Source organism: Malaclemys terrapin, chromosome 9 (genome assembly GCF_027887155.1).
Source record: "Malaclemys terrapin pileata isolate rMalTer1 chromosome 9, rMalTer1.hap1, whole genome shotgun sequence".
Lineage (NCBI taxonomy): Eukaryota > Metazoa > Chordata > Testudines > Emydidae > Malaclemys > Malaclemys terrapin.
This window is the reverse complement of record NC_071513.1, coordinates 99,374,525-99,427,430: the sequence shown is the minus strand read 5'-3', so window position 1 is coordinate 99,427,430 and position 52,906 is coordinate 99,374,525. Positions and strand designations below refer to the sequence as shown.

The 52,906-nt window shown below is 62.4% G+C and overlaps 2 protein-coding genes across 2 annotated transcripts; both read left to right on the top strand.

Moving 5' to 3' along the window:
* Nucleotides 1-17,463: 17,463 nt before the first annotated feature.
* Nucleotides 17,464-35,135, top strand: PRSS56 (serine protease 56). Its single transcript, XM_054040455.1, has 17 exons — nucleotides 17,464-17,554; nucleotides 21,056-21,217; nucleotides 22,195-22,395; nucleotides 22,967-23,020; nucleotides 24,188-24,374; nucleotides 25,419-25,527; nucleotides 25,699-25,858; nucleotides 26,272-26,414; nucleotides 26,870-27,029; nucleotides 27,408-27,596; nucleotides 30,306-30,467; nucleotides 31,326-31,380; nucleotides 31,863-32,022; nucleotides 32,550-32,670; nucleotides 32,984-33,073; nucleotides 33,723-33,829; nucleotides 34,379-35,135. Exons 1-17 carry the CDS (start codon nucleotides 17,464-17,466, stop codon nucleotides 34,550-34,552), a joined length of 2,325 nt encoding a protein of 774 aa, XP_053896430.1. The 3' UTR covers nucleotides 34,553-35,135.
* Nucleotides 35,136-40,223: 5,088 nt separating this feature from the next.
* Nucleotides 40,224-52,123, top strand: CHRND (cholinergic receptor nicotinic delta subunit). Its single transcript, XM_054039863.1, has 12 exons — nucleotides 40,224-40,363; nucleotides 42,836-42,981; nucleotides 43,472-43,516; nucleotides 44,098-44,207; nucleotides 44,720-44,875; nucleotides 47,486-47,601; nucleotides 47,985-48,185; nucleotides 49,012-49,123; nucleotides 49,401-49,515; nucleotides 50,271-50,481; nucleotides 51,073-51,191; nucleotides 51,800-52,123. The coding sequence occupies exons 1-12, from the start codon at nucleotides 40,312-40,314 to the stop codon at nucleotides 51,980-51,982; spliced, it is 1,566 nt and encodes a 521-aa protein (XP_053895838.1). The 5' UTR covers nucleotides 40,224-40,311; the 3' UTR covers nucleotides 51,983-52,123.
* The last annotated feature ends 783 nt before the right edge of the window (nucleotides 52,124-52,906 follow it).

Here is a 52,906-nt window from a genome sequence, read left to right as displayed (position 1 = left end):
TGCAGGCACAGACAACAGGGACCCCCTCAGTTAGGTCCATCTTGGGGTCCCCGGGCATCCCAGCCCAGCCCCCCTTGGGAGGTCAGAGCCATCTCTGCCCCCCAGCCCTCTCTCCCTGCCTGCTTCCAGCACTCTGCCTTCAGCGACCCCTCCCACAGCCTTTGTTCAGTTTCCCGGGCTAAGGAGTCGCCTCCCCTTCAACCCCTTCCTGGGTTCTCATGTTACACACTCAGGTATGCGCCCTCGGGCAGATCCCATCCTGCAATGCAGACCATCCTAGTCACACTCCCCTGTCAGCATTCACAGACCACAGTGAGAACAGGCCCAGTTCGTCACATCTCTCCCCCCTTCGAGACCGAACTGAGCAGGGTCACTTTAGCCAGTGACCTGGGGAAGTTCGAACCTACCCCCGTTCCCATGGATGCCCCCGCATCCCTCCCATTCCTTGGTGAGAATTACACCAGGCCCCTCCAGTTTCACGCCCCCCCTTAGGTCGGGGGTGCTTGATGACACTCGCAGTTCGCATGTGGGAAGGTTTATGCGGCCTGCGCCCTTTTTCCACCCCCATACCTCTGGGGTTCCAACTGGGCTGTGGTCTTCTCCCAGCGCTCCAGTCTGGAGGTCTGTGCTTTGGGCTCTCTTGGTTCAGAGCCGCCCTTTTAACCTTGGCCACCCTCTGGAAAGGATCCTTATTGCTGGGCAAGGGTCCTAAAGCTGTTTTCCCCTTGTCCCGGGCCTTCCTCCCCCTCTGACAGGGGTCACAGGATCCGCAGTACTGTCGGACAGTAACAAAGACCCCAGGCCAGTAAAAGCTCCGTAGCAGCCTCTGCTGGGTACGCCAGGTTCCCTGGTGCCCTGCGAGGGGAATGTCATGGGCCCGGCACAGCAGCTGGCGGCGATACTTCTGGGGTACCACCAGCTGCCTCCTGATCCCCCCTGACTCCATTTTCCCTGGGGGAGCCCATTCTCGGTACAGGAACCCCTTCTCCCACAGGAACCTTTTCCGGCCACCTCGTCCCATGGTCTGTACCGCATTGAGGTCGGCCAGGTCCCTTATCTTCCGCAAGGAGGGATCTCTCTGCAACTCGGCCTGGAACTCAGCAGCTGGGACAGGGATGGCCACCTGCTCTTTCTCGCCCGCTGGGTCCGAAGCTGCAGCCTCCCTGAGCCGCGTCCCTGGGCGTTCCCTCCCCACCAGCTTAGGGTCCCGCGCCTCAGGCAAAGCACCCCCCCCAAGGCCAGGGGGCAGTGCCCCTTGCCGGCTCTGACCGCGGGTCACAACTAAGGCGGTCTGGGGGCTGCTTGGCCAGTCCTCTAGGTCCCCCCCCATCAACACCTCGGTGGGCAAATGGTGGTGCACTCCCACATCCTTGGGGCCCTCCTTGGCCCCCCATTTCAGGTGTACCCTCGCTACGGGAACCTTGAATGGGGTCCCGCCCACCCCGGTCAGGGTCAGGAAGGTGTTGGGCACCACCCGATCTGGGGCCACCACCTCGGGCCGGGCCAGTGTCACCTCTGCGCCCGTGTCCCAGTAACCATAAACTTTCTTCCCCTCCACCTCCAGGGGAACAAGGCACTCGCTCCGCAGGGACAGCCCCGCGCCAACCCTGTAAACGGAGAACTTTGAATCCGGAGCATCTGGCCCCCCAGAGAAGCTGGCCTGGGGCTCTCCTCCCTCCTTAGCAGGTGGTACTCTGCCAGCCCCCCTTCCCTGGGAATGCTGCCTCTCGCCGGGCTGGGTCTCTACCCAGTCAACCCTCTGTGGGTTCGGCCTGCTCAGTCTGTCCCTGAGCCTGGGGCACTGGGCCCGTATGTGGCCCTTTTGGCCACAGTGGTAGCAGCCCATGTCCCATGGGTCCCCTTGAGTGGGTCGGATGGTCCTGATGCCGGATGTTCCCCTCTGATGGGGTTTTTCTGTATTTTCCCACGGGGAGGTCCCATGGTGACTCTCTCTCTGCGTTGTGGTGGGATTGCTCCTTTGGGACTCCTCCCTTTTATCTCCTGACCGGCTCTTTACGAACTCATCGGCCAGCCGGCCTGCCTGTCGCGGGTTCTCTGGCTTTCTGTCCACCAACCACAGCCTCAGGTCAGATGGGCACCGCTCATACAGTTGCTCCAGTACCAGCAGTTTGACCAGGTCCTCCTTCGTCTGGGCCCCATCAGCCCACTTGCTGGCGTATCCTTCCATGCGGGCGGCTAGTTGCAGATATGAGATCTCAGGGGTTTTATCCTGATTCCGGAACCTTTCCCGGTACATCTCAGGAGTCAGCCCAAACTCCCGTAGCAGGGCCTTTTTGAATAGCTCGTAGTCCCCTTTCTCTGCCTCTTCCAGTTGGCGGTACAATGCCACGGCTTTGGGGTCCAGTAAGGGGGTAAGGACCCGGAGTCTGTCCGCGGGATCAACCTGGTGCAGCTCGCAGGCCGTCTCAAAGGCCTCCAGGAAGTCATCCATGTCCTCCCCCTCCTTGTATGGGGCCATGATGCACTTATCAAAGCTCCGTGCAGTCCTGGGTCCCCCCTCACTCACCGCAGCCGGGGGTTCGCTGCCCCTCAGTCTCGCCAGTTCCAGTTCACGCTGATGCTGTCTCTCATTCTCCTGTCTCTGTCTCTCTTTCTCCTCCAGTTCATGCTGTCTCTGTCTCTCTTCACGCTGATGCTGTCTCTCTTTCTCCTCCCGTTCATGCTGACGCTGTCTCTCTTCATGCTGTCTCTGTTGTTCACGATCCTCCAGCTCCCTCAGTTTTAGCTCTTTCTCCCATTCCAGCCAATTCCGCTCCCCGGATGCCGAACGCCGCCGGGAGGATCCTCTGCTGGCCGGCGAGCTTCGCCGGGGGGACCCCCTGCTGGCCGGGGGGGTCACGGCGCCCTCGGTATTTGCTGGGCTCCTCCCCACCCTTCCCCTAGGCATAGGAAGGAGGGGTCTCGGGAAGCCCTCAGCAGCCGGCTGACCACTCCCAGCTGGGACAGACACTGGTGCCTGCGCTGCATTTGCCAGGCTGCTTCCCTGAGACACAGGGATCAGTTCATTCGCGCGATCTTCCGCCTCCAGCTGGGCAATGAGCTGTTCTTTGGTGAGCCTCCCAATGCGCAGCCGCCTCTGCTTGCACAGCTCCACCAGGTCGCTCTTAAGCCGCTTGGCATACATCTTCCTGCTGGCCACTCACCGGCCTGTGTGCTCACAGCTCCCCACAGTTCCCAGGGGGCCCCCTAGTGTGCCAGCCCTTCTCGAGGTCACCGCCTCTCTGCCAGGGTCGAGCTGCAGACTCCTCCGCCCCTGGGACCACTCGCTGCGATCCCCCCGGGGGACCCTGTTACTGCAAAAGTCCTTCTCGCTGGTCACACACTCCCAGGGGTAATAACCGTCTCTCTCTCACTCTTCAGCACGCCTGGTCCCCGTCAATCCCCCTTCGTTTTACTGCTCCCCAGTCACTTACTGCAGGAAGCGCCGTCCACGGGGTGCAGTAGATCCCACCTCTGCCACCAGTTGTCACGGAGTATTGGGGGACTCAGGGCCCTGCACCCCCGGCTTCCTGCGATTCACCATGACTCTCAGCCAGCCAGTAAAGCAGAAGGTTTATTTGGATGACAGGAATACAGTCCAAGACAGGTCTTGCAGGCATAGACAACAGGGACCCCCTCAGTTAGGTCCATCTTGGGGTCCCCGGGCATCCCAGCCCAGCCCCACTTGGGAGGTCAGAGCCATCTCTGCCCCCCAGCCCTCTCTCCCTGCCTGCTTCCAGCACTCTGCCTTCAGCGACCCCTCCCACAGCCTTTGTTCAGTTTCCCGGGCTAAGGAGTCGCCTCCCCTTCAACCCCTTCCTGGGTTCTCATGTTACACACTCAGGTATGCGCCCTCGGGCAGATCCCATCCTGCAATGCAGACCATCCTAGTCACACTCCCCTGTCAGCATTCACAGACCACAGTGAGAACAGGCCCAGTTCGTCACACCCTGCCTCTGCCAGCAAGGGCTGGGGGTCGATTTCTGCCATTCCTGCACCCACAAACCAAACCTTTCTGGGGCTGCAAACTCTGCTCCAAATGCCTCCTGGCTTCTGCCTCCTTCCCCTGTGGTCGCCAGCCCAGGGCATCAACACACCCTGGGCAAGAGGAGACACTTATACAGCAGCTTGGGTGACATCCCTGCCCTGGGGAGGGGGGCGCCTGTGCTCTCTCGTTAACCCCCAATGTAACTAGCCATCCCCCCCATCATGAACACCATTGGCCCCACCACCACAGGGAGCAGGATGGGTCACGCCTCCCTTCGGGCACAGCCAAAGGGGGTACTCCAGGGGCCCAGTGCGCCCAGAACGAGCCCTGGGGAACATCAGGCCTGAAACCCGGCTTTCACTCACAGCGCTGCCTGGCTCTGCCAGCCCGACCTCTCAGCTCCGGCGCACAGCCCGTTCCCTGTGCCCAGTGTGAGCCTTGGTACGGACCAGGACCAGCCTGTCTCAGCAGCACTCTCACGGGGCTTCTGGGGGCCTTCGGCAGGGCAGGGGCCCCACGGGAGCAAAGGGCGCCAGGGCTGGGGAGCATGTCGACTCCGCACCAGCCCATCGCTGGGGAGAGGAAGGCTGGGGCAGGGGAACGCCCCTGGCTCTCGGTGGGATCCGGGACCTGCCAGCGAGCAGAGGTGTGGGAGAGATGGCATCACCTGAGCTGGCCAGGAAGGCAGCTCTCTGCACATACAGCCTGCCAGAGGCTGCCCCACGGCTGCCCACTTTTGGGTGTCACATATCCAGGAAGGCAGGGAAGGAGAAGCATAGGGCAGAGCCAGCCTAGCCCTCTGTGACAGACCCACAGGATTGGGGTCATGGGCCCAGCTTTGGAACAGTCTCTGGGAGGCCCCCTGCAGCATGCCAGACCCCCGAGGGGTCTCATCTTCCTGCATGGTGAGCCCCACGGCTTCACCGCCTCCTTAGGCTGGGCCTCTGGGCCTGCAGCCCCCCTGTTTCCCACCGGGAGCTCCGCTCAGCCAGTCCCACTGAGGCAGACCCCTGAGGGAGACCTGTACAAACTCAGGGGGCAACGCAGCCCTTCACCAGCACCCGCACGGCGCTCAGCCAGCGCTGACACCCAGCCGGGTTTATTAGTCAAAGGACACAGCACAGGGCGTCCTTGGTGAGCCCAGAGAAAAGACAGTTACAGCCTGGGCCATCCTGGTCAGCCAGAGCCCCAGCCCCCCGGTGATCTCTCTGTGTCCCCGTTCAGGTGTGGGCCCGCACTGCTCCCCACAGCCCCCACTTAACTTCCAGCTCACCCCGTCCCCGTTCAGGTGTGGGCCCGCACTGCTCCCCACAGCCCCCACTTAACTTCAGCTCACCCCGCCCAGCCTTTGTTCCCCAGCTGGGCAAACACTGCGGCTTGGCGTTGGTATCAAAGTCCCAGTGATTGGATTTGCCATTGTCTTCTGAAAGGTCTGAAAGGCTCCATTGCTATGGGGTCAAAGGTCCAGGCAGCCAGGAGCCATTCACCGGAGTCTCTGAGCCTCTGCAGAGAGCAAATAGCCCTTCTCCTCCCCTCCCCGCACCAGGTAACAAAGCATATAGGGGAAACTGAGGCATGCATAGGCTTCATAAAAATATTACAGAAATTTCCCCATCATCCCATCCAGGGCCGGCTCCAGGGTTTTGGCCGCCCCAAGCAGCCAAACAAACAAACAAACAAAAAAGCCGCAATCGCGATCTGCGGTGGCAATTCGGCAGGAGGTCCTTCGCTTCCAGCTGGAGTGAGGGACCGTCCACCAAATTGCCGCCTAATGAACAACTGGACGTGCCGCCCCTCTCCGGAGCGGCCACCCCAAGCACCGGCTTGGTAAGCTGGTGCCTGGACCCGGTCCTGATCCCATCTCTTTCCCCTTCGAGGCTGAACTCAGCAGGGTGGCTTTACCCTGCAGTAGTTTGAGCCTACAAATGTTATCCAGAGATGCCACATCCTCTTGGTAGCCGTCCTACCAGGCACTTCCGAGATCCTTATAGCACAGTATAATCAATCAAACATCCAGTTGGCAATTGTGACGCAGCAGGGAGTGGGGAGTATTGTCCTGGGAAGGTTGCAGGGGAGTTGTGCTGGGACTGTCTGCAGTGGGGATGGGAGACTTTCCTTGAGGGAAGATACCTGAGCATGGAACATGAGAACCCAGGATGGGGGTTGGGCCCAAGTGACACCTTTGCCCGGGAAACTGGACAAAGGCTGGAGGAGGAAGCGGAGGGGGGGGTGAGATGGCTGGAGCGGGGTTCAGTTTGGAGCTGGCTGGGGAAACGGGAGGGAGCCGCGGTGCTGGGGTCTAAGCTCCTTGCCCCCCCAGAAGGACTTGACCGAGGGGTCCTGGTTGTACCTACAAGCTCTGTTTGGGACTGTGTTCCTGTCGGCCAATAAACCTTCCGTGTTACTGGCTGGCTGAGAGTCTCGGTGAATGGCAGGAAGTGGGGGTGCAGGGCCCTGACTCCCCCCCGCTCCGTGACAGCAATGCACAGTTCAGAGCAGTGTCACGGCCTCCCTTAGGTAGGGCCTGTTAGATGGCACCAGCAGGGGGCACAGGAGGAGTTTTGCCCTTTTGCCACCCCCAAACCTTTGGGTTTGAAAATGGGCTGGGTCCTGCCACTCCCTCCTCCCCCTCATCTGCCTCTGTGTGTCTGCTGCCTTGGCTGCAGCCGGGGGGTCCTGACCCGTAGGCTGGAATAGGGAGTGACCCCTTGAGCATTCGGGCTTCACCCAGTCGTGTCTCTGGGGCTCTGCTGCCCAGGGGCAGGGCTGAGGCAGGGACGCAGGGTGCTCCAGGACACTGGCAGGCCTCCTCCAAGTTGTGTCCCAAGCCCCGCGCGGTGCATATACCAGGAGCCCCTCTCCCCTTTTGGGGTCAGCCTGTTGCCCTCACCCTCCTGCTGGGCTTGGCTCTCTCGGTTAAGGGAATGTGCCATGGCCACCTGCTGACCAGGCGTCTCTGATACCCACAGCAGCCTCCCAGCTGCTTCCCCATCCTGTGGGCCTTCTCCTGCCCTGCCTGGGTCTCCCCACGCTCAGCCGGGGTCCCAGGCCCTGCGCTAGCTCCCTGGCACCAGGCTTCAGGTGACTCATGTGGAGATGGGTGGGGCCCGTTCCTCTGCCCCACACAGGCCCAGGTGTCTGGTTACGAGACAGGGAGGCCTCCTGTGCGGAGCCTGTTGCAAGCCAGGGCGGGAACCCCTCCCTCTCCCTGCCAGCCCAGCTCTGCACCTCCACCCACGCCTGCAGGCCGAGCCCGCTGGCGCAAGAGCAGGGACTGCACTTTGTCTCGGAGTGACGCAGTCCAGCGGGACGTGAAAGCCGAGACCCAGGAGAACCCCAGCTCCCAGCCACCCTGACCCTTCCTGGGCCGCAGGTGGTACCACACCCGGTGTGACAAGGGGTCGCTCCGTCCCAGAATCTCTCCACCCCCTGGGGGGCTCCCCCTTGGCTACCACCATCCACTCCCCTTGGGGGACAGGTGAGGCTGAGCCCCGGAGAGCCCAACGGGAGGTGTGTGTGCTGGTGCCAGGAGCTCGTCTGCCACCCCCTGTGCCCCCGAGTTAGTCCCTCTATCTTGGGCCACCCTCATGTCATTCACCCTGGGGCCTTTTGCCTGTGTGCCCTGGCTTTCTACAGATATTACACCTCAGGGCTCGGCGCTTGTCACGGAGTATTGGGGGACTCAGGGCCCTGCACCCCCGGCTTCCTGCGATTCACCATGACTCTCAGCCAGCCAGTAAAGCAGAAGGTTTATTTGGATGACAGGAATACAGTCCAAGACAGGTCTTGCAGGCACAGACAACAGGGCCCCCCTCAGTTAGGTCCAGCTTGGGGTCCCAGGGCATGCCAGCCCACCCCCCTTTGGGGGGTCAGAGCCATCTCTGCCTCCCAGCCATCTCTCCAGCCTCCCTCCAGCCTGCTTCCAGCCCTCTGCTTTCAGCGACCCCTCCCACAGCCTTTTTTCAGTTTCCCGGGCTAAGGAGTCGCCTCGCCTTCAACCCCTTCCTGGGTTCTCATGTTACACACTCAGGTATGCGCCCTCGGGCAGATCCCATCCTCCAATGCAGACTATCCCAGCACACTCCCCTGTCAGCATTCACAGACCACAGTGAGAACAGGCCCAGTTCGTCACAGCGCTCCCTTGGGGAAGTCTGCCCACATCGGCCACTCCCCCACTTTGCGTTCACCTGAGTCCCACTTCTGGGATGCCTCTGTTGGCTCCCCTTCTCAGGCCAGTCCCCTTCAGGTCTCTCCTCCCTGGACCTACTGCCCACAAACTCCGGCACGACATAGATCCCTAGACTTCCTGCCCAGTAAGCACATGGTGAGCGTGTGGGGACAGATCTCCCCCGGGTTATCCTCCCGTGCCATCACCCTGGCACCTGTACCCCATTTTCAGAGAGATTCTCCCAGTAGGGTGGGTCACACCCTGGGTCTTTTGCACACCCCGAAACCTCTTCCTATGAGCCTCAGGCGTCAGCAGTGGAGCCTCGCGGAGCTGTTCGGAGTCCCCAATATCGACTCCGTCCATCCGCCTTTGGGACCAACCAAGGGGTGAGACAGTGGAGCCGCGCCGCAGGGTCCCCCTGGTTCAGATCACAAGCTGTTCAAAGGCACTGGGATTGGCATCTATCTCCCCCCTTTAACTGGGGTAACCGTTTGGTATCTAGGTTCTCTGTGGAACTGGCAACCCGTGGTCTTTCCCCCCTTGGCTCGCTCCCTCTCACGGCCTGCTAGCCTCAGTCGCTCTCAGCGCCAACGCCCACCTCTTCCAGTCTGTTGATGGGGAGCCAGGTCGTGAAGACGCCCTGCAGGACGGGGAACGGGGGCTTGAGGACGCCCTGCTGCGGCCTCGGCTGCTCTCAGACCCTCCTGGAACCCCGCTTGGGTCTGGAACCGGCTTCGTGGATCCATCATCCTTCTCCAGCTGGGCAATCAGCCGCGCCTTCTTGAGTTTCCCAGCGCCTGCTGCTCTCTCCCTGGGCAGGGTTGTGACGTCCTTCTTCGGGATCTGGTTCTACGCCATTTTCTTGGTTAGCCCGGAGAAAAGACAGTTACAGCCTGGGCCATCCTAGTCAGCCAGAGCCCCCCCCTCACCGGTGACCTCTCTGGGTCCCTGTTCAGGTGTGGGCCCGGACTGCTCCCCACAGCCCCCACTTAACTTCCACCTCACCTCACCCCGCCCCCGCCTCCCACAGCCTTTGTTCTCCAGCTGGGCATACACGGGAGGTGGGGGCCATCCATGGCGGTTGCTCGCTAGGTGTCAAAGTCCCAGTGATTGGGTTTGCCATTGTCTTTTCAAACGCTCCATGCTATGGGGGCCTAAGGTCCAGACAGCCGGGAGCCATTCACCCGAGTCTCTCAGCCTCTGCAGAGACCAAACAGCCAGCCTCCCCCCCCCCACCACCACTAGGTAACACTGCCACATATAAGGGAAACTGAGGCACACATATAGGGGAAACAGAGGCACACACAGGCCTCATAAAAATATTACCTCAATTCCTATTTAGTCACACCCTCACCGGGGGCAGGACACCGGCCTCTGGGACTCTCCAAGAATGAGTCACACACTAGGGGCCCGGGAGAGAGGCCGTGCCACGCTCCCATCCACCTCAGTGCAGGGCCTTTCCCCTGATAGCCCGCACTTCCTCCTCCCTGGGCCCTCAGTCATTAGGAGGCTGTTTTCATGCCCTTCCTTTTAGACACTGTTCAGCCCAGTCAGACAGCTCGAGCTGTTTGATTCTTTCCTCATAAGTCAGTCCCTGAAGCCCCCTGATCTAAGTCAGACAGCTAGGTTGGTATGAATGGGGCTGGTGCCACACTCTGCTATCCCCTACCTTATAGAAATGGAGCAGCTGGGCTGTGTGTCATAAGCCCTATACTGTTAGCAGGGAAGGGAGAGTCTCCTTTCGCTCAAGAGACACGGCCGGTGGGGGGCTGAGTTCTATCCTTGCTGCTGCCATTCACTGCCAAAGAAGTGGAGTTGCAGCCTTCCCGGGAACTCGGCAGCCAGGGTGAAATCCGGGCTCCAGTGAAGTCGCTGAGTTGAACCGGAGCAGGATGTGCCCCAGGGCTCCAGCCCGGCCTGGGAGAAGGGGAAGTGCAGGTGCTGGGCCTGGCCCTCAGACCTGGCCACCCTGCTCTTCCAGCTGCTTCCTCACATCCTGCAGAGGCGTGGCTAGGAGGAGGCCCCCGAGGCTGACCTGGAACCAGGGATCACAACTGTGTCATCACACACAGCCACCCGTGGGGCAGCCTAGGCATATCTGGCCGGATCGGCGCCGCACCAGCACCCACCTCGCTGCAGGGGGACGTGCAAAGTGGTCAGGGCCAGGAACCAGAGGCGTCAATGCAGCCCCAAAGCACAGCGGGAGTGACCCTGTGTCCAAGCAGAGGACAAAGTGGGATGCAGCGGCACCGGCTGCTCCAGGATACAAGGAACTCCCTCGAGTGATCAGAAACAACCCTGGGAGAGGGGGGAGAGAGGTGGCACTGAGCAACCTGCCAGCGGGTCAAAAACAACAATGGGACCCAGGCATCCGGCGTGCTGGGGTGCCCTGCTCTGGGCAAGCGGAGGTTGCCTGGGCCAGACCGGAGGGCACTGTCTACATTTCACACCATGGCAGTTCTTGCACAGCCTTCCCCCTGGGTGGGGAAACGGGGGTAGGACCAGGGGGCGAATGGCAAAGCTCTCTGGGCTCCCAGCACACTCGGTGGATCACTCCCTCGGCAACAGGCCGGAACGGGCATCGCTGTGGTTGGCGCAGCTGGAGGGGAGCGGGTCACCGATCAGCGAGCCCCGGCCTCCCCACCTGCTTTGCTGTTCCCAGCGAGGGGCCTAGCGGCCATCCCAGCTCAGCGCCTTCCAGGCTATTCCGCGGACACCAGCCTGGGAAATGCAGCCACCTCTGGGGCAGAACACGACCCCAGCGTGGAGGACAGCGTGGGGGCCACTCGACATGCTGCGCAGCTCTGAAGCCACGAGTGTATTAAAAACGCCTCCCGCTCCCCAGACCCCGGCGCGGCCGCCCGCCCGTCACGCCAGCAGCCTGGACTTTGCATTGGAGTAATTACCTTTCTGCCGACGCCAGCGCTTCCCTGCCGGAGTCCTGCCCGTGGAGCTACTTCACAAAGCAAGGAACAAAAGGCGAGCAGCAATCGGCGGCTGTAAATCAGCGGGACCCTTCTCCCTGGCCCCTCAGCCCACCCCCCCCGGCTTGGACTCTGCCTTGTCCTCTAGCTACCAGCCAGGCCCTCCTGAGAATAAAGTCCCACGTTGCTGTTTTGCAGCCGCCGACCCCGATTCCCCCCGGCCAGGCTCCATGTTCAGTGGGGCATGAGGCCCCCCTGACTTGGGAGAAGGTGACCCCGTGCTGCCCGGGGTGAAGGAGGAGCCATGGGGCTGGGCAGCAGCGAATCAAGCCCGAAGTACTGTCCTGGCAGAGCGAGGCGCCCCCAGCAGGAGGTGGCCAGATCAGCACAGGTCCTTCGCCTCCAACAGCGCCATGTCTGCTGGGGGTCCAGCAGTGCAAGTAACATGCTGCACATTGTCAATGCATGGCGCAAGCATTGACCCCGTCTGGGCAGGAGGGGACACGCACCACACCATTGGCCAGAAGGGGAAACTGAGGCACAGAGCAGCGCCGCGAAATCCCACGGCCACCCAGGGGCTGAGGCGGGTCTGGAACTCAGGCATTCCTGGGCCACCACCCCCTAGGCCAGACGTCCTCACGCTACCCCAGGGTCTGCTGGTGCTGTGCGGAGCGGGAGAGGGGAGGGTCGCCTCCTGGCTTCCAGCTGCTGAGTGGCAGGGCCGGACGCTCAGCTCGACGCCCTGGCTCCTGCCCCGGGATAGTGACCAGCCTCCGCCAGTGCCAGGGTCCTTAGAGCAAAACTTGGATTTAGGGTCCCACCCCCGAGAGCTGAGCCGGGGGAGCGAACCGAGGCTCTGCCTCCCTCTTACAGCCAGCCACTAGTGGGTAGGTCCTTCCCCCCCTCCACCCAGCGACAGCGTCCTCAGTCCTCTGCCCCCCGCCCTGCGCTCCCCACACCCAGCTCCGTCGGTGCCCCTCACTCCTGACCCGCAGCCCCCCGCCACCCCAGCCCTGCGCTCCCCACACCCAGCTCCGTCGGTGCCCCTCACTCCTGACCCGCAGCCCCCCGCCACCCCAGCCCTGGGCTCCCCACACCCAGCTCCGTCGGTGCCCCTCACTCCTGACCCGCAGCCCCCCGCCACCCCAGCCCTGCGCTCCCCACACCCAGCTCCGTCGGTGCCCCTCACTCCTGACCCGCAGCCCCCCGCCACCCCAGCCCTGGGCTCCCCACACCCAGCTCCGTCGGTGCCCCTCACTCCTGACCCGCAGCCCCCCGCCACCCCAGCCCTGCGCTCCCCACACCCAGCTCCGTCGGTGCCCCTCACTCCTGACCCGCAGCCCCCCGCCACCCCAGCCCTGCGCTCCCCACACCCAGCTCCGTCGGTGCCCCTCACTCCTGACCCGCAGCCCCCCGCCACCCCAGCCCTGGGCTCCCCACACCCAGCTCCGTCGGTGCCCCTCACTCCTGACCCGCAGCCCCCCGCCACCCCAGCCCTGCGCTCCCCACACCCAGCTCCGTCGGTGCCCCTCACTCCTGACCCGCAGCCCCCCGCCACCCCAGCTCTGGGCTCCCCACACCCAGCTCCGTCGGTGCCCCTCACTCCTGACCCGCAGCCCCCCGCCACCCCAGCTCTGGGCTCCCCACACCCAGCTCCGTCGGTGCCCCTCACTCCTGACCCGCAGCCCCCCGCCACCCCAGCCCTGGGCTCCCCACACCCAGCTCCGTCGGTGCCCCTCACTCCTGACCCGCAGCCCCCCGCCACCCCAGCCCTGCGCTCCCCACACCCAGCTCTGTCGGTGCCCCCACTCCTGACCCGCAGCCCCCCGCCACCCCAGCCCTGCGCTCCCCACACCCAGCTCCGTCGGTGCCCCTCACTCCTGACCCGCAGCCCCCCGCCACCCCAGCCCTGCGCTCCCCACACCCAGCTCTGTCGGTGCCCCTCACTCCCGACCCGCAGCCCCCTGGTACCTCAGCCCTGCGCTCCCCACACCCAGCTCTGTCGGTGCCCCCACTCCCGACCCACAGCCCCCCGCCACCCCAGCCCTGCGCTCCCTACACCCAGCTCTGTCGGTGCCCCTCACTCCTGACCCGCAGCCCCCCGGTACCCCAGCCCTGCACTCCCCACACCCAGCTCTGTCGGTGCCCCTCACTCCCGACCCGCAGCCCCCCACCACCCCAGCCCTGGGCTCCCCACACCCAGCTCTGTCGGTGCCCCTCACTCCTGACCCGCAGCCCCCTGGCACCACAGCCCTGGGCTCCCCACACCCAGCTCTGTCGGTGCCCCTCACTCCTGACCCGCAGCCCCCTGGCACCACAGCCCTGGGCTCCCCACACCCAGCTCTGTCGGTGCCCCTCACTCCTGACCCGCAGCCCCCTGGCACCACAGCCCTGGGCTCCCCACACCCAGCTCTGTCAGTGCCCCTCACTCCTGACCCGCAGCCCCCTGGCACCTCAGCCCTGGGCTCAGCACACAAGGACCCTGTAACACTCCCTAGTGGGTCACACTTGCTCTCTGGCGCTGGGACCATCATGGGGGAGTTTCCCCCTGGGCTGGTAGAGGAGCCGGGCTGGGCAGGGGATCGCTCCATGCCACCTTTCCCTGCGCCAGGCTGGCACTCGGGCTGCGGTGCGGGCCCAGCAGCACAGCGTCAAGGGCCGGCTGGGCCAAGCCGTCGGCCTGCAGGTGGCAGCAGCGTCCTCTCGCCCGGGGCCCGGCTGCTGTGCATGTAGACGCGGGCTGTGCCTGGCGGGGAGGCTCCAGCCCTTCCTGGCTCCCCGGGCCCCCTTGGCTGCCTCCCAAGCCCTATTGTCACGGGAGGGCGTTTGCAGAACCTGCAGCCATTGTCTGCGCTCCATTGTCCCTCGCCCTGCGGCCGGTTCCCAGGCCTCCCCTGCCAGCCGCTGGGCTCCGCTGCTCACACCAATTACCAGGCGATGAGTCATGACCGAGCAGCACTGCATGCAGCTGGCCTGGCAGGGACCCCCGAACCGTGCCCAGGGGCCCTGGCCAGGCCGGGGGAGCGCGGGGCCCCAGCCAGCGGCCGGTGGGCAGGCAGGGCTGGGATCCACACAACCAGCATGATCTCACTGACACAGCTGCTGAGAGCCTCGCCAATTAGGCTAATGAACGGGGCGGGGCGGTGAGGGGCTGTGGGGGTGACATGGGGGCCCACAGGGTAGGCTGCGGGGGGGACTCGGAGAGGCCGAGGGAGAGCATGGTACCAGTGTGCCTCTCCATCCAAGGCAGCGGCAGGGAACACTTCCCCCACATGGTGCCCAGCCAGCACACCACCATCCTCCCCCCCAGCGACCATCTCTAGGGCTTGGTGGGGAGCTGGGCTCACAGGCCGGCCAGCCCTTGGCCCCTCTGCTGCAGGGGCACGTGGTGCCAGGGGCGATGCAGATGCAGCCAGCAGGATCCGCACCGAGACCCACTGAGCGTTGGGTCACTCCCGATGGGAATGCGGCTCGTTACTATCTGCTGGGAGCCGGCAGCCTGCTGCCCGCCGGCCCAGCCCTGTTCTGCCCTTGACGGCTATGCTCCATCCCCACGGAGCAGGACGGGGGCTGCCCAGAGCCCCTCGCACCCTCATCATGTCACAGAGCGGGGGTCTCACATTCTCCCTAGGTCAGCAAAGCCACATGCTGCAGGCCAGGCTAGGAGGAGACGGCTGCATTGCCGTCACCAATGGCAGTTTAACCAGTGGAACTCACTGCCACAAAGTATCAGTGAGGCCAAGGGCTTGGTTGGAGTCCAAACCAGAGCAGGCCGTGACCCACTGGAGAGGGTCCGAATGTCTAGAGGATACTACCTGCGCCCCAGGGGATCAAGCAGGGGGTTGGGGAGAGGGTCACCCAAGAACCCCGTGTTATATAGTCCTGGCACCTTTCCCTGGCCCCTGCTCCCACCCAAGCTGGCTATCTCTCTGTCCCAGCTCCTAGGAGTATCACAGGGGGACAGAGCCGGGTTCAGGGACGCAGACACAGCCCGGCTGACGTGGGCTGAGAGCAACTGACCACGTTCTGGGCACCTTCACCAGGCACCCGGAGCCTGCAAAGAGGGGGGCTGAAATCCCCCCTCCGCAGAAGGGTTTACGTGCCCCCCGCCCTGGCCAGCTGCCAGAAGCGGGGAGGGGCCGAGGTGGGAACATGCAGAAGCAGCATCAGTGGTTCGGGGCCTTTCATCTTTCCCTTTGCCCCTGTCCCAGTGCCAGCAGCCCCGGCTGGCTCACCCGCGGCAATCGCGGCCCTTTGATCCGCCAGAGAAGCGGCTATTGTCAGGGACACATTGTAGGACAATTAAGTCCCAGGCAACGCAATGTCATCATCAGCCGGCTTGTGTGCAGAGCGGGACAGAGACGGCTGCAGGCCCCAGCACCTCGGCAGAGAGACGGGGGAGCCGGGCAACGGCCCCCGGCCCAGAGACAGCGGGGAGCAGTGTCTGCCTCACCCAGACAACCGGGCAATGCCCCCCCCAGCCCAATCAGAACCGGGCAGTGCCCCCCCCCCAGCCCAGATAGAGCCAGGCAATGCCCCACACGCCCCCTGGCCCAGCCTGCCAGGATCTGCTCGGGTCCCTGCTTCCTGAAACTCGCCAGGCCTTGAGCTCCCAGCCCCCCCCCACAGCTGCTCTGCGTGGTGCCAAGTGGCCGGCCTGAGGGCGCCCGGAGCTCTCGGCTCTCCAACGGTCCCTGCGCTCCCTGCCTGGGGGCCCAGCCCTGCCCCCCATAGTCCCGGTTGATAGCACCCCCTTGCTGACAGGGAGGCACCCTTGCTCCACCCTGGGGCTCCCCAGCAAGGCAGACAGCGAGTGACCCTGCCTGGCTCCCATCACTGCTGAGCTGGGCTGGGTTCTGCCCGCAGCCCCTGGATCCCAGCACACTAGGCCAGGCTCCTGAGGACGGCTATGCCTGCACCCATGGGTGACAGGCCCTTCCGAAATACAGAGCTCTGCCCTCCTGGCTCAGACCATGGGCCACCCAGCCCAGTATCCTGCCTCTGACAGTGGCCCATACCAGAGCTGCAGGGGGAGCGTACAGAACAGGGCTGTTATGGGGGGATTCACCCCCGTCTTCCACTCCTGGCTTCCAGCAGTCAGAGGTTTAGGGACACCCCGAGCATGGGGTTGTGTCCCTGACCATCTTCACTAATAGCCATCGATGGACCTATCCTTCCTCAACTACTCCAGGTCTCTTCTGAACCCAGTTCTACTTTTGGCCTTCACAATATCCCCTGGCAAGGAGTTCCACAGGTGAATTGTGCATGAGATCAAAAAGTATGTCCTCTACTTTGTCTTCAAGCTGCTGCCTCTTAATGGCATCGGGTGACCTCTGGTTCTTGTATGACGTGAAGGGGTAAATAACACAGCCCTATTCACTGTCTCCACAGCAGTCATGATTTTATAGACCTCTAGTAAATCCCCCGCTTTGTTGTCTCTTTTCCAAGCTGAACAGCCCCAATGTTCAGAGGGGGTGATGGGGGCACAGGGGCAGGGGGGTAGTGAAGCCAGGGAGGTGTGTGGGACAGGTGGGGATCCCAGGGAGCGAGTGAGAATCTCTCCACTGTCCTCCCCCAAGCACCAGGCCCTGCCTCCCCTCCCCAGGCCCTGCCACCCCCGACAGGGCACAGGACAGCGCGGGTGCCTGTGGGCACGGCGAGGCCGTGCGTCACAAATCGTTCTGGGCGAGCGGGCGGGCGCGTCGGCACCAGAACCCCGGGGCCTTGGCCGGATTTGCTGACGCGTCCGTTCTCAGCCCGAGCCCCCAGCCCAGCCGCTAACGGCCGGGCCGTTTGGGGGGGCCCGGGCCCCAAGTCCGTGCCGGGGCCGCAGTGATGTGAACTGACAACGGCGGCTTGGCGAGGCTAAAAGCGTGAAAATGATCAAGGCCCGCGGGTCGCCTGTGATCATTAGGGGGCTCTTTGATGGGGCCGCCCGCTCGGGGACCGGGAACAATGAGCTCATTCAGCCCGGGGAAGGCTGCAGCCAGGCCCCCGCTCCCAAGCCAGCCAGCCCGGGCCCAGAGAACTCATCACCCTAATGAATTCCAACTGGATCAGCTCCCCTCCCGCCCCCATTTACCGGCACCTTCCCGGCCCATCCCCACGGCAGGGCCCTGGCACCACTGCCGGGCACTGCCTTAATGAATTCAGCCGTTTGTGTGTCCCCCAGCATGGGAAAGCGCGGCCCCGGCCCCCCCTGGGGCACTGTATATATACACAACGCCATTCGCCCCGGGACTCATTGTTCCCCTGTCAGCTCCAGAGCACGCAGCGGTGGAGACGAGGAGCGAGGGGGGGACCCCAGCTCCCGGCCCAGCGGCCAGGCAGGCAGAGGGGAAGAGCCGGCCCAGAACCAGCGTAGTGCTCCCACCTGCCACACCATGCTGCTGCCGCTGGTCTGCCTCCTGCAGCTGACGGCTGGCGCCCCCGTGGGCAAGGAGCTTCACCAGGTGCCAGCCAGCGTCCTGCAAGGTGAGTGCGGGCACCGGTGGGGCACCAGTCCCTGCTCAGCCCAGGCAGAGCCCCACCAGGCAACCAGGCTCCAGGCAAGGGGCTCGTTTGTTGCCAGGGGGCTTTGCTTACAGGATTGGTGCAGCTGCCAAGGAGGTGTGTGTGTGTGTGGGGGGGCTAGTTCTGGGAACCAGGCCTCCCAGGTCCCGTTCCTGGCTCTGGGAGGAGAGTAGGATCTAATGGTTAGAGTGTGTGTGTGTGGGGGGGGGGGGGGCTGGGAACCAGGACTCCTGGGTCCCGTTCCTGGCTCTGGGAGGGGAGTAGGGTCTAGTGGTTAGAGCAGGGGGGGCTGGGAGCCAGCACTCCTGGGTCCTATATTCCCAGCTTTGTCTGCTGCTCATTTGGGACAGTGGACAAACCCCTTCGCGGTCCCCGTCCCCCCCGGGGATCCCCGGGGCCGTGTGGTTCATTGCAATGGCTCGGGGCTCCCATCCTGGTGGGTTTCATGGTGGCCGCCCTGGGCTTTTTGCAGGGGCTGGTCAGGCCCGTGGGGGGCACTGCTGGGAGCAGGAAGGGCCGAGGGGAAGATGTGTGGGGGAGGGAGCTGGCCCCACCCTGCATGCACCTGTTGGCTTTTGCAGGGTAATCAAAAATACAAGGTCTGGGGTGGGCTCATCCCTGAACCTCAGCCACTGCAGCCAAACCCTGCCTTGCTCCTTGGGTGGGAATTCCCAGGCAAAGGGGCGGGCGGAGCCCCTCATGGGGAGCCTTGGATTGGCCCTTGGGGTCCCGGGCCGTGCTCTGAGGTAGCTCCTGGGAACCTGAGCGCCCCTGTAAAAGGCAGTGGACTCTCACTGACACAAACACACACAGGCCACCCCCCAGAGCAAGCCCGCAATGCATCACTGCTCATGCAACCCACTAATGCAACTACACACAATGCAAACACAACCCCTCTCCCCATGCAAATACTCCCCTGCAAACACACGCATGCATCCTGTGACGGGTTGGATCACAGAAACCCCCTTGGGAGCTGCCAACCGATGTGCCAAGACTACCCCTGCTTCTGTTTTCCCTGCCAGCTCAGGACTCCAGCACCCTGTCTTGCTGAGCCAGACACACCCGTCTGCTCCAACACAGACCCAGGGTCTGAATTACTTACCCCAAAGCTGCAGGTTTACCTGAAAACAGCTCACAGAAGTGTGCTTGTCTATAGCACTCAGATGCCCAACTCCCAATGGGGTCTAAACCCAGATAAATCCGTTTTACCCTGTATAAAGCTTATGCAGGGTAAACGCATAAATTGTTCACCCTCATAACACTGATAGAGAGATATGCACAGCTGTTTGCTCCCCCAGGTATTAATACATACTCTGAGTTAATTAATAAATAAAAAGTGATGTTATTAAATACAGAAAGTAGGATTTAAGTAGTTCCAATTAGTAACAGAACAAAGTCACCAAGCAAAATAAAATAAAATGCGCAAATCTATGTCTAATCAAACTGAATACAGATAATCTCACCCTCAGAGATGCTTCAGTAAGTTTTTCCTCAGACTGGACACCTTCCAGGCCTGGGCACAATTCTTTCCCCTGGTACAGCTCTTGTTCCAGCTCAGGTGATAGCTAGGGGATTCTTCATGATGGCTCCTCTCCCTCTTTTTGTTCTCTTCCACCCCTTTATATATCTTTTGCATAAGGTGGGAACCCTTTGTCCCTTTGGGTTGCCCCCACCTGCCCACCACTGGAAAAGCACCAGGTTAAAGATGGATTCCAGGTCAGGTGACATGATCACATGTCACCGCAAGACTTCATTACCCACTTGCCAGCACACAGGTAAACACAGCCATCTGCAGACAATGGTCCTTGTTAATGAGAGTCATCAAGATTCCAAACCACCATTAATGGCCCACACTTTACAAAATTACAATAGGCCCTCAGAGTTATATTTTATATTTCTAGTTTTAGATACCAGAGTGGTACGTTTATACAAATAGGATGACCACACTCAGTAGATTATAAGCTTTGTAATGATACCTTACAAGAGACCTTTTACATGAAGCATATCCCAGTTACATTATATTCATTTATTATCATGTTTTTATAAAACCATATAGACGGCACAATGTCACACACCCCTCAATGCAATCCCCAAGGCACCCCCTCCATGCAAACAACCCCCCAATGCACACACCCCATTGCCAATGCAACACCCCCCCAGTGCAAATGCATATCCAACCCCGGCTGGAGGGGCAGGGCACCTTCCCTGCAGTGAGTCTGGTTGCTAAGCGCCATGCCCTGTGCCCAGCACATGCCCGTGTTGTGGCGCGAAGCCCTGACAAGCCCATTGTCATTTGGGGGGTGGGGGGTGCCCAGACAAGCTGAATCGGATCCCAAGCTCAGCTCTCCCCCACTCCCAGAGCCTGGCACTCGGTACTCAGCCTCTACAGGCCTGGAAGCGGCTGGTCTGAAACCTGAGCGCCGCGCCCTGCCGCAGGGGAGCACCCTGTGTGTCCGACCTGCAACGCACACAATGCACACGAGGGAGCCAGGACTCCATGGTCCTATTCTCCGCTTTGCCACGTGCCCACCTGGGACCATGGGCAAGCCCCTTCGCCCTCTGTGTGCCAGCTTGCCCAGGGTGAGGGTGGACCCCACCTCGGGACCCCCTGGGACAGTGTGGCTCCACACACATGCTCTGTGAGGCTCAGGCACAACAGGGGAAAGACCCTCCTTGCTGGCTTCTTGCTGCCTGGGAGGCACATGGCTTCACGACTCCTGCTTGGCTCGCCAGCTGGAATGCCATTGCCCCGGAGCGCCGGTGGGGGGGGCTCCCATCACCCGCTGCCCCTCACCGCCAGGCATGGGACGGGATCCCACCCAGTGGGGACAGTAACCACAACTGCCTGAGCCCCGAGGGGGAGAGACAGGCCCCACGCCAGGGCGAGCCAAACCCAGGCAGAGGGATCCCCATATGCAGGATTGGACCGGGGCCAGCTACTGCAGGAGGGGCCAAGGCAGGCAGGAGGACCCAGCTCACCCCCACATTGTGGGGAGGGATAGCTCAGTGGTTTGAGCATTGGCCTGCTAAACCTAGGGTTGTGAGTTCAATCCTTGAGGGGGCCATTTAGGGATCTGGGGCAAAAATCTGTCTGGGGCTTGGTCCTGCTTTGAGCAGGGGGTTGGACTAGATGACCTCCTGAGGTCCCTTCCAACCCTGATATTCTATGATCTCCCCGGCTGCTCGGGCCTGGCATTGTCCCGCTTTGGTCTGTTCCCTGCACTCCGGGCCCTCAGTCACATAGAGGCCCAATGGGGAGAAGAGGGGTGGAACTGTGCTCTGGGATCCCCCTGCCTGGGGGGGCGTGGCCAGGGGTAGGGAGGGGGCGTGGCTGAGGTGCAGCGGAAGCGAGAGCAGCCCCAAGGGGAGGCAAGGGGGCTTGGAGCCGCCCTCCAGGCCAAAGGGGCTGGCAGTCAGGGCTGTGGGCTAGGGCTGACCAGGCTCCTCTCTCTCTCTCTGCAGCACTGTCCAGCCGGGGGACGCTGGTCCTAGAGGCTGCCCTGAAGAGCGCCCTGGTGGCCCTGGAGGGGGCGCTGGCCGAGCACGAGCGGCGGCTGCGGGAGTGTGGGGAGTGCGCGCCCTGCCTCTTTGGGGATTGCGGCAACCGGAGCGGGGAGTGTGCCCGTGAGTGCCAGCCCCCCGCCCGCCCGGCCACACACACCAGCAGCGCAGGCTGGCTGGGGGCTCCTGCACGAGGCCCCATGGCCTGTCCCCTGGTCAGTGGCAGCCCCACGGCAGGGAGGTCATTGGTGGAGCAGGCTGGGGTGACCTGCCGGAGCAGCAGTAGCCCTGCTGTTGCCTACAGCCTGTTCGCTCCAGCGAGCGCCCCTACAATAACAAACCAGCGCAGGCGGCCTCACAGCTGTCTTGGTAACACCACGCAGGGGCTAGGATGGCTAACCTGTGTGGGCAGCAGACAGCCCTACACTCCTGAGGGACCCTACAATAACAAACCCATGTGCGCGCAGCCCAGCTCTCTGGAGAGACCCTACAATAACAAACAAGGGCCGATCCAATGGGTGTTCAGACTGCACTAGGGGGGAAGAACTGGAGGGAGGGCGTGTGACGGAGCAGGGAGCAGGGCAGATTTGACCTGGGAATGTTGCAGGGGGGTTGCAGTGGGGATGTGGGACTTCCCTTGAAGGAAGCTACCTGAGCTGTAACCTGAGCCAGGAACGGGGGTGGGGAGAATTAACACCTTCTGCCCGGGAGACTGGACAAAGGAGAGGAGCAGCGGGAGGAGTTTTGAGTTAGTTTCGGTTTGGGCTGGGTGGTGCAACGCAGGGAACCCCAAGCTGGGGGCTAAGCTCCCTGAACCTCCCAGAGGGACCTAATTGAGGGGGGTCTGGTCGTACCTACACGCTCTGCTTGAGACTGTGTTCCTGTCCTTAAATAAACCTTCTGCTTTACTGGCTGGTTGAGAGTCGCAGTGAATCTCGGGAAGAGGGGTGCAGGGCCCTAACTCCCCCACAATCCGCAACAGGGCGTGAGGGTAAGGAAGGAAATTCGGCAGCATGGTGCCCTTGGCTGATAGCCCGGCCCTGTGCATAGCCTGTGGGCGGGGAGTGGGCTCCACTCTGACCTGTCTCCTCTCTCCCCAGCCCCGGAGGCCCCTGTGGCTCCCCTGCCCAGCTGCCAGGCTGTCCTGGAAGCCCAGGCTACCCCGGAGCAGGCCGAGAGGAACTGGGCACTGAGCAAGGCGTGTGCCCCGTACCAGCGCCTGTGCCCCGCTGACGCCCTGAGCCCTGACGCCTGCGTCCGGCTGATGGCTGGGCACTGCCAGCTGCGCCTGCAGGAGTGCAGTAGGTGCCAGCCCAGATCGGGGGCACGGGGTGGGTGGGTGAAGCCCGACCTCAGCTCAGTGGAGTTCACCAAGCAGGGTGATGGCCCACCTGGTCTCTGGCTAAGTGAGGGGCCAGCCCCAGCCCCTCCCCCCGCCCGGGACCCCTCACAGCAGGGTCTGGAGGGGGGTCATCCACTGGGGCTAAGTTCATCCCCCCACAGCACCCCTAGCCCAGGAGCTGGTGCCGAATGTGGCTTGGCTCCCATCTCTCCCCTGGCCTGCTGTGCCAGCCGCCACCCTCAGCTGCACCCACAGGGGGCGCCGCTGGGCAGCACAGGGCTCTCCACCGCCCCTTTGGGCTGCGCCCACAACGCTAGGCTCAGCTTGGGCTGGTTTGATGGCGGGATCTCACAGGAGACCCTACAATAACAAACACCAAATGGCAGGGAAAACCCAGCCTGGGCAGGAGGCTGATTTCCGCAGTCCTGGGGGGCTGTGAAGGGGCCCAGCCGGGGGGTGGGTGGGAAGTGCAGGAGGTGGCATGTGTGCCCGGCAGCGTGGCCTATCCCTCGGGTCTCGTATCCCTGCAGGGCTGCAGAGCAACATGGATGATATGAACGGCCTCTCGGACCAGCCGGCACCAGGTCAGTCTGCAGCTGCTCAAGGGGTTTGGGGCCACACCCCATCCCAGGTGTGTGGTGGGCGCAGGAACGAGGGCTGGGCATCGCCCTGCTGCCAGGCAGGGACATGCCTTCCCATGTGCCCCAGCTTCAGCGACACGTGGCGATGGGGCAGAGGCCCCATGGGGGCAGAGGTAGCAGCCCCGTTGGGTTCACCCTAGATGGGCACAGCTTGCTGAGCTCCTCGTACCCTCTACCCACCCTGCCAAGCTTGCATGGGGCCACAGTGCCACCCCTCAGCCCTCGCTGCCTGCGTGGGCACCGAGGTAGGTGTCGGCAACTGGCAGGACTATAGGGGAGCCCGCAGCTGCCCCAGGACATAGCTGCATGAGTATCCGGCCCACACGCGCACGCACCGTGCAGTGCATTCCCGGCACAGACACACACGCACCGTGCAGTGCATCCCCGGCACAGACACACACACACTGTGCAGTGCATCCCCGGCACAGACACACGCACCGTGCAGTGCATCCCCGGCACAGACACACACGCGCCGTGCAGTGCATCCCCGGCACAGACACACACGCACCGTGCAGTGCATCCCCGGCACACGCACACACACACCGTGCAGTGCATCCCCGGCACAGACACACACGCACCGTGCAGTGCATCCCCGGCACAGACACACACGCACCGTGCAGTGCATCCCCAGCACACGCACACACACACCGTGCAGTGCATCCCCGGCACAGACACACATGCACCGTGCAGTGCATCCCCGGCACAGACACACACACGCCTTGTTATTAAGCACTCCTGGCATTAAACATGACAGCTCCACAGACAGGCCGTTCCACTCCAGCTCCCAGCCCCAGGCTGGACCCAGCCCTGTTAAAGGAACAGACGCTCTAACCCAACTAGTTTGGGCCTGGAGAGGGGCCCAAGGTTGGGCCTGTGGTGGCACCCAAGAATATTGGGGCCCAATTGAGCCTCTTGTCTCATGAAACATGTAGCACAAGGATAGCAGGGGGCTGCGGGTTGGGAGTGAGGGGCATTGGCAGAGCTGGGGGGGCAGGGCTGGGCTGGCAGGGGGCTGCGGGTCGGGAGTGAGGGACATTGGCAAAGCTGTGGGGGAACCTCCTCCCTCCCCCCCATCTGATCTCTTCTCTCTCTCTCTCTCTTCCTCCCCAGGGACGTGTGGCCGGGGGGTGGTGGCACCCAATGCCACAGCAGCCAAGGGCAAGATCGTGGGGGGCAGCGTGGCCCCGCGGGGCGCCTGGCCCTGGCTGGTCTCGGTGCGGCTGGGCGGGGAGCTGATGTGCGGCGGGGTGCTGGTGGGGGCCACCTGGGTCCTCACGGCTGCGCACTGCTTCACCGGGTATGGCTGGGGCTAGTCCCAGGGGGCGCGGAGTGGGGGCATCTCCCATGGGAGCACTGAGGGCAGCTGGCTGGTGCCAGCCCAGGGCAGAGACGGGCTGGGCTGCCCCAGCCACAGAGCACGGCCCCAGTGTAGCTCGGCTCCCAAAGGCAATGGGGCAGCCTCCCCCTCACCACGCCACCCTCCCCAGCCACTGCTCGGGCCTAGCCCTGCTGCCCCCTGATGGGGGGAAGGTGCCTGGCGCAGGGCAGCTGAGCCCCAGGGCGGGGAGCCCCAGGGGCCCAGCTGGCAGAGGTGCCTGGGGCCAGATCCCCTGTGGGGGGAGCGGGAGGGGTCCTGGCTCTGCCTGTGTCACGGAGTCCCTAGGCGATGCTCTGGAGCTGCTCCCCACAAAGCCAGTCAGGACTTTGGGGAGCCTCCTCTCCCTTGGAGCAGACTGACTTCAGGGCAAGAAGCTCACACGGCTTCACCTTTCTGGGTCTGACCTTGGAGCATTCAGCATCCTCTGCCCCTCGGTGCGCTTCCCACAGCGAGTCCGCCCAGGCAGGATCCTGGGGAAGCCAGAGGGTCCTGCAGCCCCACTTTGCAGTCCGATGTGACTCTCAGCCAGCCAGTAAAACAGAGGTTTATTAGATGACAGGAACATGGTCTAAAACAGAGCTTGTAGGTACAGAGAACGGGACCCCTCAGCCAGGTCCATTTTGGGGGGCAGTGAGCCAGACAACCCCGTCTGCACTCACTTCCCATCCACAGCCAGCTCCAAACTGAAACCCCCTCTAGCCCCTCCTCTCTGGCCTTTGTCTCTTTCCCGGGCCAGGAGGTCACCTGATCTCTTTGTTCATCTTTAGCTATTTCCTTGCAGGGGGGAAGGGCCCCGGCCATTTGTTGCCAGGATACAGAGTGTCGGCCATTTATGCACACTGGAGACTTAAGAAATGCATAGGGGAAACTGAGGCACCCACACAGTATTCAGAGGAAACATTAAGAACAGTCCCACTTCGTCACAGCCTGCCCCCCCTCATTCCCTGCTCCACCCCCTCGCAGGAACCGCAATGAGCTGGCCTGGACGGTGGTGGTGGGGGACTACGATCTCGCCAAGTGGGACGAGGGCGAGCAGGTGCTGCCCGTCAACCGCATCATCACCCACCCCAAGGTAAGAGGAGGGCCCCCCAGCATGTCCCCCACCTGCCTGCCCCAGGCGCCTGTGCCCAGCGTGCCACCTGCCCCCCTGCCCTCCCGAGGCCCCGACTGCCCCCAGTATCCCAATCCCCCCAGCACCCTGACCACCCCCCACTCCCTGACCCCCTGCTCCTCTCCCCCACAGTTCAACCCCAAGACCTTCCACAGCGACATGGCGCTGCTGGAGCTGGGGCGCCCGGTGGCCCCCTCGGCATGGCTGAGCCCGGTGTGCCTGCCCGACAGTCCCGAGGAGCCCGGCCCAGGGACGCCCTGCTACATCGCCGGCTGGGGGTCCCTCTACCAAGGTAGGTGGGGAGCGGGGCCGGGGCCAGTGCCGCCCAGCACTCTCCTGCGCCCCCTGCTGGCGGGCCCCCTGCCGGGGCAGTGGGGGTTGGTCCAGGCGCTTTCCCTGCCGGAGCAGTGTCCTCTGCAGGCCAGTGGGCCCCAGCGACCCGGACATCTCCCCAAAGCTGGGACAGGGCATCTGGCATCTCAGCCAACCCAGCAGCCAGGTGCTGCCCTGGGCCAGCCCCGGGTGCTGCCCTCGCGCCCCCAGCACGGCTCCTATCAGCCCGGCCCGCAGCGGGGATGGCCCTGGCGCTGCAGACGGGCCGGGGATGGCTCCCTGCTGCCCGGGCGCTAGGCCCAGGCACCGCAGGGGTGGGGGGCACAGTGGGGGCAGCAGCCCCCTCCCATGACTTGCTCTTTGCCCTGGCAGAGGGGCCATCGGCCGAGGTGGTGATGGAGGCTCGGGTGCCCATGCTGAGCCAGGACGCCTGCCGCAGCGCGCTGGGCAAGGAGCTGCTCACCAATGCCATGTTTTGCGCCGGCTACTTGGCCGGCGGCATCGACTCCTGCCAGGTAACGGCTGCGGGGGTCCCAGGGTGAGGAGGGGGTGCCCCCCCCGCAGTGGGCCAGGCATGGAGTAGCCAGTCCCAAGGCCGGCGGTGCCACTGCGATCCACCGCTGCGATCCACACACCAGGATGGAATCCCTCCACTGGGCGTGACCTGCTGGCAGAGCCAGGCATGGGGGTGGGCTGCCTAGCTGGGGCAGGGCAGAGCAGGGGGGCTCCCTTAATCTTGACCATTTAGGAGCCCAGGACTCCTAGGTCCTATTGCTGGCTCAGCTGCTGGCCAGGGCCTGCCCGGCTCCATGACTCAGTTTACCCTCTACCCAAAGTGGCCAATGGCCGGATGGGGCTGGGTGGAGAGGGGCTTCCTAGGCCAAGTGCTCCTGGGGGACCTTAGAGCTGGTCCCTGCTTTGCCCACCCCTGCCCATGCTTCGTGCCAGCCTGTGGCTGCTTCTCCCCCAGGGAGATTCGGGTGGGCCCCTGACGTGCCAGGAGTCCGGGTCGCAGCAGTCCGTGCTGTACGGCATCACATCATGGGGGGACGGCTGTGGGGAACAGGGCAAGCCGGGCGTGTACACCCGCGTGACGGCCTTCGCCGACTGGATCCGCCGCCAGATGGACAGTGAGTGCCATGGCCGGCTTGGCAGCAGGGCTGCGGAGGGCATACACCAGGGCAGAGCAGCCTGAACCCCATGGAGGAATGGGCATTGGCTAGCTGGGACCGGGCACTGCAGGGCACCGTCAGATATAGGGGGGAAGGGGGCCTAGATGGCAGTGCCAAGGCAGGGAACAGAGCCACTAGGACACCTGAGTGTCTGTAAGCAGGATAGGAGGATGTGGTAGGGCAACGCCCGGGAGTCCCACAGGGGGTGGTGCCAGTGGTCCCCCCTGGGGAGGGCTAGGGCAGCATCCGAGGGTCCCCCAGGGGAGGGGTGGGGTGGTGCCCAGGGGTGTGGCCCTTTCTCTGTGTCCCTGACACCTAGCCCCTTGCCCTCCCCAGAATCACCCGAGAGCAGAGAGCCCACCTGCTTCGAGCTGCTGGCCGCATCCCAGCTGCCCGGAGAGCGCCAGCGTGCTGAGCTCGCCCACCTGTGCTCCTTCTATGCCCAGTCGTGTGCCCCGCCCCAAGGCCAGGCTGCTTGTGCCCGGGTCGCCGAGGAGACCTGCAGGATGAAGAGGAGGAGATGTGGTGAGTGGCGCTGGCCGGGAGGGGCTGGGCGCTGCCAGGGCGCAGAGCCTGTGGGCTCGGGGGCATCGGGCTGGGAGGCCTGGGGGACACACCCTGAGCTCTTGGCGTGATCCGTGGCCCAGGGACTCTGACCCTCAGCACTCGTCAGGCCTCAAGCTTATGCCCACAAACTGGGACCAATCCCTTGCCTCCCCAGGTCAGAACTACCCTCTGTTGCACCCACCCTGCAGATGGGGCCGCCCGAGGGAAGGGTGTGGGGAGCAGAGCAGGGCCAGGGGATGAGATTGGGGTCCTATAGCTAATGGGGCGGCTGATAACGTGCTGTAGGGGCTGAGCAGGACAGGGAGGGCACACAGGGTGCCCCAGGCCCAGGCCACGCAGCTAAAGGGACAAGGGCCTTGCTGAGTGAGGGCAGTGCCAGCTGCTCTGTGGGCCCAGGCTCCGGGGGCACTGGGGGACATCCCGCTAACACCCGGATGTAACGATACTGCCTCTGGCGGGACACCACTGAGATACCAATTCAGGACAAATTGCTTAGAGCAGGGCAGTGACAGCCCAAGACTGGGGTTGCTTTGCACACCAAGGCAAACCAAACCAGCCAAACAGAGAAGACTTTGGTTTTACCCCACTGGCTAACCATAAGTCTGTCACGAACTCACAGGTCGTGCCGACTCGTGGCCCCGTGCGGTCCGTGGGTGGGGGGTGCCCCTTTCAGTGAGACAGCCCTTCCCGGGGGTCCACTCTCTCTTGGGGTTAAGTCCCTCCACATCCTGAAGCCGCACCTCTCTGAGCCTTAGTACGTCTGTCTCTGCCGTGGGCCCCCTCAGGGAGTCCACTCGCTCTGGATCCCCGGGGCCTCCAGCCCCCGAAGGGGACGATACAACCCTGTTCTCTAGACCGGAGTGACTCTCAGCCAGCGTAAACCAGGAGGGTTTATTGAGCATTTGAACACAGCACAGGAAACTCTCAGGTCCTCAGGCCTGGCCTCCCTCAGCACAGCACATCCCAGTCTCCCCTGCATCCAGGTGGGCTCTGCCTGCTCCCCCTCTCCAGCCCAGAGCCCCCCTGCTTCCCAGCTGGGCATCTGATACCCCCGGCCCCAAGCCCCGCCTCTGTCCATTGTCTTCTCTCCAGGTAAACAGGGTCGCCTGGGCCTCCTCTCCTCTCTTCTGTCCTCTGGCCCCTCTGGCTGGAATTGGCTGGTCAGGTGACCGGGGTCCTCTCTTTACAGCCCATTGTCCTCCCATTGGCCAGAACTGACTGTGACTCCTGAGCTGGTCTCCGGGTCGTTAGGTCACCAGTCGCTGGGGTGTCCATCCTCCAGGCCATCGGCTGGGGTCCCAAGTTCCCTCTCCGGTCCTCTGCAACAACAACTCCCTCTCCCATCACCTCATTAAACCAGTAACACCCAGGGAAACTCAGTCCCACCCCCTCTGCATGCAAACCGTTGGAAAAACAAGGAAAAAACAAGACAATCCCCCACTTCATCACAAAGTCATACAAGCAATTCCCTTAGACACTCCAGTTTCCCAGTATCACCACCAGTGCCACTCGTTATGGAGATGACTGGTTATGAAAACCAATACCCCTGTAAAAGAAAGAGGTTCTCCTGATCCTAAAGGACCAAACCCCAGAGCCAGGTCAAGTGATAAGTTAGATCTTACCCAAAATACACGCTTATAGCCAATTCTTGTTAACTAAACTAAAATTTATTAAAAAAGAAAAGAGAGAGAGTGTTGGGTAAAAGATCAATATACAGACAGACTTGAGTTCAATTCTTGAGGTTCAGGTAGTTGCCAAAAGTCCTTTTAGAAATAGTCCACAGGTTATAGTCCAATGTCCATATTCAGGGTGACAAAGCAAATCTGAGATGAAGGATCGGTGTCCCAGGATTTTTATACATCACCAGCAGCCTTTTGGCCTGAGAAAACAATAGGCTTAACTTTCCTTCTCCTAAACATCATGGCAATTAGCACAGGGTAATTTATCCATTAAACAGTTCAGATACAGGTTACCACAACCTTCAAAGGTTTTTAAGGTCAGGCTTGACAAAGCCCTGGCTGGGATGATTTAGTTGGGGTTGATCCTGCTTTGAGCAGGGGGTTGGACTAGATGACCTCCTGAGGTCCCTTCCAACCCCGATATTCTATGATTCAAAGAGACATAGCGCCAATAATACTATTTCACTCAAGTGTCTTCCTAAATGGTAATACTCCTTTTTTGATCTTTGAATCAAAGCCATAGTAATAGACAAGACTTGTTTGCTTACATCCCAAGACCTGAGCAAACAGCTCCCCTTCTATCTCCAGCAACGCGGCTGCATTTCAAAGCTCTAGAGTAACAGCCGTGTTAGTCTGTATCCGCAAAAAGAAGAACAGGAGTACTTGTGGCACCTTAGAGACTAACAAATTTATTAGAGCATAAGCTTTCGTGGACTACAGCCCACTTCTTCGGATGCATATACATCCGAAGAAGTGGGCTGTAGTCCACGAAAGCTTATGCTCTAATAAATTTGTTAGTCTCTAAGGTGCCACAAGTACTCCTGTTCTTCTTTTTTCAAAGCTCTATTCATTTACAGATCTTCCTAACTAGTCTTTAAAGTTCGGCCCCGGGTCAGGTCAATCTGGGAGGTAATTAACTCTTTCTGGCCCTGTCACCTTCCAATGAGATATTACATTACACTCATAACGTCACACCCGTTCCTCACAGAGCTGCGCTCCTACGCCCAGATGCTGCTGGATTTCCTGCGCCGGGCCGAGGAGTTCTTCCGAAACCAGGTGGACTTCGCCTTCTTCACCCACACCCTGCCCCGCTTCATGGAGCAGCTCTACGGGCATCTCTTCCCCGTCCGGGCTCGCCGGGCCACCACAGGTACCTGCCCCACAGATCTGCCATCCCCTAGATCTCCCACTCCAGGGACCCCCATCCCCTCTGGATCTCCCACCTCCCCCGTCCGGGCCACGACAGGGACCCTCGCATCCCCCCATCCCAATCTCCTACCCGGGCCATGTCAGGGACCCCCATCCCCCTGGATCTCCCACCTCCCCCAGCTGAGCCATGGCAGGGAGGGACCCCCCCCCACCCAGATCTCCCACATCCCCCGGCCAGGTCATGCCAGGGACCTCCATCACCCTGATCTCCTTCCTCCCCCACCCAGGCCACACCAGGGACCCCTGCCCCCTGGGTCTCCTACCTTCCCAGGCCATGGCAGGTACCTGCCCCCCAGATTTCCCCCATCCAGAACATGGCAGGGACCCCTGCCCCCTGGATTGCCCACCTCCCCCGCCCTTGCCACAGCAGGGACTCCCAACCCAGACCCCCCCATATCCTGCCTCTGGATCCCCACATCCCAGCTCTGTGCCCGCACGGGGATATAGGGGGACCCACTTGCTCTGCTTAGGGAACCTTGATCCCACCCCCAACCTCCACTGGGGGCTTTGGAGGCACTCTCAGTATGGGCTCCCCAATTACCTCAGCTACAGCCTGGCCCCTCCTGTCCCTCCTCAGCGCTGCCGGCTGCCCCCCCCCCATCCCCACAGCGTCCAGGTGCCTGCACAGGGGCTGTCTCACCCCATGGCTGGGCCGGTGCTGGGGCACCAGGCCAGCTCCCTGGCACACGCCCAAAGCAGCATGGCCTCTACTTGCTCCACCCGCTGCCAGCCCCCCACCCTGCCCCACACGCCCCCCAGCTCCCTGCTGCCGAGACTGAATCCTGTATCGTCCCCCCAGGGCAGGGGGCCGAGGGGCAGGCAAGCCCTGAAGAACTCCCGAGCGCCCCCAGCAGGTAAAGCCAGTCCCAGGGCTGGGCGGGGCCCGGCGTGAGATCAGGGAGGGGGGAAGAGGTGCCAGCCATGGGGCGAGGGAGTGGGAGGAGGCGGGAGGGCAGGGCCAGACGTGGGGCTTGGGATCAGGGGCTGTGGGGGGAAGAGGCCTGTTGTGGTTTGGGGGGGACAGGCAGTGGGGCTCAGGCCAGTGCCAGGGTCCAGGGGGCATGTGTCACCCCTCCCTCACCCCAGACATCCCCGCACAGCCAGCCGGCCATGGGAGCCAGGCTCCGCGGCGGGCACGGTCCCACCAGGCTGGGCGTGTGAGGGTGGAATTGACTCGAAGGAGGGCAATAGAGGGTTTGGCTGCAGGGTTACAGTCCCCTGGGCTGGTGCTGTCTGGCGCATCCCAGGGTCTGCTGGGACCCCCCCCCCAGCAATGCTCTGCTGCTGGCCGTGGCAGGGCTGCATCTCCCTGCCCCTCACCCTGCCCTTGTCGCAGGACCCAGCCCCCACCCTTCTTGGCGCTGTTCCAGGCCATGGGCCCCACGCTGGAGGACTGGGTGGGGGAGCTGAGCGCCATGGCTGGGGGCGACATGGCCCCCCCAGCTCCTGCACTGGCCGCTGGGAAACTCCGTGGGGAGGAGCAGCTCTTCCTGCAGGTAAGGGGGCGGGGGCTCTGATTGGGGCAGGGGGACCCCCAGCCTCTCCAAAGAGGGCAGCACTGCAGCCTGAGGATGCCCCTGGGCACCTGCCCCCCCCCCACTCAGCTGGACCCCAAATCCAGCCCCCGCAGGCTGCCGAGGCCCTAGCCTTGGGGCAGGAACAGCTGTAAATCCCACCTGACCCCAGCACCCCCCACCTGACCCTGGGACCCCATCAATCCACCCCCTCCCTGACCCTGCCTGACCTCAGCACAGATCCCCACACTCCCCCACAGCTCCTTCCTGACCCCATCTTCCCCCCCACCTCATCTATCCCCAGCACAGGTCCCATCCTTCATCCCCATCCCCTTCCTGACGTCCCTGGCCCAGCCCCCAGGCCCCACAGCCGCAGGGAGCCCCCTGCTCCCATAGCACCCAGCACTACCTGGGGTCGGTGTCGCTGGCATTGCCAACGGGTGCCCTCTGTGGCCCAGGCGGGCCCAGCTCACACAGCCCCGCTCACTCCCTGCGTCTCTCCGGTTCAGCAGGCCGAGGGGGCAGTGGAGGCGCTGAAGGGGCATGGCTGGGCCTTTCTCCAGCGGCTGCGGGCTGAGCTGGGGGCCCGAGGAGCAGGGCCCCTGCCGGGAGCTGCCTCCCCGCTGAACCGTAAGTGCTTGCGGCGGGGTGAGGTGGGGGCATGTCTTGGGGCGCTCGCCCCAGCTAGTTACTTGCATGGGGGCGGGGGGTGCAAGGCACAGCCGTGCCCGGTTAGATCTGCCATGGCATTGCCCTGCCTCATGCCACCGGGCCTGGCCCTGGACTGTGCAGCCTGGCTTCAGATGGTCTAGGGTGCTCCAGTGCCAGCTCAGGGTGCCGTTGCATTGTGTTGCTGGGGGTGCACTAGCAGCGTATGGGGGCGGGGGGAGCCTGCCCTTTCCCCGCAGCGTGGTTGGAGCCTCTCTCTCTTTCTGTGTGGCAGGACCTGCGGCTGCTGGGGGCCCGTCGCTGCGGGCGAGGCGAGAGCTGGGGGGAGCCCTCCCCAGCGACGAGGGACCAGGCGATCGCAGAGGTATGCCCCCGCCGCAGCAGTTGTGTGGCACAGGGCCCGGGCTCCCCCCCAGGCTAAGGGGGGAGGGTTGCACTGGGACCCCTGCTGCAGCCAAGAGGTGCCTAGCCTCCACCATGCCCTGTAGGGGCAGAGCCATATTGAGCCCACCCCTACACCCATCCTGGCAGCTGGGCTCAGCGCACAGGGCCCCGTGCCACTCGGATGAGCCCGATGCTCCCTCCAGGCCTTTCCCTCTCCAGCCCAGGAGTACGGGGCCAAGCTTACCTGTTCCCCCTCGTGGGTCAGGACCCCAGGGGTAGGGTTGTGCCAGGCTATGGGGTTGTTAGCCCCAGTGCCCTGGCCCCATGTGCCAGGTAACCCCCCTGCCCTCTTAGCTGGAAACAGGGTCTTTGCTCCCCCCACCCAATGGCTGTGTGACATTGCTGTGCACACTGGCTACCCCCCACCCCAGATGTGGCTGCAGCGATCCTTGCCCAGCCAGTACAGCATGTCAAGCCCTTTTGGCCCTTTGAGATGAAAGGCGCCAGGGAAATGTCAGCAGTTGGGTGACAGGGGACAGGCCTGTAGAACCAGCTCCTGGTGCTCTGACCCTCCACCAGCCGGGGGATTTCAGTGAGTGAGCTGACTGCCCTTTCCCCCCTTGGCACAGGCTGCCCAGGGCTGCAGGAGGCAGCGCTGCAGGTACGCGCCGTGCGGGAGCTCTACCGCTGGGTCCTGCAGGTGCCAGAACGGGACCTGGCCATGACCTTCCAGGAGGTGAGTGAGCCATGCCCCGCGGGGATGCAGGGAGCTGACCGGCCACCATGGGGCCACTGCTCTGGGCCAGCCCCCATCACCACACCCTGGCTCCCACAGGGCCCCACTGGGCTGCAAGGGCTACTGCCAATGAGAGACCCACCCCACCATTCCCCCGCTCCCCACATTGCCCCCCCCCACATGCCTCATCCCCTAGCTGTGGGAGGAGTGTCTCTGTCCCCCTCCTGGTGGCGGCTCCAGGTGCCAGCTGGGGGCTGAGCCATTTAGCCTTTATCTCCGTGCAGCCTGGGTTCAAATCCCACTGCCAGGGGTGGGGCAGACGCCACCCCTCAGAGGAGCCCTTGAGCCCAGCTCCCCTCAGGGGCTGCCAGCCAGCTGCACCCCACAGCAGTGGGGCAGGCGGCTTCCAGAGGCAGGCAGGTCCCCAGCTCACGCTCAGGGCAGTTCTGCCAGCCCAGGCGTTGTGCAGCCTGGAGCACCTGCCGCTGGGGGCTCCCTCACGGCTCTGCGCCCCCGCCCCCCCCTCACACTGTTCCCCTCTCCCCACAGATCCTGGTGGACCTGGGCTCCAAGAACGCCAAGGGGCTGTACAGGGCGCGGGTCCGGGCCACAGTTGGCGGGAAAACCACTGCCTTCCCCGCCCTGGTAGGGCTGGAGAGCGACTCGCTGTACCGCAGCATGCCCGGCCTCATCGCCTTGGCATTGGCAGCTTTGCAGACCTAACGCGGCCCCCGCTGCCCCCAGGTGGCCCCTGGTGGAGAGAGGAGAGCCGGCCGGGGATCCCTACTCAGCGCCAGCCTGGAGACGTGGCAGCGCCAGAGCCAGGCAACGGCCGAGACCCTCAGCACAGCAAGCAGGACCCGGCCTGGCACAGCCTGTTGCCATGGAGACTGCCGGGACCTCAAAGCCAGCTCCTCACAGCAGGGCCTTCCCTAGGCAGGGGGGCAGCCAGGACTGGAGGGGTCCCCTCCACCTCTCATGCACCCTGGAGTCTGGGCCAGCCCCCCAGCTGATGCAGGGGCTCCATGGGGCTGAAATGCAGGCCCCCCCCGCACCTCATGGGGCTAAGGCAAACTGCAGCTGTGTGCCCCTTGGCAGGGCAGGGCCTGGGCATGGGCAGCTAGAAGGAACAGCCTCCCCCTGGGCTTTCCTTTCTTGGCAGAGCTGGGTCCTAAAGGGCTCTAACCCTGGGCCCCCATGCCAGCCCCAGCAGCTTCGGCTCCCTGTCAAACAGCCACCAGAGGGAGCCGATTCCTTTGGGGGGTCCCCAGGCTCCCCCTTGAGGGCGCGCCTCTCGGAAGCTATTTATTTGTACAAAGAAAGGGTTATTTTTGAAATTAAATCTATGTTTTATGGTAAAGTGTCAGTAATAAACAAACCCCGCAAGGCGCCAAAGAGGGGCAGAGGGGATTTCACCCCTGGGCATTGCAACCAGGGAACCCCGCCACACACCTGGGCATCTCAGCTGGGCGAGTCCCCCACCCAGGGTTCTACCCCTACCCCACATCTCAGCCAGGGTGTGGCAGGGGGCAGCTGGTGGTCTATAGCGCCTCCAGCAGGTGGTAAGCATCCACCATTCTTCACAGGCAAACTCCCCGCAGGGGCCCTTCACAGGCTGTCTGCCCTCCATCCACACTCCCCCTGACCCTGCTCTCACACCCCTCTCCCCAGCCTGGCCCTGCCTCCCCAGCCCCATGAGAGGGTCCCCCTCCTCCCATGCTCTGGTGCTGCCTTCCAGGCTCGGGGAGCAGCTGTTAGCACCAGAGAGGTCATTTCCTCCAGGCCAAGGCCCAGTTGTCGGATGAGTGACGGAGCGTGCCGGCGCCACAGGGGCCTGCTCAGCCCGGGGGCACAGCCGCTCAGCCCTGCTGGGAATGACGCCGCTTGCCCACAGCATCAGAGACAGCATCCCCCCCCCTTCCCCACCCCCAACAGCTATGTGGGCCCCTCAGTCAGCTCCTCAGGCATCCACTGCAGTCACCTCTCACCGAGGGAGTGTGGGCTAGAAGTTAGAGCCAGGGATGGGGGGTCTAGAGTCCTGGGTTCTGTGGGAAGGGGTGAGCGCTAGTCAGAGTTGGGGCGTGAGAGCCAGCACTCCTGGGCTCTCCTCCCAGCTAGAGCAGGGAATGTTGCCTAGTGGTTAGAGCAGGGACTGGGCTCCAGGACTCCTGGGTTCTCTGCAGCTCTCCCAGTGACTCACTGCTCGCCCCCTTGCGCTACATGTGGGGAAAATGCAGACCTGCACCACGGGTGGGGGACTCAGGACGTTAATGGCTAATGCACTGAGCTCCTCCCTGGACAGGGCTGGCCGCACAGAGCTCCGGGATTCCAGGGAAACCAGCTGGACACCTGGACCCGATTCCCCGAGGCACCCCACGCCCTGCCTGGCCAGCCAGAACCCGGTGCTGTCCATACCTGCTAGGCCAGGAGCTGGGCAGCCCCACCTGCAGGGTACAACTCAGCACCCCAGGGCCATCCATCTCCCCAAACCGCCAATTCCTCAGCACAGCAAAAACAGAGAGAAAGGTACCCACCCTGCCGCACCCCGTGCTGGCCTGATGGAGGAAGGACCCATGGGCAGCTCCCAGGGAGAGCAGGCAGGGAGCCACGCAGCCCTGCCATGCTGGCTGCCCCATCCAGCCAACCCTAGCACCATGTTGCCTTCCACCACCTCCCTGGCGGCCAGAGCTCTTTGCGATCCCAGCCCATCACCTCCCCAGGGATCCCAGTATGGTACCCAGAATGGGCACCGTGCATGGGGGGAAGGGAGCAGGGCTCCAGGACTCCCTGGCTGGGCATGGGCATGGGCAAGGAGGTGCAGCTGGCAAGGGCCAGAGGCCAGGTGAGCCCCATAGGCTGGCAGGTGGGTGCCTCCCTAGATTTAAAGGGACAGGCAGCAGCAGGCAGGAATGCTGGGAAATGCTCCTTCAGAGCAGGAAGCACGGCCTAGCTGGACTGCTGGAAAGCCGGGAGCTCTGGGGGCTGACAGCTCTGGGGGCGAAGGCCAAGGACTGGGAGTCTGCAGGGCAATGGATCGGATCCCCACTGGGCCTGTCTCCTGTGGGTGACAGCCTGCCCTCTGACAGCCGTGGGCATTGCCCACAAAGGAGGGGGCGGGCCAAGCAGCAGGGGGCCAGGCTATCGAGGGGTGGGGCCTGCTAGGTGTTCTTCTCACCTCCTGCCAGGGCATCACACAAGGCCCTGGGCTACATGGCACATGCCAGGGAGCAATCCCACATGGGCAGATGAGCGGGCAAGATGCCCCATGGTCCAAAGTGTGACGGGACACTCTGCTCACCACATGCAGTGCCCCTCCCCCCCCCCGCCTGGCCGTTCTGGGGATTAGCGCTGCACTGCCAGCACCCCTTCCTGCGGTTGCACTCCGCCATGCTCCATCTGCGGCTCCTCTCGTTCCAGGAGTCGCTGCTTCCTCTTTGTGTCTCAGTCCTCTGGCCGGTAGGGTTACCATACGTCCTCTTTTTCCCGGACATGTCCGGCTTTTCGGCACTCAAACCCCCGTCCGGGGGAACTGCCAAAAATCCGAACATGTCTGGGAAAATGGCGGCTCTGCTCCTCCCCTGACTCTTCGGCTCTGTTTAAGAGTCGAGCTGCCCGAGCGCTACCGGCTTTGGGCAGCCCCCATGCCTCCGGACCTTGCGCCGCCGGAGCCCGAGAGGGGAAGTGCCCGGCTGGGGGTGCAGGGTCCGGAGGCAAGGGGGCTGCCCAAAGCCCGAGTGCTACCGGCTTCACGGTTTGCCGGGCAGCCTCCAGACCCTGCGCCCCCGGCTGGGCGCTTCCCCTCCCGGGCTCCAGCTGCGCTGGGGAAGTGCCGGCCGGGGGCGCAGGGTCTGGGGGCTGCCCGGCAAACCGTGAAGCCTGTAGCGCTCGGGCAGCCCTTTCCCCGTGGCTGGGAGTGGGAGGGAGGAGGGGGCGGAGTTAGGGCGGGGAAGGGGCGGGGTTGAGGCGGGGCTGGGGTGGGGAAATGGGCGGGGCCAGGGCCCGTGGAGGGTTCTCTTTTTTTATTTGTTAGATATGGTAACCCTACTGGCCGGGTCCCAAAGCCCTGCCCCATGACAGGTCTCAGGCAGTCGTCTCTGCCATAGCCCTAAGAGTGCCGCTTCCCCACAGGCCGCTAGGGGAACCCGGGCCTGCCCACTACGCTGGGCTCCAGTCCAGGGACCCTGTTTCTCCTCTGGGCTACTTCCTACAGCTTCCAGTTCATCCGCTCTGGGTGTGTCCGCTCTAACACCCTCCTTGCGGGGTGGGGGTGGGGGCTGCAGACTATTGAGCCCCCCCACCTCCAATGCATCTCCCTTCTCCCAGGGAGGAGCTGAAGCTTACTTCCCAGCAGCCCCTTTCTGCTGCCAGCTTCCTGGCTTTATAAGCCCAGCCCAGCTCCTCCTGCAGCTGGACTTCATCCACCGCTTAGACCTTAGCACGCCCTGGCTTTCCTCAGGGGTCGCCTATAGGTGAATGGGCCTGATTCACCCCTTCAGGCCCTGTGTGGGGCGGATACCCCGTCGCACCAGCCCTTTCCACTGTGGTCCTCTAGAGACCCACCCCCAGGGCCATGTGTCATCCCAGCCCTGCCAACGCTCCCTCCCCTCCCCTGCCAGCTCCCCAAATTCACAGCAGGAAATGGAGCTGAACCTCACAGAAAACTAACGCCAGCCAGTGCCAGGCAGCGGGCAGGCAGGGCAGCCATGGCTTGGCCGGGGTGCCCATCTGGAGCCCCACTGTTCAGCCTCCCAGCCCTGTTGCCGGAGAGGCTGCAGTCAGCCCTGGGCGGGGGCTCTTTGTGGGGCCTGGGCATTGGTGGCCACAGTCACCCCCAGGTGAGCTCTCTGCATTGGGCTTGAAGCTGTTGCTTAATACCGGTTGGAAGGGGCTGGTGTTAAGGGAGCAGCCCGAGGAGCTCTGCCTCTGCAGTGCATTATGGGTACGGCTAAGATTTAATCATGGGGATTTTTAGTAAAAGTCACGGATAGGTCACGGGCAATAAATAAAAATTCATAAACTCCAGAGGTGCAGCTGCTGTTCTGGAGGGGGGGCTCTGGGGCACCCGCTGGTGCTCGGGGGGCTCCAGGGCACCCGCGGTGCTGGCCAAGGACTGCCTCTGTTGTGGCAGGGGTGGTGTGGCTGGCCCCGGGGCGGCCCGTGTTACTTGATCGGCCTTGGGGGTCAGTCGCACCTGCTGGCTGTAGAAGTCCCAGAAAGTCACCAAATCCGTGACTTCCAGAGACCTCAGTGACATTATCTGCCCCGGGGCTGGAGCTCTCAGCCAGCCCCCTGCAGCTCGCAGCCACGGTGGGGGGGGGGATTCTACAGCTCCCAGCCATGGTGGGCAGCGAGGGGACCCCACAGCAGCCCAGCCCCTATGGGCAGTGGGAAACCCCAGAGCTTCCACTTGTCACAGGTGGCGGAGACCCCCCGGAGCCAGGCCGCCGGAGGGCATGCAGCTTGGCCCTGCGGAACAGACATCCGACCATGCCACACCCATCCCGTCACAGCCCTACAGTGCCAGGGGCAGGAGCCGGTTTTAGGGGATGTGTGGGGGAATCTGTCCCTCGTCCACCTGCCAGCAACTGCCTCTCCCCCCAGTGAGCACAGGAGCCTCCCCTCAGGTGCTACCCTGCGTCTCAGCCTGGCTGAATACTGGCTTAACCCTCGCCTCTCTGTGCCAGCTGAGAACTCTCAGCGGCTGTGTGGCCGGGGACTGGTACACGACTACCTGGGTTTGACAAAGCTGCCAGGGTTGCTGGAGCTTGGCACCTCGACGGGCACAGGCTGAGGCCCCGCAAGGTCTGGCTGGGCTGGGTTTGCTGCGGGGAGCCATGAAGCACTGGCCCCTGAAAGGCCAGCTCTGGAGTCGTGGGGGCCCAGTCCTGGGGGGGTCCTTGGGGTCCAGCCCACTGCAGGGGGACACTCCCAAGGGACTGGTCAGAGGCCAGGGCTTAGACCAGACCATGCGGATCCATGACACCCTCATCTCCTGCCCAGGCTCAGTCTCCCCGCTACCATGGCTGGGGGCTGCCGTTAGCCCGGTGGCCTGCCCCCCCGTGATGGGGTGGGTCATCTGCCACAGAGCCCGGCTAGGGGACTGGACTGTGGACGGAGCAGAGTAGCCCCATTCCCCAGGCCCAGTCCTGGGGGGCCTCCCCTCCCGCCCCAGTGTCACACCAGGGTCCACTCCATGAGCTGATGGCTACCTAGCGCTGGGGCCAGGATGGGTGTGCTCTGCCCCCCAGCCGCCCCCTCCTGCCCAGCGCATACCACAAGCAAACCAAGTCCCCGCCCCTGGCATGGGGGGTGGGGAAGAGATTGAGTTGCTGCTATTTTCTTCCTGTGTCCCCCTCCCTCCCCCACCTGCTGCTGTCCATCCACATTCCCAGCTCAGGCTTCCGACCTTCGCCACAAACCCAGGAGCCGGCGAGGGGCTGGCGGGGAGCAGGGGCGCGGCCGGGCACCAGCCCCCACGGAACATGGAGAGGCCGGCCCTGCGGCTTGCTCTGCTCTGGGCCGTCGCCCTGTCGGGTAAGGACGCGGGGCTGCCATTGAAAACACCCCCCACCCTGCACCCTCTGCTCCCCCCCACTCTGTTTCCGGCGGGGAGAACTGATTCTGCGGGCACCAATCGCACGGGGCAGGGTGGGAGCTTGGTGCAGGAGGCCTGACCGAGACCAAGCCAGCCCTCCAGCTGTGGGGGAGGGGCACTGGTCCTGGGGTGACCCCCACCCCATAGAGCCCCCCTCCCCGGCTCTTTGGCTTTGGCCAGGTCTCCACCCCCTGCCAGGGAGGGAGCACCAGGCTGGGGATCCGGCTGCCCGTCCAGAATGCACTGACAGTGCCCCTCCCCACACAGTAGGCCCCCGGGTACCACTGCCCCCTGGAGCCCACCTCCCCTCTGCCCACAGGCAGCCGGACGGGAACGGCTCATCCCCTGCTCCAGAGCAGAGCGCTCTGGAATGCGCCCCGGCCTGGCCTGGCTTCAGCGATGGGCTCACCAAACCCACCCTGATGCTAAACAGGCACCATCACAACAGGCCTCAGGGCAAGGGGAATGTATGTGGAGGGGCGTGGGTGTGTGCACGCGTTCGTACATGTGTGTGTACATACGTGTGCAGGGGTCAATACTCTCCTGGGAAGATCCCGTCTAACGTCCCAGCCTGGCCTGAGGAGCTGGTGCCCGGCCGTCAAGTGCCTAAATCCCCTGGGGGCGCAGCAAGCACACAGCCCTGGCGGTGGAGCGGCTGGTTATTCCCGCAGCAGCCAGTCTCAGTGCTGGAGCCCAGCTGCGCCCAGAGGTGGGCCACGGCCATGCAGAGCCCTGTCCTAGGCTCCCAGCAGCCCAGTAAGGCCCTCACATGTGGGCAGTGTCATGTGCCCCTCTCACCCCTGCCAAGCCATTCCCTCTGCCCTCCAGGCCTTTCTGCCACAGCCTGGTCCATCCGGGGCAGGGCTTCTCCCTAGGTGGAAGGGGGCTGGGAAGTACATGCAGCAGGTGGAGGGTGTAACGATGCTGGCTTTGGTGGGACACTTCTGAGAGTATCAATTCAGGACAAATTGCTTAGAACAGGGCAGTCACAGCCCCAGGCGCGGGTTTCTCCACTTCTAAGGCCCCAAACCAGCCAAACAGAGAGAACCACAAGTCATACAAGCAATTCCATGAGACACTCCAGTTTCCCAGTATCACCACCAGTGCCACTTGTTATGGGGACGAATGGTTAAGAAAACCAATACCCCAGTAAAAGAAAAAAGGTTCTCTCGATCCCAAAGGGCCAAGCCCTAGACCCAGCTCAATATACAAATCAGATCTTACCCATAAATCACGCTGTTGCCAATCTTTTAGAATCTAAAATCGAAAGGTTTATTCATAAAAACGAAAAAGATAGAGATGAGAGTTAGAATTGGTTAAATGGAATCAATTACATACAGTAATGGCACAGTTCTTGGTTCAGGCTTGTAGCAGTGATGGAATAAACTGCAGGCTCAAAGCAAGTCTCTGGAACATCCCCAGCTGGGATGGGTCATTCAGTTTGTAGTAAGGTTCCTCCAGAGGTCAGACGCAGGATTGAAGACAAGATGGAGGGGTTTTCAGGGCTTTTTATATTCTCTACCCGTGGCAGGCCCCCTTTTGTTCTTACTGTGGAAAAATCACAGCAGCAAGATGGAGTCTGGAGTCACATGGGCAAGTCACATGCCCATGCAGGACTCAGTTTGCAGGCCAACGCCATTGTTTACATGTTAGTTTGAACAGTCCCAGGAAAGCTCAGATGTGGATTGGCGTCTCCCAAAGTTCATTGTCTGTTAAGTGTTTCTTGATTGGGCGCTTACGGAGAATAGCCCTTTCTCAAGAAGCTGACCAAATGCTTCACTGAGGCTACTTAGAATCTAAACACATTGAGATACAAGTACATAGCCAATATTCATAACTTCAGCTACAAAAATGAGACACACACACCATAACCAGCAAATCATAACCTTTTCATAGACACCTCATACGACAAACTTGGTACAATATTTGCTGCAAATATATGAAAAATAAACAATACAGGAAATTTGAGGCGTCAGTTATTGGTCATTGGGGGTAGCATACAGAGTATAGGGGGGATGTTAGTGTTTTGGGGTTGGGCAGCACACATAGTATATACAGAATGCAATGTCCCCAATGAGGGGGGGTAACCGGTGGGCGGGATCAGGAAACAGCCGATAAGCGGTGAGGGTCTATCACCCATACAGGAAGTAGAGGCAGTCATGGGTATAAGTAAGTGGGCTGGGTAATGGGGATGGGGTGACCCTCCCGTGGTGGGATTCAGTTAGGTTCGGTGGGTTCAGGGCTCAGGGGATATTATACACACACACACACGGTCGCAGTTTATGTCAATAACGTCACAGAGGGGTCTCAGCATGGGGCAAGGGCCAGGCACTCCAGCCCCATCGCTGCTGCAAGGGGTCACCTGCTCGGACTCAGCTAGTCCCCCTCCTGCTTGTGCCCCTGTCCCGCAGGCGGCCTGGCCGTGAACCAGGAGGAGCGGCTCGTGAACTACCTCTTCGTGGAGAAGGGCTACAACAAGGAGCTGCGGCCCGTCACCAACAAGGACGACAGCGTCAACGTGGACCTGGGCCTGACGCTCTCCAACCTCGTCTCTCTAGTGAGTTGGCAGGCTCCTCGAGGGGCCTCCCGCCGCTCGGCTCACCAGATCCCGGGCCTGCCCCGGCCCGTGAGATCCTTAGAGCCCCTCCAGCTCGGGTGCGTTCTCAGCCCTGCAGGTCAATGGTCGGGAGGGGCTGATTGCGCCCACATGGCTGCTTTGGAGCCAGTTTGGGGAAGAACACAACGCACGTCCACCAGGGCTGAAATTCACCAGGGCTTTCTGCCCCTCCAGGGGCTCAGCGTGGCCTCTCTTTAAAGCCGAAGAGAGACCCGAGGCAGTTATTGAGTGCCTGGCCCAGCCCCTCCCAGGCCCAAGGCCCCTCGGCTCAGAAGGAGTTAGCCTGGGTTCCGATCTCAAGGCTCCTTGGGTTTGTGTCGGCACCACAGGTGCCAAACATGCCTTTCCCAAGCGATTGTTGACTCCGCTGGCGCCCAGCGGCGGGGCCGGGGCCCATGCTGCGTCTCATTTCTGCTTGGTATCCTTCCAGAAAGAGGCCGACGAGACCCTCACCACTAACGTGTGGATTGATCACGTAAGTCAACCCCCTGCTGGGTTCTGAGTCCCCGGGGCCCGCCCACGTGGGGAGGGATTTCTCTGGGTGGGCTCCCAGTGCCAAAAGCCAACCCGCCACCCAGTGCTCTGGGCATGTCATGTGATGCCTCCTCTCGCCAGGCCCCCTGGCGCCAAGACCCGGTGCTGCGGCACCCTGCCTCAGTTTCCCTTTTAGGAACTCCGGTCAGTTCCCGCTGTGGAGGTGATGGCCCTCCAGCCACGCCACATTAGTGAGTCCACCCCTTCCAGGGGATCCCAGTCCAGCTGTGAGTGGCCCCTCGCCCATCTCCTCTGTGCCGGCAGCCAAGTCCTTCTAGCTAAAGCAGAACTTCAAACAGTGCTCTTCCTTCTCAGGGGAGCAGGTGCCCACATCCGGTGCTGCTGCACCCTGCCCTTCATTCCATCACTGTGCCAGCTGAGGGCAGCTGGGCCAGGCTCTGTTCCTTGGCCTCTCCGCAGAGCCTGCCGGCCCGGGGAGGGGAGATCCGGAGCACACTGGGGTATGGGAGGGGGTCCAGCCGCTGGGTGGAGGGTCCGTCCTGGACGCATGGTTTCCCGCAGAGCTGGACAGATTACAGGTTGCAGTGGAACAAGTCGGAGTTTGGTGGCCTGCAGATCCTTCGCCTGCCCCCGGATATGCTGTGGCTGCCCGAGATCGTCTTGGAGAACAAGTGAGTCCTGGCCTGGCTTTTCCCAGAGGACCCAGCCCATGGCACGGTCTTCGGGCCCTTGGCGAGATCGTCACAGACCCGCAGCTGGCAGAGCGAGGGCTCGGAGTGGGGGTCCCTCGCCCTGCGCCCGCCCACGAGGTAGCTCTGAGCCGTGGGGGCTGTGCCCAGCCCAGCTCTGGGATGGTTCCAAGTGGTTCGGGGAATCTGGCAGTGGGTGCCCAGCACCCAGATCTCAAATGCCCTGGCACTCAAATTCCTGCCCCAAGCAGGTGCCATCACCCTAGGGACAGCCGTGTCCGTGCTGGGGTGCCCAGAATTCTGATCACAGATCCCACCCCACGGTGCAGGGGTCAAAGCCCCCCTTGGGCTTTCCCACACACTGGTCCTGGGTGCCAGAGTCCCCCCGTGACTCCTAGGGGCACAGAGTTTTCCCCACTAGCCTAGAGACCATCAGGGCTCCCCCGGCCATGCTGAGCTCCCCGTCAGCCCCGCTCGCGTCTCTGTTTGTGCAGCAACGACGGCTTCTTCCAGATCGCCTACTACTGCAACGTGCTGGTGTACGACTCCGGCTTCGTATACTGGCTGCCGCCCGCCATCTTCCACAGCGCCTGCCCCATCAATGTCAACTTCTTCCCCTTCGACTGGCAGAACTGCAGCCTCAAGTTCAGGTGAGGGGCTCACCCCGCCAGCTGGAGGCCCAGCCCAGCCCCAGTGCCCACCACCAGGCCATGCCCAAAGAGCCAGAATCCTTTGAAGTCAATGGAAAGATGCCCATTAAAGTCACCCTGGCACTGTATCCTGGGCCGGATCAAACACCCATGGGGCAGCTTCCTGTTGGTCTCCCTGGGTTTTGGATCAGCTGTGACGATACTGCCCGTGGGAGCCAGTTGAAGTCACTCAATTAGGGTGAACTGCAAACAGAACAGGGCAGCGTAGCGAAGTGAGACGCACCAGTGCGGAGCCTCCTGCTGGTCGTCCTGGGAATTAGCTCTTCACCTCCGGAGGGAGTGCCGGTGTCTTGCCTGCCGCTGGCCCGGTGTCCCTCCTGGACCCCAGTGCCCCTGTATCTCAGGGTTCTGCCCCCAGCAGTACCCCCTTACTTTGGGTCTCCCCTCCCAGGGGAACCCCCACCCTCAACCCTCTATCCCCACCCTCAACCCTCTATCCCCACCCTCAACCCTCTATCCCCACCTTGCCTCAGTGGCGACTGCCAGTCATCACATAGCCCCCGCTCCCTGGGGCAGACTGCAGTCTGTAAACCACTGTAAACCTGGCAAGGGGGGTTTGAACCAGCTGCCTAACCCCAGGCCACACCTCTGCAGCCCCACTACCTTTGTAGGCCTTGCACAAGGCCAGCAGCCTGGGGAGTTACCAGGCTGGAGCTCCCCAGCTCCTCTTGCCTCTCCCCAGCCCTACTCTACTCAGATCCCCTTCTCTCCCAGGCAGCCAGATCCCTCTCTCTCTACAGCTAAACAGAGACTAACTCAGCCCCTAGCTCACAGCCCTTTTATAGGGCCAGCCGTGGCCTGATTGGGGTGTGGCCCAAGCTGTGGCTGCTTCCCCAATCAGCCTGGCCTTTCACAGGAGTGGGGTTGCTGCCCCGCTACAGGCAGACAAACCCCAAAAGCTGGTGGATATCCCAATACTTAGATTTACCAAGCCAGCCCCAACCAGCTCCTGTATTACCTCACTGGTTATTCAGAAGTCCAGACAACAGAGTTCCCTTAAAGTGCCCAGCCTCAGGCCTCCGTCCAGACACACATGTCAGATAGGATGATGATTACTGAAAATCTTATCTCATCATATTAAAGAAAAGGTTCTTCTGATTCCAAAGGACCAGCCACACACCCAGGTCAATTCAAAATTTAGATCTAATCCCAAATACATGCTTATAGCCAATCTTTATTAACTAAGCTAAAATTTATTAAAAAAGAAAAGAGAGCGAGTGTTGGTTAAAAGATCAATATACAGACAGACTTGAATTCGATTCTGGAGGTTCAGATACATAGCAGAGATGAGCTTGTAGTTGCCAAAAGTCCTTTTAAAAATAGTCCATAGGTTATAGTCCAATGTCCATATTCAGGGTGACTTCAGTCGATGACTGGGGATCTCAATCCTTGTAGCTTAAGGTTTCCCCCTCTTGAAACCCAAAGCAGATCTGAGATGAAGCAGGATCATGTCCCAGGGTTTTTGTATATTTCCAGCAGCCTTTTGGCCTGAGAAAACAATAGGCTTTAACTTTCCTTCTCCTAAACATCCTGGCAGTTAGCACAGGGTAATTTTAAACAGTTCAGATCCAGGTTACCACAACCTTCAAAGAGACATAGAGACAATAATACTATTTCACTCAAGTGTCTTCTTAAATGTTAATATTCCTTTTTTTGATCTTTGAATCAAAGCTATAGCAATAGACAAGACTTGTTTGCTTACTTCCCAAGACCTGAGCAAACATCTACCCTTCTACCTCTAACAACCCGGCTGCATTTCAAAGCTCTATTCATTTACAGATCTTCCTAACTAGTCTTTAAAGTTCAGCCCCGGGTCAGGTCAGTCTGGGAGGTAATTAACTCTTTCTGGCCCTGTCACCTTCCAATGAGAGATTATATCACACTCATAATGGGGTGAAATATTGGAATAGCCTTCCGAGGGAAACGGTGGGGGCAAAGGACCTGTCTGGCTTTAAGATTAAGCTAGATAAGTTTATGGAGGGAATGGTTTAATGGGATAACATGATTTTAGTCAAATGAACAGCGTGCCATCGCTGGTAAATAGTATCAATGGCCAATGAGGGTCTGGCTGGAGAATCTTGCCTACATGCTCGGGGTTCTACTGATCGCCATATTTGGGGTCGGGAAGGAATTTTTCTCCAGGGTAGATTGGCTGAGGCCCTGGAGGTTTTTCGCCTTCCTCAGCAGCATGGGGCAGGGGTCGCTAGCTGGAGGATTCTCTGCTACTTGAAGTCTCTAAACCACAGGATTTGGGGACTTCAACAGCAGAGTCAAGGGAAAGGGGTTGGGACGGCTTTGTGGCCTGCATCATGCGGGAGGTCAGACTAGATGATCATAATGGTCCCTTCTGACCTTAAAGTCTATGAGTCTATGAGTCTACGTCACATCAGCTTCCCCATGACAACCGGGGCAGCCGTTGAGCGCCAGGCCTTGGTCGGGGTGCACCACTCAAGGGGAGTTCCCATCCTCACTGGCAGTATGAGACACGGGGGGGTGCAGTGGAGCGAGGGGGAGAGAAGCCACCCCTCACCTGTCTCTTGTCGGGCCCAGCTCCCTCCGCTACAACGCCAAGGAGATCACCATGAACCTGAAGCAGGAACCTGACGGAATGCTCAACAAAAACTACCTGGTGGAATGGATCACCCTCGACCTGGAGGCCTTCACAGGTAAAGCACGTCCCTGCCCCCCCACTGGGCAGAGCCAGGGGCTGGCATGGTGGGGGCCGGTGACCTGGGTAGTTTGCCCGGGGCAGGGCAGTGCCCAGGAGGAGGCGGCTTTATTCTGAGGCTGTCTCCTCATGGGAGGAAACCAGGGGGCTCCAGGGGCAGAGAGGTCTCCCCTGGGTGGAGTAGAGCATGAGCTAGGCTGGGCCCACGGACGTCCCCCTGGTGGAGTAGAGCATGGGCCACTGGGGCACCGAGATACCGGGACCAAAAGGCACGGCAGGGCCAGTCCCATGTCCCAGGGCGCCGGGGGGGGATGTCGGGGGGGGTGAAGGCCGGCAGCGGCCCAGCAATGCACCTCCTCCCTGCCCACCCCGCTCCCACAGAGAATGGTGAGTGGGAGATCGTCCACAAACCGGCCCGCAAGAACATCGACAGGAGCGTCTCGCCCGAGAGCAGCAAGTACCAGGACATCACCTTCTACCTCATCATCAAGCGGAAGCCGCTCTTCTACATCATCAACATTGTCCTGCCCTGCATCCTCATCGCCTTCATGGCCATCTTCGTCTTCTACCTGCCAGCCGAAAGTGAGTGCGGGGTCCCCCGTCCCACCCCCAGGGAGTATGGGGTCCCCCATCCCACCCCCCTAGAGTACGGGGTCCCCATCCCACCCCCACGGAGTGCAGGCCTTCCCCATCCCACCCCCACAGAGTACGGGGTCCTCAGCCCCCAGTGAGTAGTCCCCCATCCCACCCCCAGTGAGACTCCCACCCCAAGGGAGTACAGGGTCCCCCCCAGTGAGTATGGGGATTACCATCCCACCCCCAGTGAGTGCAGGACCCCCACCCCAAGGGAGTACAGGGTCCCCCGCAGTGAATATGGGGACTACCATCCCACCCCCACTGAGTGCAGGGCCCCCACCCCAAGGGAGTACATGGTCCCTCCAACAGTGAGTACACGGACCCCCATCCCACCCCCACTGAGTGCAGGATCCCGACCCCCCCACAGTGAGTACAGGGTCTCCCCCAACCACAAGTACCCAGCCGGGCAGGGAGAGACCCCCCACCCCCCAATACTGACAGTGGGGATTTGGCGAGGCCAAGCCCCGCCCCCCCCCACCTGTGCGGGGCCACCTGCCCCCTTTGTGCCTCCGGGTTCAGGTTCCTCCCCAGTGGAGCTGCTGTTCCCTTGACCAAAGCTCCACCATGAGGTGGCTGGAAATGCCCAGGCCTGGGTTGTGTCAGGAAGGGATCAGAGCTGGCACCCCGGGTGGCATGGGGTTCGTGAGCCGGGGGCAGTTCCTGGGGGGGCTCCCTCTGCTTGGATCCCCTCTTTCCCTAGGGGTCTTCCCACTGGGCTGGGGGGGGGAGGGGGGCAGAGGGGGTGTTACTCTGAGCTCTGTCTGTTCTCCAGGTGGGGAGAAGATGACTCTGGCTATCTCCGTTCTGCTGGCCCAGTCTGTCTTCCTGCTGCTGATCTCCCAGCGTCTGCCAGCCACCTCCCTCGCCATCCCCCTCATTGGCAAGTGAGTCTCCATGGGTCGCCCCACGTGCCCCACCCCTGGGGATGGTGGGAGGGGGATGCTGGGTGTCCTATGATCTGGTGGGGGTGGCTGGTCCCTGCTGGGAAGGTCTCGGAGTGTTTCCCCCACCCAGCAGACGCACTCTCGGTGAAGGAGACCCTTTGCGTCGCTGGTCCATGGGGCTCCTACAGAGCCCTCCTCTGGCAGGGGGCCCAGGCCCTGCTGTCCCACGGAGGGAAGCCAGGCTGCCCCCACTGGGAGCCGGTCTCTGCCCCTGCAGGTACCTGCTCTTCATCATGCTGCTGGTGACTGCGGTGGTGGGGACCTGCGTGATTGTGCTGAACATCCACTTCCGGACGCCCAGCACCCACGTCATGTCCAGCTGGATCAAAGAGGTGAGCAGGGGAACTGGGCACTGGGGCCTCTGCCTGGGCTCAGTGCCTGGCAGGGAGGATGCCCGGCTACCTCCGTCAGCCCATCACCCCGTCTCCATGCCCCTACGCCTTGGGGTGACTGGCTGCTCCCTCGGCTCGTGCCGGGGCCCCTGGAGCCCAACCATGATGTCCAGCTGCAGCTCCAGAATCCGCTGGCAAGATCCCCGGGCCTGGGAGCGAGGGGCATGGAAAAGGCCGGGGCACCGCAGGAACAGGGCACCAGACAAAGCAGCCAGCCCCAACTGGTGCTGCGCAGACCAAGCGGCGGGCGCCGGGGCAGATTCACATCAGTGCAGAGGCCCAAGCCCCCCGAACGTTCGGGAATCACGTCACCGGGCATTCTCCCGTTCAGGCCTGGCAATGCCCACAGCTGCTGAGTGATGCTGCCACCCAGTGGCATGACAGTTCCCATGCAGCCCCGGTACAATGGCTGTCTCCAGCTAGGCCTGGCCAGCACCAGCCCCTTCCCTCCAGGCATCACCCCGGCCCCCCTAGGGCCTGGCACAGGGGCACCACACCTGGCTCCCAGCCCAGCTAGGGGCGACAGGCCAGCCCAGCTCCTGCAGGCTCGGCCGAGGGGAGAACGGCTGCCTGGGAGCGCCCCCCAAAGGCCGGGCTGCAGTAACGCACCTGCAGGAGGGTGGGGAGCGTCCAGCCGGCTCTGGAGCCCCCGCTGCCCCTAGACGCACCCAGCAGTAGCCTCTCCCCCTCCCCAGCTCTTCCTGGAGACGCTGCCGCGCCTGCTTCACATGTCCAGGCCAGCGGAGAGCGAGCCAGACCCCCGCGCCGGCCTGCTGATCCGGCGCAGCAGCTCCGTGGGCTACATGGCCAAGGCGGAGGAGTACTTCGCCATCAAGTCCCGCAGCGAGCTCATGTTCGAGAAGCAGTCGGAGCGGCACGGGCTGGCCAGCCGCGTCACCCCCTCCCGTGAGCGCCCCGTGGCCGGGGGATGGGGCGGGCACCACAGGGCTCTCCCAATGGGCGCACTGGCTCCTTTAGTGCCCGGGGAAAGGCGGGTCCCAGCAGGGCAAGGCCGCGAGAGAACTGAGATGTACAGCCCAGGGCAGCAGGCACCCAAAGAGGACAGAAGAGAGAGCTCCACCCGTCCCAGGCTGGGACCCCAGCCCACGCCCCACACCCAAGGGCAAGACCCTGCCCACTCCCTGAGCCACAGAATAGGACCCGGCTACCCTCCCCCTGAGCCCCACACCCCAGAATGGGATCCAGTCCCACCCCCTCAACCGAGTCCTGGCTGGGACCCCAGCTGCCCCAAACCCGATGCCCAAGGATGGGAACCTGGCCCTCCCTCCCCCGAGCCCTGGGACAGGACCTCGGCCCCACTGAGCCCGCACCCCAGGATGACCTCCGACCCCTCCCTCATGCCAGGACCCTGGGCCTGCCCCCTGAGCCCCATCCCCCAAGCCCCGTGTCCCAGGTCAGGACCCTGGCCCCACACATGAAGCCAGCAAACTGGTGCCACCCCTCACAGCGTCTCCTTCCCCTCCTGCCCGCTGGCAGGGCCCAAGCCCCTGGGCATGGCTGACACGCAGGAGCTGCTGTACAGCGAGGTGAAGCCGGCCATCGACGGCGCCAACTTCATCATCAAGCACACGCGGGACAAGAACGACTACAACGAGGTGGGTGTGTCCGGGTGGACAGCAGCCCAGAGCCCAGCCCCACAGCCCCGGGGTGCCCAGTGGGAATGGGGCTGCCTCACTGGCCAATCCCAGCAACGCCCTCCCAGTCAGACCCACGCAGCAAGATGGAGGTGCCCATTGGGGGCCAGAACGCCCCCAGATCCCACAGTGGGTTATAACTGGCCCCTTGCTGGGAACCTCAGCCGGGCACAAGAGACCGAGTGGGGCAGGAAGCCTGAACTCCCATCCCTTCAGGCTGAGGTGAGTTCTGTTCGTGGGTGCCGGGTGAGTGGGGTGCCAGGGGGAGCAGGGTGCCAGGGGAGCGATGCACTGGGGGTACAGGGTGCTACAGGGAGTGTCGTGTTGGGGAAGTGGGGTGCTGGGGGAGCAGGGTGCCAGGGGAGCAGGGTGCCGGGGGAGCCTAGGCCGTCTCTGCTGTGTGAATAGGGGGCTCCTGGCCATGACTCGTTCACCTTCCCCAGACTCACCCCAGTTAATAATCTCTGCCCCCCTTCACATGCTCTGCCCCACCCCTGTCTGTTTCTCCCCGGCCCTGTGTCCCATCCCCCTCCCCTCTGGTGGCCTGTGTGGGGGTCCCCCCGCCCCAGGAGAAGGATAACTGGAACCGCGTTGCCCGGACGGTCGACCGCCTCTGCCTCTTCCTGGTGACCCCGGTGATGATCCTCGGGACCCTGGGGATCTTCCTGACGGGAATCTATAACGAACCCCCCGAGCTGCCCTTCGCCGGGGACCCCTTCGACTACAGCATGGAGCACAGGCACTTCGTCTAGGGGCCACGGCTCCCTGCCCCTGCTGGGCTGCCCTGCCCAGCCCTCTGCCCCCGGGGTGCCAGGCCCCTCCCTGGCGCTCTGGCGTGTTGGTGACCTCGGCTGTTCTTGTCTCATTCTTGGTGCTCGAATAAACTCCACAGTTCTCAGCCAGCGGCTGCAGGGAGTGCATGGCAGGGAGTCGCCGTCCCAAGCCCAGGCCGGTCTCCCCTCTTCCCCCCTTCTCTTCCACTGGCCCCCACCCCGGCCAGCCTCCCTTCCCATTGGCCAGCACCCTGCACTAGGCCCTGTCGCCCCATCTCCACTCCCCTCCCACTGGCCAGCACCCCGTGCTAGGCCCTGTCGCCCCATCTCCATTCCCCTCCCATTGGCCAGCACCCCGCGCTAGGTCCTGTCTCCCCTTCCCTCCCGCTGGGTGGTGGATAACACCTGTGTAACCTCCCCTGCTCGCTTGGGAAAGGTTTTGAGCAGCTGGGAAGAAGGTGAAGCTGGTGCCATGTGACCAGCCAGCAAGTGCTACAGGCCACGGGCCAAGAGCCCCTGGGTTAGCTCATCACAGGCAGGGTCAGTCTCAGGGACACGTTCCATTATTGGCTGTTCCAAGCCCCCGGGCTACCAGCCCTTGCCTCAGACGTGAGGGAGCCTTGGCTCTTCCGGGGGACAATTCCCAGCCAGATCCATCCCCCAGTCCAGTCAGGGTGTGACAACACTCCCAGCCCTGCCCTGGGGACGATTCCCACGGCTGGATCCATCCCCCAGCACGGCCCTCCCTCTCCCTCCTTGGGCTTTGTACCTGTCCATTCCATGCAGTGTCCCCATGCCCTCCGCCTGGGCACTCAGCCTTTCCCAGCTGACCTAGACAATGGACACCTGAGCCCTTCTTTGCAAATCAGCCCCTGTGTTTGTCTCACCCTTCCCTGGCCTCTG

Bases quoted from the DNA above. Each gene is read 5' to 3' on its own strand.
- PRSS56 (XM_054040455.1), top strand. From the start codon at position 17,464: ATGCTGCTGCCGCTGGTCTGCCTCCTGCAGCTGACGGCTGGCGCCCCC. The intron at 17,555-21,055 runs GTGAGTGCGGGC...CTCTCTCTGCAG, and splicing joins GCCAGCCAGCGTCCTGCAAG to CACTGTCCAGCCGGGGGACG. The intron at 25,528-25,698 runs GTAAGAGGAGGG...TCTCCCCCACAG, and splicing joins GCATCATCACCCACCCCAAG to TTCAACCCCAAGACCTTCCA.
- CHRND (XM_054039863.1), top strand. From the start codon at position 40,312: ATGGAGAGGCCGGCCCTGCGGCTTGCTCTGCTCTGGGCCGTCGCCCTG. The intron at 43,517-44,097 runs GTAAGTCAACCC...GGTTTCCCGCAG, and splicing joins CTAACGTGTGGATTGATCAC to AGCTGGACAGATTACAGGTT. The intron at 44,208-44,719 runs GTGAGTCCTGGC...CTGTTTGTGCAG, and splicing joins GAGATCGTCTTGGAGAACAA to CAACGACGGCTTCTTCCAGA.